This window comes from Falco punctatus, assembly GCF_963210335.1.
Source record: "Falco punctatus genome assembly, chromosome: 3".
Classification (NCBI taxonomy): domain Eukaryota; kingdom Metazoa; phylum Chordata; class Aves; order Falconiformes; family Falconidae; genus Falco; species Falco punctatus.
The window spans coordinates 549,063-604,788 of NC_137582.1; the positions used below are offsets into that span (position 1 = coordinate 549,063).

Here is a 55,726-nt window from a genome sequence, read left to right on the forward strand (position 1 = left end):
TCCTCGGCTCGTGGTGCCTTCTGAACAGGGCCTGCAGCCATGGTGTCCCAGCGGGCGGAGACCCTCACGCTCCTCGCGCTCCCCTCTTGTCAGCCAGGCCCTGTTCTCCCGCGGCAAAGACCCCTCCGCTCACAAGAGGGAAGGAGCACCTCAGCCAGCCACCCCCTGTCTCACCCTCCCCCTTCCCAAACTCACTGGCCAACTACTACCACCTTGCAACAGGCTTAAGTCCTGCGCTTTGCCTGCTAGAATTAGGCACGTCCCTCTCTCGTGATGCCCGGCTGTGGGGTGGAAATCATTTGCTACGCTGTCCCTTCGGGTGTTCCAGAGGACGCCAGACCCCGCTGTGCAGCCCTGCCCCGCACGCCCGCCACAAGCAGGACGCCTGCCTTATTCCCCTCTAGGATACCCTCTGAGAAAACCCTTTTCAAACACTTCACGTGGCCAAACAAGAGCATATTTTGCAGAGGCTGGGGCAGCATCAGAAAGGTCACCACATTTCAAGGCGTTCTCTTTGATCTTTGTCTTACAAAGAGGAAGACCGGCGTGTTTAATCAATCAGATCAGCGCATTATAGACAAATCTCCCTCTTCACTTGAACGTGCGTTTTGCACAGGCAAAAAAACCCGCATTTGCCCGCACCGTTTCTCAGCAGTGCACAAGAGGAAAAACACGGCTCAAAATTTAAGCAAACCAACTGAAAACAAATCAGTGTAACAGCAAGCATCCGACACAGTGACAAGGATTTTACCTCACCATAAGAAGACTGTATCCAACTTTACTTCAGACTGTAATACAGCCTTCACCTACAGGACTCTCCCTTCAGCGTTATTCACTGACTGGTAAGTTTTCTTTACCTTAGTCTATAGTACAACTTACTGAATCAGACTGTAATCCAAAATACTTGGGTTTACATACCCACACCCCATAATATTCAATGGCATCCTTCGCGTCTTCTTTCTCAGCTGATGATGACGTATGAAAGGTAGATCCTGAGTTCTCACGTGCAGTGAAAAACCACACATTTTTATAACCAGCATGACTTAATACTACTTATTTACACCTAGAGTGCATCTTGAATCATCCTACTTGTGACAAAAATCTTAACACAAAATAAAACATCCCCTCAAATTTGTGCACTCCTAGAGAGAAAATTATCATAATACAGATTGAAGATGCATCTGTGTGAATTCATTTCTTCCAGGGCATTATACCTTTTAACGTATGCGGGAAATTTGCTGAAAATCACTATATATGGTCACAAATAGGCCATTCCTGTTTCTTAAACATGCACAACCTCTCTCTCTCTCATACGTAGATATACACCTCTGTATCTCTGACACACTGTGTGCCACACAGTATTCCTCCACCAATTTCCGTTTCCCTGTGTGTTGTGCACAGAAAATCATGAACAACAAAGTCACAGGCTTGAAATCTTCAAGACCCCAGCTTTATTCCTTGCACGACACAAATGTGTCTCTAGACATGGATCTAGACAGAGTATTTCAGTCAAACTGCTGCCCTGACAATAGATGCCTGAGCAGAAGACCCACTGATGTTGCTGGAAAACTGAATTTTACTTCCAGACATTGCGATACGGATCCTGTAGAAGTGATCTTGTAGAAAAGAAAAGAAAAAAATCACTACAAAAAGTTATATAAATGTATTACTGACATGGAACAAGACAAACAGAGCGCAAGTGCTATCGGCTGCTCTCCAGAAGAGTTACACCCTGTGTTTCTTCTTCCTTCTCTGTCGGTATTTCAGTTGCTGCTCACAGACTGGAGTGACGCTGACATAACATGGCACATCCCAGGGTGACAGCGGGTGGGTTACATGAGAGCGGCTGCCATCGCTTCCCCGCTCCCCCAGCACCCAGCGGTTTTTTCAGCGCGCAACACACGAGCAAAACCCGTTTCAGGCCGGGCTGGGAAGGCGAGGGGCAGGGAGAGGTCACTCACGGACTGACACAAACGCCCACACAGCCCCAGCCCGAGCCCCAGCCCAGCCTTCCCGGCCCTGGCACTTTGCGTTCAGGGGGGCAACTCTCACGGGAACCGGGGGGCTGGCGTCACGTGGCCTCACACAGGGACCATCTGCTTCTGACATGACAAACGGGCTCTTCCCCGTCAGGCTCTCCTCTCCCTCCTGACCCTTGCCCACAGGTTCACAGACAAACCACAGCCGCCCCACTCGGGCTAAGGATCCTCTCACTAGGAAGCACACCCGGGAGGAGGCGGCACACAGCCTTGGGCTCCCAAGCTCCCAGGAGCACAGATAATGCAGATTGTAAACTTGACATCTGGTCGTCTTCAGCTCACCTAGGTTTTTGTGCATCTTCATACCTCCTCCCAACTCACTTCACACGCCATTTGTCTGACAGCAGAGGAGCAGGCAATCCCGACACTTAATTTCCACCAGTTCAAAGGGAAACAGCTGGTGTTGAAACCCCTTTTATTCCAGGAGTCCTAGCGTTGCAGCTGAAAAGTGCTTATAGGTATAATTTATAACGATGGGTGTCTTGAACAGAGAATGATTGCTTGCCACGTTTTTCTAGCCTCGGTATCTCTGGCAAAATACATGTGCAAATCTTACTGCATAAAGTACCAAGTCCCTCAGCATTTCTAGAGGCCACGTTCCTCCTCAGGGCTTGGAAGGGAGAATCACTTCCCTATTTCCCTGCCTGCTGGTTTCAGATGAGGTGCGACACTTCACGGCAGTGCTGGGGGTAAAGCTGGACGGCGTTATGCAAACCTAAATATTCTGCCTGGCTCCAGAAGGCTGCGGGTCTCCCTAGGCTCTTTTACACACACTCCGTCACTGCTATTGCTTCAGCAGCGGTTTTACCTACCAACAGAGACTTCCTTAAAAACGTGTTCTGACTTTCCTGAACAGTGGATTGTATCTCACAGTTTCGTTGATTTGCACAGCAGAATCCTGCAGTTTCCCTTGAAGCTAACAAAGACCGTGTGCTTTCAAAACCAAGCACATCCAGCGCCTCCATCCTAACTCTGAATTAGAGCTATTGCCTAAACAACTACATGCTGCCCACGCTGCCCGTGCCAGCCCTGGCTAGCCCAGCCCTGTTTTACCGATTCATCCAGGCACTTGCATCAGTGCCTCTGACTTGTTGAATTTACACATGAGAAACCAGGCATTTCTGACCAACACCCATGCACTGGTTATTTTTAAATTAATGACACATTACTAATAGTCAAAATCATATGCGCCACAGATTTTCCCTGAATCTCTTCACAGCATCACCTATGATTGCTCTTGTCAAATACATGACTGCTGCTTTCTTTACCTGCAGAAAGCTTGGCACAACACGTACAATATTGTACAACATACAGCTCCATCTGACAGTCAGACCAGAATGACCTTCCTACAGTGCAGGCGGGCTGCATATCTCCAGTAGCACCCACAGCCCCAGCCTGCACTGCTTTAGAGACAGCAAAGATCCGCGCTGACGAGAAACGCTCTCATGCACATGGCATTTCACCTTGTCCACGGATTTGAAACACGGGTTGCTCCACGAAATTTAATTTTATGGTTTCGTTCCAAGGCAAAACAGACTGTCCAACAACTTCTGACTTACACTAAAACCCATAAATATCCACCTTCCATATGAACGGATACATGCCAGGATATGTACTGCTGATGAATTTTTTCACGTCGCTGGGGAGCAATACCTGCACGTGTTCATCTTTTTGTCCACCTCTTCTGGGATTCCTTCTAGCTGGGTACGTTGCATCTCAGGGTTGTATGGAGGGGATTACCTCCAAGCAGCGGGACAGATCACCAGCCACCCCTGTCGCTCCTAAACTGCCTCTGCTGAGCATCTCAGTGCCTCCCACAGTGGTGGCGTGCTCAGGAAGAGGTGGCCTCTGATGGCTCCTCTCCAGTACACATGCCCACAGGACCACTGAGCAAAGGACTATCCCACACCATCTTTCCCCTCTTTGAGAAAGAAAGCACGTATGTATCTATGGCTAATCTCCCTTCTGAAGCAGTACAGCTCAGCTGAGACCTCAGACTGCTTTTCTGCAGCATCTGGGATTCTTACCAAAACTGTCTCCGTGGACTCTACCCGGACTCAGTTTTGTGCAGAGGAGGTATTTACTGCCGCATGCGCAAGAGCAACGGCAAGGGCAGGCAGTGCAGCGATCTCCTGGTACCGAACGTGCTGCTCTGGGACTCCCAAACAGGGGGTCAGTTATATCCCTGGCAAAGTTCTCCAGCAAAGCCACCCGTGATTTGTACCCACCTCAGCTGTACAAACACGGAGTAAACAGAAGCAGAGCGGCTCTTCATCTCCAGCACTCTATGTCCCTTTCCTTCCCATGTCACCACCACCTGCAAAAGCGCTCACGGAAATGAGCAAACCCCCCCCGCCAGAAAGAGGCAGGGCTTTCAAAGGAAAGGAGGCTATTCAATGGAAGCTGCAGATTGCCCTGCCTGAAGAAGGCACCACTGGCAACCCCTCCTCTGTGAGAGCTGGGGAGATGCAGAGGGGGAGGAAGGCAGGTGTCGGGGAGTAACTAGAAGCCCTGGTTTGCTATTGCTGCAGTAGCCCTGGCTGTGGGGACAATAGAGCTCTCCATGAAATGAGATCAACCAAAGCATTTCAGAGGGGCACAGCAGGGAGCACAAGCTGCTGGGCGTCAGCAAAGGGCTGTGCTCAGCTTCTCTGCGGCAGGTTGTCATAGGCAAGGCGAACACGAAGCACAGTTCTACCTGCCTTGCAGGGGTTTGGCCTGAGCTCCCCCTTTGCAAACCAAGTCACCCTCCCACCACACGGCACAATCTCTGCTTCATGTATGTCCCAGCAACTGGGGTACCACATGCAGAGAAATCTGAGAGGTCCCCCCTGGTCACAGCTCCGCTCATCAGTGGCTCCAACAATTTCTGATGCTCAGGGTGTCCCCTGCGCCAGTGGTCCTCCCTCCAGGCGCCCCTCCTCCTCTCCATTTGCCCTGGAGTAGACTCAACATCACACCCATTCTGGGGAGATTTAAGCCCCAAAGAGCTCAGAACTGCCTGAAGCCAGCACAAAACCCTATCTTCAAGAGAGAGAGAGTTGCAATGTCCTTACACCCTCCCTGTCCTTCCCGTCTACATCAGAAACCAAACAGGGGAAGCGGTGCATGCAGTACGCAGAGAATACTGAATGGGACACACTGGCTCCTCTTCTAACTCCTTTATTGTCTCAAAGGTGTTTTCATTCTGTTGGAGGAAAAAGAGAGAAATATGTAGAGAGTCCCCAGGTTTATCCCTGGTAAGCACTTTCACATGTTCATTTAGTAAAGCAGATTAGATTGAGTCCTCAGATTTTTTTTTTATTTTTTTTTTTTGGGGGGGGGCGGGGGGGGAGGGGATTATAATGAACTCATTCAGTTTTTAAATCAGGCTTAGGAGCCACGACTCACTGGCTATGAATACATGTACACACATGCGTGTACACGACAGCACAGAATACTCTATTTACTCATATGGGTCTGAAAAGACATTTTTTTTTCTATCGTTTTTTGTTCTGTGCATCATTTATGGCTGGACTGCATGGACAAGATGGTTTTCTTAATTCTGTGAAAACACTTGCATCTATTGATGCCTGCACCTCTAAACATAGTGATATGGTCATACAGCCAAATTTGCAAAGCGGATTACTGTTCTTACACCATTCTGGGCATAGCAGACATACCCATAGAAACACCCCTAATGGCCTAATGGTCATGCCTATTTACACATTTATTTCTGCTGTTTCATCCTCTGTAAAGAACAAGTGCTCCTTTCCTCCACCTGTCTCAGAAGAAACCCGAATACTTAAGGAATTAAAACAGGTAAGTCAGCCAAAGGAAAATTTAAACATACTTACTTTAACAATGCCAAGGTGTTATTACTAAAATGCAAGCACTTTGACAGCAGGTATCTTATGAGTGCTGTGCAAAGCGACACAGAAAAGCCTCAAGAAAAATCTACTAGAGTTTGCGTCAATCCACTAAATCCCAGCACAATGGTTCAAGGGTAAGGGCACTTTAAAACAGAATGTGTCCTGAATCATGTTAGGAAGAAGACAAAGAACATATCCTGCTGGGAAGATCATTCATGATTAGGAAAACTAGATCAGGCTACTATAAATTTGTCCCAGGTTAGAAAAGGCCAAGAATCTTTCAAAGGACGCTACAAAAAAATAACATTTAAGACAAAAGGCAGCGTAGTAGCAAATGGAGTTAAAAGGAGTCCTCAAAAGTAAGTCTTTCCGTAATAAGCAAGCAAGGCTAATAACAAGCTAGGGCATAGAAAAGATTAGTTCAGCAGCAGGATGCACAGCAGATAGGAGAGCAAATTAGTTCTGTCTTACCAAAATGTAAATGGGGGGGGGGAGGGCGGAATTCAGAACTTAAAGTGTTTCTCTTTATTTTTCCTGCATCTAAGTTTTAACTGTTAAGAGAAATAACACAAGAGCTTTATTTTTGCTAATGCCAGGCAACCGGAATCTGGAATTTAAATTAATCCTTTACACATTGCCATTTGGGGACCATTTCTACCAGATCCAACAAGGATACAAGGGATAGGACAAGAGGAAATGGCTTCAAGTTGCCCCAGGGGAGGTTTTCAGTGGACATTAGGAAAAAATTCTTCACTGAAAGGGTTGTCAAGGACTGGAACCAGCTGCCTAGGGAAGTTTCAGGGTGGCCTCACCATCCCTGGAGGCACTTCAAAGATGTGTAGATGTGGTGCTCAGGGACACAGTTTAGTGGTGGGCTTGGCAGTGTTAGGTTAATGGCTGGACTCAATGATCTTAAAGGACTTTTCCAACCTAAATGATTCTATGATTCTATGCTGTTCAAAACGACCTACAGTCTTCCTTCAAAAAAGAGGGGGTATACTGCTGTTCCAATTGTACTGGTTATCAGGTAATCCAGCCTCGTAGCACTCTTTAAATTAAAGTTTACAAGCACCAAGATAGCCCCCAGTGACTGCACTTTAGCTAGTTTGATACTAAGCTATACATTTTTCTCAACGTGATTAGCAGCATATCTCAAGCTATGTTTGAACATATTCTTAGGTGAATGGGAGATACTATCAGCTTTTCATTAGACAGAACACATGAGTATTCTTAAAAGCCAAACTCCAACAGAATACACAGCACAAGCATGTGTTTCTGCCAAGATATTTTCTATTAAGCAAATCAAATGCATATGTTCCTTCTCTCCCTCTTCTGTCCATACTTAAAATCCAGGCAAATCTGCAGAAGAACAGCGCAAAGAGCAAGGTGTTAGAACTTAGAAGTCCCACAACTTCTCTCGCACATGCTCTTCTGCTACCTGTAGCTACGTGCTTACCTTTGCACTCCCATTTGTTACACAACACACTTTGGTGCCCGGGAATTTGATTGATTTAGATTCGCCCTGACAGAAGGAAACCTTTTTTTTTTAACCGTTTGACCTTGTTTCACTTCTAACTGGAAGATCAGTCCTGCCAGGAAGGAGAGGTGAAACCTCACGACAGCTAGAGGGTGAATAACCTCTCTTCAAACTTTAAAACTCTGCGTATGACGTTTCCTTTACAATTTGTACTCCACCTGGCTATTAAAAATGTATCAAAAGCACAGCAAGAAATCAAGCCGACCGTTAGTACAGAAGGTGCCAGCAGTTCCTCCTCGTTTTGCGAAAATCCAGCCCTCACACTGAGGCTGCGGGACCAAATCCTGTGCAGCTGGAAGCGGCAGCGAGCCCTGGCCCCGGGGAAGGGCAGCTCAGCACCCTGCAAGGACGAGGCGCATCGCTCCGCTCCCCGTCACCCCGGGATGCCACACAGCCCCGACGCTGGCCAGCGGCGGCAGCACGGGCTGACGGTAACGGCGACCCTCCCGCCTCCCCCGAACGCGTAACGAGAGGCGAAAGCACCGTCCGGGCCGGTGGGCAAAGCACCTGGAGCCGCATCTCCCACCCCGGCAGGACCGCCACCCGCCGCGCCACCACCCCCCTCGCACCCAGACGGGGGGCGAGCCCCGGGAAGGGACATGTCGCACCGGGACGTCACGCAGCCCCTCCGAGCGCCGAGCCCGGCCGGGGCCGGCAGCGACCGTCTCCTCGGGACCTGATGCTGCCGTCGAACGGCCGGATCCCATCGCCCGCCGCGCAACAGATCGAGCACCCGCACGGCCGAGGGACCAGGTACGCGTCTCTGTGGGGACGGGAGCTGGGGGGCAAACCCACAAAGCTAGTGCAGCTCTTTGCAACAGGAAGATACTTTATACACCTGGAAAAACCGTTTACGATGACCTTTAGTCACACTTAATCCTCACTGGGTCTTAGGAGCCTCGTCCCCATTTAAAGGCACAGCGGTCTTTACTTTCACTCAAGTGTTCATGCACAGTTCAAGTAATTTCTGTTTGGTCTCATTAACCAATTGGTTCTCCTTGAGCTTACCTTATGCCCCAGCTTGACCCATGGCGTCTGTTCCGCCTCCCGAGGCCGTGTGCTGCCAAGCGCCTGCAACACGCTCTGTCCTCCGGACCCTCTGCTGTGCTTCGCTGCAGACCCTCACATCTTTTCTCTACGCTGCCACCTGATGACCACCGATGTGCAAGCCGTCGGTCCGCAGCGCTTCCCGGGGCGCCGGGGGCTGCCTGCGGCGCGGCGCGGCGCGGGGCCGGGGGCGGCTCTGCGGGGGCTGCCTGCGGCTGAGGCGGAGCCGCGAGTGCGGAGCCGCGGCGCAGCCCCCGGGTTCGCCCCCTGCGGAGGGCTGCCCGCTCCCTTCCCTGCGCGCTCCCCGGCGCTCGCCGCCTCGCTCCGGCCGGCAAACCCCGGAAAAGGGCTCCGGTCTCCGGCTGGCAAACGCCTGCCCCGAGCCGGGCACGGCCAGCGCCGCCGCCGCAGGAGCGTGCCGGGGCGAGGGGCGGCGGCGAAACGTCTCGAACCTCGGCAGCGACAGCCCCGACCGCGCGGAGACCCGGCAGCGAGCCCGGGCCCCCCGCGGGAGGCGGCTCCGGCTGACCGGCACCTTCACGCCGCACTCGCGGCCTCTGCCGCGGTCGTTCCCGTCCTCCGCAACCGCTCGGGGGGCGCCCGTCACCCGCAGCTCCCCCGGCTCGCCCGCGCCGCTCCCGCAGCCGCCCCCGGGCAGGGCGGGGGGGGACGGCGGAGCCCTCCCCGGCTGCCGTGCGGGGTCTGCGGCCCGGGCACAGCGGCCCCGCCGGCGCACTCCGCAGCGAGCGCACCGCGGCGCGGGGGGGCGGGGGGCGCCGACCGGGTTCCAGCCGCCGGCTGTCCCCGAGGGAGGGGCGGGCGGGGTCGCTCCAGCCCGCGGCACCGCCTGCCGGACCGCCCGCCGGCCGGGAGGGGTGGCCCCCCGCCCCCCGCCCCGCCCCTCTCGCAGCCCGGGCTGCTGCCGAGCTCCTCTGCCGAGAGCCCGAGGGAGATCGCTGCCCCCCGGGCCCCGCTGCCCACCCGGGGCTGGAAAAGCGCAGCCCCCTGCAGCGTGCTTACAGGCACCAGGGGCTGGGGGCTGCCTCTGCCTGCCTGTGCGGGTATGCACACCGCATAACCTAGCGCTGACCCGAACTGCATGCACACGTGTGTGCGGTGGGCATGCCCGCTCGGCACGCGTGTGCCCACTGGAACACACTTCCTTGGCCGCAGCCGGGGCGGGGGCTGCAGCAGCCTCCCCTCTCTCCTGGGCTGATACCTCTGGCACGACAGATTTCCCTCCAACAACGAACATTAAAGGTAATGCTGCGGAGAGGCAAAACAGGTCGCTGACTTACACCCAAGCTGGCATTTCTCCTGCAAATGCCTACTCTGTTTAAATCATTATTTCATTACACCGTACCTCAAAAGCATCATTTTCCTGAAGCCAAATCACGACCAAACACACACAAAAACTACGCTGGCCTTAACGCCGAGCGGCTCTGCCTTCCGGTAGGAAAGCTGTAGCGCTCAGGGCTGTGCCCCCCCACCCGAGACAGCGCGGTGCCCCCCGAAAGCCGGGCTGCAGGCAGGAGCCGCCCCGGGGCCGGCAGCCGTCGGCAGGCGGGCAGGAGCCTCCCTGCCTGCAGAGAAGGGCTGGGGCTCGGCCGCTCAGCGCCTCGGGGGGCAGCCAGGGCAGGGGGAGCCGAGCCCCACCGGCGTGGAGAGACGGAGCCTGCTGGCAAGGGCCTGCGAGCTGCTGGAAGAAAGCAGGCTGCTGCAGGGGTAAGACTCAAGGACACCAGGGTACAATCACTGTGGTCGGGGGAGATCCCGACCTCCTGCTCAAATGGCCCCCCCGAAGAGAGTGAACCCCCCCACCCGGGGAGCATGGGGAGTAAATTTAAAATGAACTCTACCTTTAAATTGAAGCGAGAAAGCACCTAACCGATAATTAGCTCGTAGGTGTAGACTTTGGGCAGAACTAACCAACTTCACTGTGTAAACACGTATTGTGAGTAAAACTACGTGTGCAAGTTAGGAGGAGCGACCCCCCTTGCACCCGGCACCTCAATAAATACACCCGCTTTATAACTTACCCTGGGTTACGGAGTTTAATTCCGCACGTCAGACGGAATAAGCAGCCTTTTTACTAAGCAATTAGTTCTTCACCTACCATTTCCCCAGCCACTCTCTCACCTGAATGCGCTCAAACATCGACCTGTAATAAAACTCTCCTGCAGAGCCTCTGTGCCTGCTCTGCAGCCTCAGGATTTCAGGCAGGGAGAGCAGTTTGCTGCTGCTCCTCTCCTGCCCCTCCAAATGCCTTTGCTCCTGTGCTCACTGCCTGCTTCCCGGGGGGGTGGGGTGGGGGGTGGGTGGGGATGGCTCACTCCCACCCATTGCCCTGCAGGACAGAGACATCCACCGCATTACAGACAGGGTCGGCCCGGCAAGTCTCTGCCTCCTCTTTCGTGAGGGCAAGGGTATCGTATAGTAAGTTTTCACTGTATTAACATTTCTCTTAATGCAGGAGATAGGACTTCAGTAAGTTCCATGCTACTGCCACTAGTGTTGCACTGCAATTAATTTGAGAGAAATCTCAAATAATATCCTGCAGTAGGAGAGAAATTATTTTAAATTTGGTTTTGATTATGCTCAACTTATTTATTCAAGATTTTGTCAGCAAGCAAGCATTGCTGTTTTTCAGGCTTTGACAAAGCGGAGCTCTCCTATTACCATTCCTCTGTCAGAACTCCAAGCAAGGATTACAAAGTTTGGGAGAGAAAAAATCCTTTAACAGACTGAATTGACAGGATTTTTTTGTGTGTATGTTTTCTCTTAAAATATAGATATACAGTGAAGGCCTGATGAAAAGGCATATAATAAAAGGATTACCAAAGTTAGCATGACATTCAAAAAACAATCAAACTCTTTTCTCTTTCTCTAAGCATTAGTTCATATAGTTGCAGTACTTTGAATAAAAATGGATCTTGACAATAGTCATACTATAAACAGTGGAAATGCTTATTATTTTTCTTGTGCTCATTGGAATCCGTATATAATACAAAACACTAACAGTCAGACCACAGAGGATGCCAAGTGATTTGACATAATGAGTCACTGCTTTATCTGTCTTTGTCCAGGTGTTACTGTACAATACAAAATTTGCACGTGAGTCCAAAGAACAGCAGGCGTTGATGTTGGGAGGCTGCATATTCATTCAGTTGTTCCACTTCAATAATGAGCTAAGTGGATGCCAGGAAGAATTTCTCTGGATAAAACCTTAAATTTACCAGAGGAGGGACCTAATTTGGCAGACTTTTAGTTACCACTCCTTATCCTTTGGTTTTTCCTGTGTTCCCAAAGCCTTGCTGATGTTACAGATTTTTTGTACTTGAACATGATTGTGAACAAGAGCTGGCCATCAGGCCACAAATCAATAGGCAGTACTAATCAGAGCAAGAGTCAAGTTGAAGTTGGTTCGGTCAGATTAAGCTTGCTCTTTGCTTAGCACGGTAAATGTTGATCTGCATCGATCATCAAGCTGTGTTCATCAATCCTCTCAATTCCTCAGGACCGCTACATTCAAACAGACTTTGTGCAGAAATCCTCAAACAAACAAACCCAAAACCTCCAATCCAAACAAAACAAAACTTTCATCAGTTCCAACTCCCTAACGTTTGGAGATTGTGTTAAGATATTTTTAGATCTGTGGGTGAAAAGTTGGCACAGTGGCGCAGAACATCATCACAGATGAATTATCTTATATGTCTGATTTTTTTTTTTTTTTTTTTCGTCTGCTTGCAATTTCAGATTTTCCGGAAAGGAAATTGGTTCAGTATCTCTTCCAAACATTCTTGCTGCTTGACACAGTGCTTTGCAAAGAATGACGAAAACACAGTCTATGCCATAGGGGGCAGATGATTAAAAAGAAAAGAAGCTTTGATCTGTTACTTCTGTGTCGTTCAAGAGTAATACCACTGTAAATACTACGAAGATGTTACAAAAGTGTATATGAAATCAGAATATGTTACAAATATCAGAGGCAGAGACACAATAAAACATCAAAGAGCAATGAGAAAAAGGGAAAGAGATAAATGTAAAAAGAACTTTGGAGACAGACTAATGTTAGCACAAAGCAGATTAGTAGTTCTTAAGGTGGTGGGAGAAAAGATTCTGTTTAGTAGTATAGCATGTTCCAAAATAGAAATATTTTTGTGGCTACAATTTAAACTCAGTAAAATAGATTCATTAGAGCTATTTGTTCATCTATGTAAGTGCTTTGTGAGCCATGTAATTTTAAAAAAAGCTTGATAGATATTAAACATATCTTGAACCTATGAGTTAGTAAGATCTATCCGATAAGTCACGTATACCTAATTGCATCCCCGTAGTTTAAACCAAGCCTCATCATTGCTGTTGGGGCAATGCACAGGACCTTGACGAGCTGCAGGTGAAACCCCGGGATGAGTTGTGGAGTTTATGTTTGCTTTACAGAGTCCATGCTGACTACCCAAACATCGCAGCTATTTCTGCAAAGCGGTGTTGGGGTACGCTTCCAACAGAAACCAGCGTAATGGGTATTTTCTAGGGTAACAGAGAGAGCGGCGTGTACTAATCAGCTGCCACTTTCTGAAACTCACTATAGTTTAACAGCTACATTGGTAACTGATTCCAAATCTTTAGCTGCTGTTTCTGAAATGCTGAACTGCATTTCAGTCTTTTGCATCTTGTTAGCAGCTCCATCTTCATCATGGCACAGGCCAACAAATGCCCAGATACAAAGTTAAATTTCCACTAGTAGATATGGGAAGCATCCTTTCTTTTTCTTTTTTAAGTCTGCAGATCCATTTTTCCAGAAAATACGGTTCTTGATTTCTTATTCCTAATCCTATTAATCAAGCGAAATATTTTTCCCACTCCTTATTCCAACAATTTAAGGAAGCGATCATGAATAATTTTTGCTGGCAACACACATTCCTTGACAACAGAAGTTACTGTCCATATGCCTTTGCAGTAAAATATGTCTACCTTACAGAAAATAGGAAATTAATCTTTTTCGTCTTCTCACATTGAGCAAATCTCACATAACAAAATATTTAAAGAGGTACATTGGAAAAGGATCTTGTTGAAGTAATCCCTTCCAAGAGGAAGTGATCATTACCTGGAGGCCACCCCCTTTATAGAAACACCTATATAGATTTCCACATATATATATATATATGTGGAATATATACATACATATTACACACACACACACATATTTCCACAAAGTAATCTACAGGTACATATGGCTTATATCACAAGCACATATAGGCACAAAAGTTCAAGGGGACAAGGCACTCCCCCAGATTATAATAGCAATGATGGTAGTGAACCTGATTCTAAATATGGTATACTTCCTGCATACTCTAACGTTTTGTAAATCTCCGTCCTCGTACACGCTTAGGCAATGTTGGCTGCTCTAAGCGAGATAGTTTAACATTAGCAAACGTATGCAGGCAGAGTATGAAATTATTGAAGGGGATTCAAGGAAAGAATGGGCTATACTATACAGAAAATGTGGAGAAGTAGGGGAGACATGCAGAATTATTCACAAGGTGAAAAGGGGAAGCTATTTCAGGCACTCTGTTTCAGAGACAATTCAGAGAAATATTTTAACAGTCTGATTTGATAAATAACATCAAGCATACACACATAAAAAGCACACTAAAAAAACATACTCAAACATACTCCTGGAAGAAGATGTATTTGGGGCTTTCATACCTCAAACAGCCACACATACGTGAGTAATTACATATGCATTCTCAAGTTCATATGCGTTCTGCTGTGTTTTGGAGGTTTATCTGATGAACTCACTATGAAAAGAAGGTATCATACAGGGGCTGGGATCCGATAACGTTACTAACAACAAAAAGTAGTTCTTGCAAAGCAGTTCCAGTACTTCTGAGCTGCAAACATTAACTAAAGACTGTTTAAAGAGGCTCCTGAGAAGCAGAAATGCTTTCCAGATGTAAAATCTAATATAGAAGATACAGCTCAATGCCCCAGGCTGTCAGCTGGGAAAGCTCAGGTCAGAATTTAGGGAAGCCTAACCATAACCTTCAGATAATCGGTAAAAGGCACAGCTTCAAGAAATGAACAGGAGCATCTCATCAATGCAAACAGGGCAGGCAATGCTTCAATAGACACTTGTCATTATAGACATCTTCTTCTAATCGCATACATTTAGCTTGATTCTTCATACAGTTGTTTATGACATGCACTCATCTCAGGAATGGGAATGGAAAAAGAAACACCGGTTATTTGTACTGCAGATTTGCGTAAGAAAAAATACTCAGGTGTAATGCGTTTAGGATATGGGTGAAAGAGAAATTCTTGTCAAGATGTGCAGTGACATAACATCTAGATTAATTTTGTCTAAGAAATTAATAAACTAATCTGTTTCGGTTATTCAGCAAGAAAGATGACTTTTCCCCAAGACAACCTGGGTTCGTAAAGAATTAATGTCTGTGACTCTTTCTGTGAAAACAATAATCATGAATAGTTTTACACAGTTTTTATAAAAGAGGATTCAGCACAAACAGTGGAGGAATTATTGCCTTCCTCTATCTGTCTTTTAAAAAATAAATATAGTCAATCTTAACCTGTAATAGGTCGAGCACATTTGCAGAGTGGGACTGAGAAACAGCCAGTTTGGAACATTCTGCTGTAACTGCAAAATGAAAACACAAATGCACCAGTTTTTCTTTAAAAAGCACAGGAAAGAAACTAGGGCTTACAGCACTGCAGTTACATTTTCCATACAGGATTTCTAATACCCACAAAGCTCTTACCAGCTACTATTATTTCTAACAAACGCCAAAGCAACCTGTAGCCTTTTTCACTTAGTGATAATGGATTAAGTCTAATTCCTACACAACAGCAAAGATAATTGGGAAAATCACCACATACAGTTCACCAGCTCAAAGAATGATGAAGATAAGGTGAAACTAAGAGACTCTGATCACAGTATCAAAAAACCTCAAGTGAATTGCTAAGAGACAAGCAAAGGTGCAGAGTGAAACAAAGACATGATTAAAGGCTGTATTAACAATGGACAAGAAAAAATGGCCTATTAACTAACCATTTACCTACCTAACATTTACCTAGGAGACTGAATACCTATTTCACAAGAAACAGTTAACCTATGTGTGGATAACTGGCTAGCTGAAAAGGGTCACAGACATAGTCCAGCTGGCTGGACAAAAATGCACATCGCTCTCAGCTTATCTGAAGTAAAGCAAAATACACAGCCTTTGGCTGTTCTTGTTACACAGTAACAGGAAGATCGCGGTGGGAAAAGAATGTTGCAGGTGGGAACAGGTAACTACAGAAGAGAAACCAGGGTCGGGCTTGGTATTTAGGCAACTAACCAATAATGAGCTTAACTTTTGTAATATGTATGAGCTAATTATAACAAGGCATAAAAGGTGACTGTAAGGGACAATAAACGAAGTCTGCTGATCACTCTTATTGAGTGACTGTGTCTTCCCTCCGTCGCGACAAATGGCGCCCGAACAGGGACCCTAGAGAGGGCTGAACCTGCGAGCCACGGTTCGACGGACGACGGAGATTCGGGTACCGGTCCTGAAAGCAGCGCAGGAGGCGGCAGGGCACAGTCCCCGCGCCCGGGAGCACCTACAGAGGGTCCCGCCGGCCACGCGTCGCCGAAGTCTCGCAAAGGCTGCAACAGCGCTGACGAAGGTATGGAGAGACAAGCGACGTACGATTCGCTCATTTGCTTTTTAGAAAAGCGGAGCGTTCGGGACATAGATTGTAACAAGGCATTACCCGGGTTATTAGCGTATGGGATAGCAGCCGGGACCCCGCGGCAGCGGCGAGCGGCGGCGCGGCCCGGCAGGCCCCTTCCCGGCCACGGTTTCTCTCCAAGGCGGCACCCCCCTACCACCACCCCCCCCTCCGATCGGCGCCATGGCGATGCAAGCGGCCAAGCGAGCTAACATCTGGCTGCCCCCAGAGGTCAATCGGATCCTCTATATTCGGAACCTGCCGTATAACCATATAAAATCACAGCGGAGGAAATGTATGATATGTTTGGGAAATACGGACCTATTCGACAAATCAGAGTTGGAAACACTCCTGAAACAAGCGGAACAGCTTAAGCTTCTCAAGGAAAAATACGGACTTGATTACAAGCCCACCAAAAAAAAAAAAAAAAAAAAAAAAAAAAGTGCTTCAGATGTCACCTACAAGAAATGGGTTTCTGCCTTGAACTAGCAAACATCTCTGTGTTTAAAAAGAAGCCTTTTTGCCTTGATGGAGATAATTTATTCTGTATTCTGTATTTATGCTGTATTCTGAATGTGGAAATTGGTTGGGACTAGGAGGCTGGCTTAAAGGCATTTTGCAAACGGGATTATTATTTTTGATCATTATTGTAATAATAGCTTTTTGATCAAAACCAGCCAAAATTATTTGTAAGCATTAGGCATATCTGAAGACAATGCCTTTATTTGAATCAGCAGTTAAGGTGTAGTTTAGTCTGATGCTGTGGTTTTGTCTGCTTCTGGTGAATTTTTGAAGTGATGAAATCAGAGATACAAGGTATACTAAGAGTTATGAGGTAATAAGATAATAATCTAAGTAAGGGTGCTGTCTTTTATATCTACAAGTGCAATATGCTTTTATGTAGCAGAGAGAAACTTTAACAATAATGTTGCTTGAGCGAGATGTGCATGTGACAACTTGGGAAAATGGAGATCACAACTGGAGTGCAACAGTGTTTCTATGTCTGGCAGAGTGAAATCTTTCAAGACCTGAGTTTAGACAGTCTATAATAAATTGTTAGTATTCAGAAAACCCATCTTAAGCCTCTTTTGCTTACATAGTGTTATGGAAGTCAACTGCTATTGTAGAGAATTAATGATTTTTTAATACATATTAACAAATACTACTATTTTAACTTGAGGCAGTTGAGTGAGAAGTACTCATGTGTACCATTTGAGGGAATGTCAGCATAAATCGCACTTACAGTAAAAGTGCATTTTTAATTACTGTACTCGTTAAGATTCGATGATGCCATAAGGCTAAGGCCTTTTATCACAAATTGGTTCTGAACTAAAAGGTGTGCACATGTAGATATGCACATTTGTGTTATTTTCCTTAACTGGCTACAAAATAATATAATTAGGTTGGGGATTACATCTTGGGAATTTGTCTATTACACTTCTGTTTGTTAAGGAACGTGCATAACATACAGCACCCATGTAGGCTTGGCTTGTGGCATAGTTGTCAAATTTAGCATAGACATTCAGACAGATAAGCAACGTACTCTTCTTGTGTGTATCACCTACAAGCCATTATGGCTTAGTGTGTAAATCTGTATGTAACTATTGAAAAAACCACTTATGAATGTATATAGCTTAGAACTAATTTTTTCCCTTTGTTAATTCTTTGATATCAATGAGGTATTCTTCAGAAAATGTATGGACTGGTTGGTTGCATAAGGGCAGTTGTTATTTGGACAGAAAATTGTTAATGGTCAGGGATTTTCCACTAAAATATTTGCAAATCGTCCTAGTCAAACATCAGTTTGGCTTCTTTTTGGGTTTTGAGCTTGCATTAGTCCAGGTTCAGAACTTTAAAATTACCTTTGATTTTTTTAAACTTTTTATATCACTGGAACAGAAAGAGCATCTAAATTAAAGCTTCAAGCTAACTTTATTTTTCAAGTATTTCTGGAATTATCCTTCTGAACTGAGATTTTATAAGTTGGCTGTGTATTTTCCTGTGTTAAAACGCTGTTATTGAAAATGGTCAACCAGGCCTATGTCGCCCAAAATAAAAACGGGGGAATTGTGGATAACTGGCTAGCTGAAAAAGGTCTCATAGACATAGTCCAGCTGGCTGGACAAAAATGCACATCGCTCTCAGCTTATCTGAAGTAAAGCAAAAATACAGCCTTTGGCTGTTCTTGTTACACAATAACAGGAAGATTTTGGTGGAAAAAGAATGTTGCAGGTGGGAACAGGTAACTACAGAAGAGAAACTAGGGTCAGGCTTGGTATTTAGGCAACTAACCAATAATGAGCTTAACTTTTGTAATATGTATGAGCTAATTATAAAAAGGCATAAAAGGTGACTGTAAGGGACAATAAATGAAGTCTGCTGATCACTCATATTGAGTGACTGTCTCTTCCCTCCGTCGTGACAGTTAGCCACTGAAACAACTTCTAAAAGAAGTAGAACATCTGTCCCCTTTGCTTTCGCATCGAAACTGGATTCATTTCTAGGTGGTGTATTCAGGTCTAAATTAAGCCTAAGTTACAGGTCTCTGAACTACAGCGCAGAGAAACCCTCCACAGACCGCATTCTCAAACGAGAAATAAATGCACGTATGATTTTGTTACGTATACAAACACATAACATTAGGCATTATATGTTGGTGATGTGGTAATGTGATAGCTATTTAACAATGATCCTTCCTCATCAGGAGAAACAGGATTTCTCTTGTTTGGAGATAGACACAGCTTTGAGGTCGACCCATTTCCTCAGCCAGCTTACATTTTTCTGGACTCTTCAACTTCAGCCATGGCAATTAATCGAAAAAGTAAGCATCATGTCTTTCCCTTTTCACATACACAAGTACAGTTTTTAAAAAACACGGAAACCACCAAAGCAAAGCCAGATACCGTTAATGATATTCACAGAGGAGGAATGTCTCACTTAGTCCTCAGAGCAGACTTTAGGCGACAGAAACAGCCAACAATCGCTACCAGTATTTATCCTAGCTAGTGCTAGCCAAGTGGGAACGCCACATTCTGTAAGAGTATTTGGTGATACCAAGGGCCTGCTAAATGGCTTTTTTGCTTCCTCCTTTCATCCAATTCAGTCACCATAATTCAGAAGAACCTGCTCAGCTGTTTTTCTTTCCCAGCATTTGTTATTATTGATTCCATTCCCGTAATAAACTTTGCAGCCCATGTTAGATAGCTTGGCTGCAGTACCCCCCTCTTGGTCGCCAGGTGGCAGCAGGTCCCCACCAGCCCCGTGCTGAGCACTGGCCGGGCGAGCACTGGGCGGGATCTCGGCCCAGTTTACGTCACCGGACGCCGGGAGTGCTCGCTGCGGCTGCGGGGTGCCCTTCGCCCACTCGCAGCCCAGCCACTATTACCCGTTGCCTCCGTACTAAAAAGCACCCGCGTGGCTCGAGCGGCTACATCCTTTGCATCTGACAGCTTTACAGTTGGGTGGCTCTTTCTGCCCGTGCCCCCGGCCCACCAGGAGGGAGCAGCAGCAGCATGGGGAGCCCACGGCACAAGGTGCGGGGGGGGGGGGGGGGGGGGGGGGGGCAGTGGGCGGTGAGGTCCTACGGATAAGCCCCAGCGCTTGCTGTTGTTCCAGGAGCAATTTAAATAGATGCGGGTACCACTGGGTTTGCTTTAGTCACAACTCAGAGCCGGGCTGCCACCCCAGCAAGTGGCAGAGAGCAAAGGGATACAGCACGGCTTAGATATGCTTCTCAAACCGTTAGTCAGCGTCTGAAGTTTTTAGGAGTTTCCTTTGGTCCTGTCAGTTCTGCAAATCCATCACCTGACTGTCCCAGGTGATTCATCTCCTCAGTTCCAGGCTGCTCCTCAGATCTTGATCTTCTTTCTGCCTGCTTTAACTCACACACTCCTTCAAGCACGCTTAGTCTTTGAACAAGCAATTACTATTCTCGTAGACACATTTTTCCAAAAACAGGTACCTGAGTTTGAGAGCACCTGTGTACACAACTCAATCATCTGTTGTTTCTCTGCTCTCCCACTGACGTAACTGGGCTGGGCTTTAAACCAGCCTTGGATTATGGCTACACTAGGAACGAGGCCTGGTTCTGCCACTTAGCTGCTTCAGCACTTTACATTTCTGAATTCAAAATACTTTTTCTTTAACCGACAACACAGAACAAAATGCTAAAACTCCAGGTTTTACCACAAACAAAAAAACCCCAAACCTTAAACAGTGCCTCTGAACCGTTTCCCTTTCCATGCAACGGGTGGAAACTTCCTCAGTAAATGACAAGTGTCCATGACCACCCGAGTGTTCTGTGCTTACTGAGCAGGAAAGCAAACAATACCTTTTCAGCTGGCACATGTATCCAAATATATATCCAAAGGAACTCCGTCAGTGTAACTTGCAGAGAGCTCTGCGATCTTACAGCCTTACCTGTAGTGAGTGCCCCTCTAGGGAACTGCAGAGCTGTGGACTCTCAGACGTACTGGAGCACATCTCTTGCCTGCCTGAAACGTTCAGGAGGCTCTCGGATATCCAGGCAGCAGCAGAAAGAGTTCTGATTTTACGGCAAGGCTGACCACACTTGCAAGTTTTCTTTTGCATGCTCACACCAGGAAGCCAAACCAGAACAGCTGCACACACAGCAGAGCAATTGCTCAGCACATCTACACCAACAGAGCTCTCCTAAAGCACACCTGGAGCCATTCATACCCCAAGTCAACATCTACAGCGGAACCTGGCCACAAGCTTTGACACAATGTCATTTTGGGGTCAAACTGGTGCACACCAAAAAATTAGTAAAATGCACCTCCTTCTCTGCCACGCCAGGTATCGTGCTCCTTCAGTTGAGCTGTAGCTGTTACATTACTTCCCAAATGCAAAGCCAAACAGAGAAAATAGAACCACAGCCTGCTCCTTAAAAAGCAACTCTGCACAGGCAACCGTTCATTGTGTGTGACCAAGGGAAGATGTGACCGCGGCCCTTCAAACTTTCGGGATGCCTAGGCGGGACTAAACGGTGCTTGCGAACACAGAACATGCCTGCCCGTTAAGACAGGCTGGTCAAGTTTACCACCAAAACTCTACATCAGCATTTGCCAACCCTGTCCAGCTTTGGGTCGCCAGAGCTGCACTCGGATCACTTGAAAGCGTCTCCCAGTAGCGGCCAGTACTAAGCTCAGAACTGTACCTCCCTGGCGCCTACACGGGGGAAAACTCAGACTGTGCCCCCTTCTCCTTAAGGTGCCTTAGAGCTTGTGACAGGAATTTCATCCACTGCTTGGAAAAGCTCCAAGGTTGCAGCTTAAGGGAACCAGAGTTCCCTGGGTCTCAGAGTCATTCCAGAGCTAAAGCGGTGACAGACATCAGCTCTAGGTCAGATGACACATGCCAGCACTCACCACTGACCCAGGGTGGCAACCTGCTCCCATCCGCTACCTCCTGACCTAGGAAGCCCCTTAGGGAATTACAGCAGCAGTTCGCCAATGGAAAAACCACAACGGCACGACACGGTGACTCAAAGATCTAAAATGCACCCCTTGCACCTACAGAACCTGGTGCTAAAAACACAACAGGTGAACGAGAGAACATTAACTGCCATGACTGATACTAGAGCAAACCTCACTGGGCACTTAAGGAGAACAGCAGAACCAGAATAGTAGCAAAAGCCTGCATGCCTGGGACTGTAATAAAAGAAGACACCCTGCCTGGAGATTGTTACGAGCACAAGTAATACACGTCCTCTTCAGTTGCGATCTGAGTTAAGACAGACAACAAATATCGCAATACACCCGTATCGATTAGCTGCAACAGCTCACCTCTCACCATGCCTGTTAAGGGTTGCAGGTTCTCCCGCTTGTCTCAGCTACGTTGGGCGCCAGTTGCGGTAGCTGGAGCCCAACTCAGGCAGCCTCACACGGGGCACCCGCTGCTGCAGCACAAGCAAGCTATCAGGCTGCAACAAGGCTTTTACCGTCAGTCAGATTCTGCTGTCTGTGCTGTTTCTCCTTACTCCAGAGGGCAGGGCAGGGCAGGGCAGGGCAGGGCAGGGCAGGGCAGGGCAGGGCAGGGCAGGGCAGGGCAGGGCAGGGCAGGGCAGGGCAGGGCAGGGCAGGGCAGGGCAGGGCAGGGCAGGGCAGGGCACCCACCACCACCACCCCCCCTCCATCCAACCCTCTCTCCCACACTCCTCAGGGCTATATAACTACTTCACGGGAACGAGCTACAGCTGCTCATCATCCATGTCCCTCAACCCACTGCCTTGGAGGCAAGGTCACAGCTGCATGTTATCAATGCTCATCAACCTTCTGCCTTCACTCCTCTGCACTCTTCTCCAAGAAATTCCAGGGAAGACAGTGACAGAAACCTGTGTTGGAACTAAGTGCCTGGTCAATGCCTCCAAGTAACAGCATCCGTGACATCCAGACAGACTGTGAAGGGACAGATGGATCCAAGAATTAAATTAGGGAATGAGGTAAGTAAAAGGCACAGAGAAACAGAGACCTCTGAGTTCTGGAGAGTGTATTTTGATGTACCCAATTTCTGGTTTTGTGGCTCAGAAAGAACGGAGCCCAGGTTTTGTCGCAGCAGTTATATGGCTGCAAAGGGAAGGCGAGAGCCAGCAACAGAACTCCTTCCTGGCACCTTCTGTGTGGGAGCAGCGGCCAGACGTTTTCAGTTTCGGAGCAGGGCTCCGTGAGAGTGACAAAGTGAGGGGACTGTTTTGTGGCCGAGAAGGAAAACCATGACACCACCATACAGGAAGCAATTCCATTTTAATAGTCTCCAGAGTGTCACGGTTCGAAAGGAAGAACAATAGGGTAAGAGCACGAATATGCAGCCAATACCGACAGAAGCAGCCTTGGTAAGCTTCTCAATATTGCTTTTTGATATTTCACGGGGAAAAACATTGAGCCTAATATTTCTCATCTGTAGAGTTCTTGGGGGCTTTGGGGAGAAGGAAACTGACACTAGGTTGTCTGAGAATCACAGTTTACAGTTACTCATTGTCTTCTGGTCTCACAGGATGAGGCAGAGGTATAATTGATTTCTTCTCTGTATCTCTGCAAAGAGCTTTCCTCGTACCTATGGCAAAAGAAAACAATGCTATTATAAAAGACAGTCATTGCACAAAGCCACATTAAGTGACTTCTCTATTACATTAAGATCATTTTTCAAGAAGATTTACTAGAATCCTAGAATATCTTGAGTTGCAAGTGACCCATAAGGATCATCAAGTCCAACTCCATGCTCCTTGCGGGACTACCTGAAACTAAACCATATGACTGAAAGCACCATCCAGATGCTCCCTAAGCTCTTGACAGGTTTAGTGCCCTGACTGAATGCCCTTTCAGTGGATAAGATTTTCCTAACGTCCAACCTGAACTTCCCCTGACGCAGCTTCATTCCACTTCCTGCAATCAAGTCTCATAACTGATGTACTCTTCAGTAGGAAAAGCTATCTAAAGCAGTATACAGAATCCCATTCATCAACGACTATCTGAACTTGTACAGGCCCAGGAACCCTCAACACAAGAACCTTTCCATTCAACTTAAGGCACAACAACCACTTACCGTAAGCATCTTCATCTGGCTCTCCACTGCTAGCAGAGTAGCGCTCCGATACTGTCCGGTACACACGGTAGCCGAGCTGCTTATACATATTTACTGCAACCCGATTTGATACTCTCACAAAGAGATCGACGAAAAATCCACCCTTTCTTTGGAAACATAAAACCAAAGAAAAACCACAGTAAGGAATAGCAGGTGAATGTATTGCTAAATAACCCATAACTTGTAATCCGACCAAGAGCAGGTCTGACGATGTCATATGCTAATCAAACACCTTTCACACGGCAGTAACAGGTGCACTCCTTTCCCAAGGGACAAATCCGGTATAAATTCAGATTTTATTCTATTTTTGTCACATAAGCATTCTTTTATACCAGCCCGTGGGTTCAAAATTATGAACAGAAAGAACAGGGCAAGCTAAGCACTCACACAGGTCTCATATACACGTAAGAAATCTTTCATAAAAAAAAAAAACAAACCACTGAAAATCCACATTTTCAATTGCATTGGCTTAGGGACTGCCTCCTTCAATGTGTGTGGCAGGGGGCAGTGGCAGAACAGCTCACAAAGTTCAGTCACCTAACACAAGGCAGCCCTTCTCCTCACAAGGCAGATTCCTCAACATGTGCAATTTTCCCATTTTACCGGTTACAATGGGGTTGCCCTACCACCATGAGTTCAGGACATTTCCCTGTGGGTTCATTTGATGCTCAATTAAATTTTCAGCAAGTACAAGCAGCCAAGCATGACAAAAAGCAAGCTAAGGTACTGTCTGCCATACAGAATTGGTTCCAAGGCTGCCTGCAGGAACTGCAAAAAGCTCACGATCACTGAACAAGCACGCTGGAGACCCTACGGGAAAGTGTTGACCCTCCATGAAACTCTCTCGCTGTCAAGACAAGGACCTTTTTTGATACAGTATCTCTATTGGAATTCAGGCTACACCCTACTCATTCTGGAAAGTTAGCTTTCATAGAAACCCTGAGATCTTACACCGCCACATGGTATTTTTAGTCTTGTTCTCTAATTACAGGGAATCCTCAGCGAATCAGAACGCTACTTAAAGCACGATTCTGGGTCTCTTCCATGCAAGTCAAATACCTAAGCCATGTCAGTTGAGAGGTTACTTTTAGAAGATTAAAGATAAGCATGGTACTCACTTTTCTGAAATTTCTCCCAGTAGTTCCATCAATTTAGCAGCCAAACCCAGCCGTTGAAATTCTGGTGCAACAGAGAGCGTAGTAACACGTCCAAGCCACTCTTCCCCAGCCACAGAGCCTTCCGCCTTACCCGGTACTGCGAACGTACAGAGCATCAGAGCAGTAAGGAGCACCTTGGGAATAATGCACCACACGCAGCCACACGACTTTACAAAAAACCAAGCAGTCTACAAACAAACATTGCAATGATTGTGGTAAAGGCTTAAGCAGCCATTCTACGCTATTACTCAGTGATTCAGCAGCCACTAAGTTTCATTTTGATGCAGTATTACAGTTTTTTCTTTGTTAGTCTAAATAAATAAATGGATCTCCACAAATTCATTGTTTGAGGCGTGACTGCCAAATGCAAGTTTTAAGCAATTCTCTTGAGTCTTTAACTGAGTGGAATTCACGACCGAAGGAATGGAGGGCTAGAAGCCCAAAACTCACTCACCATCCCAGCAATTACTGAAGACCTTTCGTGACTATGGGGCAATAAAGCTTGGGAAGCTTTGCCAATGTGGCAAGAGAAAGCAAAGGCCCTGGAAACACTGGACGTTTAAGGAAAAATAAAAAATAAAAGCAGGGATGGGTATATGTTCTTCATAGTTCCTCTCCTTTCTACACAGAGCCAAGCTACTGCTAGCTCATTAATGAATATGCAGACTTCCACAGGGCACTCTTATAAACATCAGGCACTGCTAAATAAGCAGCTGATGCGGTGGGTACAGAGAAACCTTCCGTACAGCAAATGCTTTAAGCTTTACCGTTAAACACTTCATTTCCTGGGTCCCCACAAAGACTTCCATTCTGTGCCCACCTTCCCAAACCCCCCAAAAGAAGGGGAATAAAAAGAACTGGAAGGAACAAATACATACACACACACACACACACACGTAAAAACATGGCGAATCTCTGTAATTAAAAAAATTAGGAAAGGATGCAATCATCCAAGTAATGCGGAGTTAACTGATCCGCTGCATCGGACAGTCTTGTCAAACTCATGCTGGTGAAACCGAGCTCATACCAGCCGGTTTACTGAAACACTTGTCTTAGCATACATATACTTGAATCAAAATGACATTCGGCTATAGGGTGAGTGCAAGAAAATACACTTTTGCATGCTACAGCAAGAGACCTGCAAAGGGCCACGGTATAATACGCTTCAAAAGAGTCTGTGGTACAAGAAATTCAGCCCCATGGGCTGTTGGCTCAAACACGCTGGTGGAACGCTCTGTATAACTGGCCATACGCACGGTTTACACGGGGTTTTGTACGCAATGCGCATGTTTAACTAGGTATTTATGGTTTAAGACTTGTTTTAGCTCCTAAGGCAGGCAGCCAGCAAAGATGTTTTCAAGAGTTAACAAGGAACAGAAATTAAAGGAGTTGCTGGTTTTCAGAAGCTGACTCATCATTGTTTTGAAAAATGGCACCATACGGATCACTGTTAATGCGCTTGTAGACAAAGCGAAAGACCTTGGGTTGCGGGCGGCTGTGCAACTGTCTTAATCTTCTGAGGGTAGGTACCTTCTGTCAGTTGCTGCCGGGTGTCATCAACCAAAAGAAACAGGCTGTATTCTTCTGGATTGTCCACTCCATAAACTTTTCAGCACAAAGCTGACATACATCTGCGGTAGTGATATAGGGTCTTACTAGTAAGGTCTTCCCTGTACATGCACCGTTAACTTCCTGGAATGCAACACAAAGGTAGTTCTGTAGAATGAGAAAACAGACATCAGAAACAAAACCTCCAAACCTCATCCTCTGAAAACAGGAAGCTCAGCAACAAACAGCAAGCCTCTCTATGTTCTAGTTGTGAAACACGCACCAGTGATTACTGTACATTACAGCCACCTTGTGAATTGATGTTGGTGGTAAGACTGTGGCAGGCATAACAGAAATTCCTAAGCTGACATCCTCCTTTCCTTGGCTCACATTCTAACCCTGCAATTACGAACAAACAGATAGCAGTCTTAAAGCCCCATTGAAAACGTCAGTGGTTTTAACGGGACGTGGTGTTTGGCCTTACTAGGAAACGAAATGCTGTGAAGCAAAATAAACGTCAGAGGCAGCACACCCAAGAGAAGATGCTGCAACTGCTGGGTCAATACTATTGAAGAGAAGCTTCAGACAATATGTTCATCAGAAGGAAAAAGAAAAAACCCAACCCTCTGCCAGCAACACACAAGGGTGTTGATCCACAGGTTGCTGCACGATAAACCATTCACACTCTTTATGCTGCAGCATGCAAAAGGCAATCCATTTTCATGCAGGACATTTTCATCACGTTAACCGATGGCAACTTGGTGTCTGAGCCTGATGTAACCAAATTTCATCTCACAGGGAGGCAGAAAGAAAATTTACTCTGCAACATTAAAGTAAATCCGTATGATCATGAGGCAAAAGCTGGATCTTTTTTCTCTGCTGAAATTCACACATGTGCACAACTGATAACATAGATGAATTCTAAACAAGCCCTACAAGGAAACGCAGTTCTACCTTTCAAAAAGTATTTAAAAAGTAAAATAACAAGCAACTGGAAAAAAAAACACCCAACCACAAAACACTTTTGGACACATGAGCAAAGCAGCCTGCCATCACGTGCTTTTTTGCAAAGAAACTAACTGCAATTAGAAACTAAAAGCAGTAAAATGAAAGGAGATGGAAAAAATGACAGTAAGAAAGACCTGTTTATTTACTGAGCTGGTACTTATGTTTGTACACTGAATAAATTAAGCATGCTAAATCACAATGGCAAAAATGTACATTTCCTAAGAACAAGCTGTTAAAAGCTAAGACTGAGAAGAATGCTCATATGACTTCAGTTCCAAAGAGCACTCTGGGTTTTTAATAAACTTTTGATAGCTTGCAGACTGAAACACTGGAACTTTGCAACAGCCTTTAAACCATTAGGACTGAGCAGAACTAATCCATTTTTGTTAGCCGGTGTGAAGATAAATAAAATAAATACATAAAATCAAATCAGCTCTAAATAAGGCAAAGCACACTACAGTTTCAATTTCTAACATAGTTAACGCACAGAAGACCTGTTTTTCAATGCTTCTAGATGGACAGGATTGCTTCAAGGAGAGGCTGAAGTTTGTGCAAATGCCTGTAACTCATATAGTAAGTATCAAAATTCTTTATGCAGTATCAGCAAGTTGTATTTCATCACCATCAAAATACCGGATTTTTTGCTTTTCCATCCTTCGGAGGGAGGGAGGATGAAGGCCTTTCCAGGACCCAAAAGCTGGTGGTAAAGCTGTGAGACAGCACCACAGACATGTAGCAACCACATCCTGGTTCAATGTGGGAAAGATGAGTTGAGCTGAAGCTGTGTTGCACATTCCTTGTAGGGAAGGTGCTTCGTTTCAGGACTGCAGATGTGGAGAAAGGAGATGGAAAACTGGCATTCTGGGCAGGCAGCAAAGTGCTTGAATTTGTGCCAAGCATAGCCTGGAAGCGGAGCGACCTTACTGATTTGAGGCTCTCTTTCAAAGAGTCAACAAAGGAGCAGCCCTGGACACACCTGGTGCCAGCTCTTCCCGTGCTCCCCTGCATCTTCCAGCATCCAGCACAGCGTCCAGCTGTACAGGTAGCTTGGCTGAAGTTCAGTTGCTGAGGAAGAGAAGGTGAAACTGAATACAAGATCCTGCTGAAAAAATCTTCTGTCATCTAGTCATCCAGCAGAAATACAAAGGTGATTAATTTTCCTATTAAGTGTAATATTTTGCTAGAAAGAACAAAGACTCAAGCTACTTGAATGTGACACCTAACTACAGGTAAGCAGAATACAAAATGGATCCCAGTAAGATGGACTAGCTTTGTGCACTGGCCACAGTTTCGAATTTCTGTTCGTCAGCTCTCCTCTTCCTAAGAGAGGCAAATTGTGGGAGACTGCTGCTTTTCCCAGCTCCTTCCTGTTCAGTGATGTGCCGTGGTTGTTTGCATGGACACTGATAAAGCAGAAGGAGCCGCAACTGAAAGGTTTAATTACCTCCTGATGACCCCGTACCTTCATTTATCAAGCTCTTAGCTACATCATAACTTATTGACGGTTGTCGTTAGCCTCTCGAGCAACTTTGCACTGTGGTATGAACTGTAAACAACAGGACACAAAGGAGTAAATCCTTTCTTCTCGATTCCAACATCCTCCTTGCTTCAGTTCGCAAACTGATGCATCTGGACAGACAACAACAGGCCTGTCTATGTAACAATCTTTTCCTATATGAAAGGCATGCAGACTTGGTTTTAAAAGATAAAGTAATCCCAACTGTTTTGTTATTCTTCAGTTGGAGTTACTGCCCTACTCTGAAAGAGCAGTAAGAAATGGGAGGGGGGAGAAAAAAACCCACAAAACAAACCACAAACATGAAGACATCCACAGTATAGAACTCTACTCCTTGCTTAAACTTTCGAATTGTAGACAAGCTTTTCTGCCAAGTCTCCTCTCTATTACCCACGGTAAGCCACCAATCGCTACTGGGGAGTTGTGCTGATTTATACCACTGGAAATCTGGGTTTGTTCTTTTTAACAGCAAAGCGTACAAAGCAGCTGAATCTAAAATACAATTTGGTCTGTCCTCGCTCCGCACGACTTAAATACAAAGGACAGTGGGAAAGCTCCATTATTTAGTGTTTCCTTTATACCATCATAACCACACTCTGTTATGAAGTGGAAAGACTTTGAAACAGAGGCAAATTTACCAGCCATCTTCTCAGCACTGCTTCACACCACTCGTGGCCCCAAGGAAATCATTATGAATCATACTTCTCAAATGGAGATTTCCAACAAAACAACCATCCCCTGGGGGGGGTTTCTCTTCAGCCTGAAGCTCTACCTGAAAATCATCAACTGAAGGCATTGTTCTGTTAGTTGTCCTCCTCTTGTGCCATTGCCGGAGAGTATCTCTAGCTTCTGAACTCAGCAGCTGGGCAGCCTGGTCTTCCTGGAAGTTCTTGATCAGCAAAAGTGCTCCATAAGCACCTACAGCCTCCTGTGAAGGACAGCAGGGGAAGAACAATTCAGAGTGGTCACAAACACCACGCCAGTTCCAACTGGTCACAGTCAAAAGTACAAATGGTTTCTGAGGTTTTTTTTAATAAATAGACGCACACATACAGGAAAGTCACTGCATTCTATGGCCAAAATATTTATACGTAAAGAAAAACAGCTTACTGGCCTGCAAAATACTGGACAGTGTGTTCTCAGCTGCTAAGAGCCATGCAGTGGTTGCCTGGGCTCCATATTACCAAGGGGTGCAATAGTATCTACCTCTGGGTCCGCTAGCGCTGGGGGTGGCCGGTTATTTAAATGACCAGTGTCACTCCTTTACTCCTGAGTGTTTTTACAAAGGTGGAACATGAGTTTTCTTCTAAACAGTTTCCAAGCAGCGATTTGTTTTCTTCCTGAGCTTCAAGCGGGTATCAAACACAGCTGTTTAAACGACATAAAAGACCATCTACCACTGTTCAGGAACTTAAAAGTGACTCCCTTAGCAGCAACAAAGCAATGACCCAGCGTGTGATTTGTACCTGGAAGCATCCCAAAGGTTTTGCTTTTGTTTTTAAAAGGCAGGCTGTGTTTGTTCACCTATGTCCAACACTACGTCCAACTAGTTTAGGAGGCAGCGTGTACAGCTCTCTAGACTTCACCTTTATTACATGAGTGGAGAACAAAGTACAGCCACAACAGAGTTGCCAATGTACAAAAGGAGCTGCAGGTCACAAAGGAAAAGGACTCTCAACAGGGGGCAACAGTCCTCAGCAACCAGGAGAAACAAAAGACAGGCTATCGTTTATTTCTCTTGCTCTTTAAGTAAACTATTTGAGTGGGAATGTTCAATTAAGAGGCAGCACGGTCTATTTGTGGAGTCATTCAGAGATGCAGTCTATGCTCACAGTAGTGCTTTCTGTACTACCGACAGCATCCTCTCGCTTTCAGCTCTGTGACGAGTTCAATACGTGGAAGACACGCAAGACCCACCAGACAAACTGGACAATACATTTACATTTGAACCGCACAACCCCAAAGCACTAAACAATTTTTCCTGCACCGTACAGTTTAACTAGTGCCACAGACAGGGCCAGCCAATAGATGAATGACTTTTGCTACATTAAAAACGACATGACTTAACAGCCCAGTAAATATTTCTGCCTTTCAAGCGTGTTAATGATCTCCAGCTTCACATCTCAAGTATTTTCTGTCCTAGGATTCCCGAACGATGCACTCTGCACACAAAGCAGGGAACAGACTAGTACTGAACCGGAGGAAACCTGACACAATTCTGTCATGCGTATCGGCATGTAAAAGGATACAGCAATTTCAGCAATCCAAGAGATGGCAGAAATGGGACATATACACCTATACTTAAAACTCACAGCTGAGCTTGGTCACAAGAACCTTTGAAACTTCCTCATAAACTGATAGATTCTGGGGCCTACCAAGGGCTGGCAGAATACCTCTTTGTTAAAACCACCACCGTGAAAACAAAGGAGGGAGATTTCCTTGCCTCGAGCGGACTTCAGCCATTGTTCAAGAGTGCCTTAAGAAACATATTCCTAGGCCTCATAAAAATACTCTGTGAGAAGCAAGTATCGGGCATAAACCAGGATCATTAAGGGGGGCAACATTCTCAAAAGCACTTTCCCCAGAGGGGCAGAGAATTCCCCCAGAAGTTTTTACAAAGCACCTAACCCGGGTCCCACTCCAGGTCTCACAACTCAATTGAACGCTGCAGACCCATACATACTCTCGGGACATTTTCAGGCACAGAAGGATAACCACAGCTGGCACCTGCACAGCCTATGTTTGCTTGCTAAGTCAGGACGCCTCCTCCTTCTTGGCGGAAAACAACATACTCCCTCCTACGGCAGTATATACGTCGGTAGATTCCCAGGTCACTTGGGGCTGTGACTCTGCAAGCTAACCAGCCTTCTCTTATTCTAAGGTGGAAATAATTAAGGGGTTCTCTTGTTACACTACCGACATCACCGACTACATGACTCCATCAAAAGGGTTTCTACTCAAACGAGGTGAGGAAGAATCCCCCTTCCCCATCCCTTCACACAGTTCTAATAGAAATAAGTTGATTACCTTCTCCATGCAGCAAAGATGGATCCAGCAATTCCACCATGTATTCAGTTTCAGTATCCAGCTCCAGCGTATCACCCTGGGCCAGCACATATGTCAACACAGGCAAGAAGTCATCAGCTCCATACAGCCTCCCTGGGTCAAAGAGAACACAGGCAAGTGTGATAGACAAATCACACCCTTTAACCAGTTTCGGTGTTTGAAAGAAAAGCGTTATTTTGCTGCCTTTACTGACCAGTACGTTTGTATTACTTAAGAGCCTCTCGTTACAGATGTGCAGCAAAGAGAACAGCATCTGACACTTGGTGGGCAGCGTCCAGCTTCATCCTGTACTTCTAACGAGCACAAATTGGATGACGCAGACCTTGAAGCACGCAAGGGAATTTAAAGACTGGGCTCACCTTGGCGTCAGCTCAACTGGTGAACTCACAAGAGGTAGCCATGCCAGTCTGGCCTGACCTCCACCTGCACTTCTGTCAGTGGCTAAGAGAAAATCAATGGGCATTTTCTTTATACATGCACGGATGACGTCCCCTTTCTGGAAGGATCTAGCCACAAGTACCAGTTCCTGAGTCCGAAACCCAGCAGAGAAGCCTGCATATAAAAGCCTATTAGATTTTACATGAAAACTCTGCACATTTCCTTCACGGAGCATGGTTAAAAACACCAGTGAGCAAAGCCTCACGTAACTCCCAACTAGCTGGTGAAGCATCATCGGTAACGACAGCACGCAACACACAGAGGCTCTGCTGTACCTACGTCTGTATGTGTTCCTCTTACTTTTATCGCATTTAAACTTTCTCTTTAGAAAACGCTATGTGGCTAGATCTCTGGGGCTGGCCAAACTGTCCTCATTGCAGAAGCGGTGTGATGGTCACTTGAAACATCAAGATCGGGAGCCAATTTAAACTGTGGCGAAACTCCAGAGGACTGAAGGGCTGATACTGAAAGTCAGACCAGCTAAGACATACCTCCAGGTATTACACTGTTATCTGGCTGAGATTACAGGACAAAGCAGGTACTGGAAACAGGTGCTGGCCTGAGGCCACGTTTTAAAACTTTACACAACAAAGCAAGACAACCCCATTTGCTGCATCTTAGCCCAAGCCCCTCAGTACAATGGTTCACCAGAAGCCTCTCAGTACTTTTCTTTTGCATGTTGGGAATACCTTACTCAATGTGATAATACAGTATGGAGAAAAAAACAAAGTTTACATCACTTTGGGCAAAGATTCCTATATCCATTTTAAAATGCAGGATTTTGCACAGAAATAAACCAGGTCTAAGCTCCTGCCCAAAACTTGCCAAAGTGCTTGGAGGTCTTTTACAGCCTCAAACTTTCACCATTCACCTCAAATCTCAAAAGAAAGCAAGCATCCTGATTGGCACAGAGCCCAGCTGCAGATTCAGCGCTCGAAAGAAAACTGCCAACCGCCTGCAGCAGCTTATACTTTCTTAGAGAAAAAAAATCTTCCGCTACCACCAGCATTCCTTCACCTTAGCTCGTGACCTACCACAGCAGTGTATGATAAGACATCAGGCAACAGAGCTGCACCTATGAATTCATGCTGTCCAGCACAGCGTTTTAACTGTGCCACTGACTAATCAAGCGGGTCTTAACTGGTCTGTGGTTCTGAGAGAAGGGGGGTGGGTAAGAGATAGGGTAGAGTTTAACAATTGTAATAGTCTGTTTAGCTGTTTAGGGTAAAAATTGCAAAATTTAAGCTGTTTGCCAAATCTTACACGGTTTGCTTGGGTACTGTGATAAGGTGTACGGGAGTAAAGGGCTTCATGACCATATAAGTCCAGCTTTATGACCATATAAGTCCAAAGAAAGATTACAACCTTGCAAGAACAAGCCAAAGCTGGTTCTGCGGTTTGGACAAAGAGCAGGACGTTACTGAGCCTGCGCCAGATGTGGGGGTCACGAGGAAGACTCACCTGCCTTCATCCTCAGGACCCCTGACGACCACCACCAGGGGACACTGCGCAAACTCAGTCGGGAGAGAGATATGGAAATGACTTGCAGAACTAATTTTAATACAAAGCGGGGATAGGTAATGCATATGTATAGGCGTATTACATCATATTATGAATATGTAATGAGTTGTCTTATAAAAACAGAGCGAGTTTTCGTATCAGGCGCACACGGTTTTGGCGGGACTACTCCCCCGTGCTGCCCAGCGCTGAATAAACATACCTACTTTACAATCTTACAGATTGTGGAGTCTGCTTTCCGCACGTCAGTTTTGGCGAGCCAGGCAGGAGGATCTCCACTCGGCTGCGGGACCGACTGCGGAGCGGACGCTCCTAGGCGCGCCCCGAGCATTTTACTCGGAGGAGTCTCCGCTGCCGGCCGATCACCGCGGGAGTGGACAACAGCCTCTTGAAGCTGCGGATTTAACGGTATGTTTAACGAAGGGATTTAAGCGTACGCACATTTGGGGCTGCTGATAAATCGCGCAGAGACGTCTGGCGTGCAGCATAGTGCCCGTGGGTTGGGTACCTGTAGGGTTTGGGACTGCAGTTTGGGACTGCAATTGGGAAACTCGCTGGCCGATAGAGCGGCCGGTAGCGATCTCGGGGATAGATCGACTGAGTTTGAGGTAACCGCTGTATCCCGTTGTTGGGAGCCAGGATGGACCTGCTAATGACCGGTATATGAGAAGCAGGAGAAGGGTAAGCGGGCCTCTTGTAATTTACAAGATATTTGCAGCTGCTAGAAGGTTGTTAACTGGAGCGATGCTATGTTAGCTTTCTTTTGGTATTGATTTTGGTTATGGCAATAAGGCATTTGGAATAGACTACCGATTTGAATTTGTCGAACCATAGTGTTTGTGTGAAGTGATGTGTGTGTGATTTTCTCTGAGTGCATGGACGTCCGTGAGAGTGGAATTGAGTGAGAATAAGTGAGAGTGTGGCAGACAGGCGTGAAAAGAGAATTTAAAAGTCAGTTTAAATCCCTTAAGAGTATATTGAAAATGGGTAACACCCAAGGAGGGATACTGAAAAAAAGTCCTCTGGGTTGTATACTCGCCCATTGGAAGGATATTGTAGGGAAGGGAAGCACAGAAAGTAAAAAGACCCTCATTAAATATTGTAATCAGTGGTGGCCATTGTATAAGTTAGAGGGCGAAGTTAAGTGGCCATTTAATGGAACATTGGATTATAATACTTTGTTACAGCTTATGCTGTTCTTGAGAAGAGAAGGGAAATGGGATGAAGTATCATATGCAGATATGTTTTTCACTCTGCGAAACCATCCGGAGTGGCAAAGGGACTGTGGGATAATACCCCCACAGGACCCTATGGTACTCGCATTGGAGCGAGAAAATAAAGGGGGTAGAAGTAAACTAAAAAGATGCTGTTCTTCCTGCAGCATTGGGCAGAGGTGTACAAAGGCAGACAAAGTTCACCAAGCCCCAGAACAAGACTTAGATGACTTGTTTAAACCTCCCCCCCGGGCACGGGACAAGGATGTGGATTCAGAAGGAGCTTTTAATCCTCCTGATAGCCCTGTATCTTCCCACACTCGGCAGAAGTCTGCCCTGACTACTTTACAAGCACCCCTCCGAGAGGCGGTGGGGCCAGATGGTGGAACAATGCTAATTAAAGTGCCTTTCTCCACTGCTGATTTGGGAGAGTGGAGAAAGATTGCAAAGGATTATAGAAGTGACCCGATAAGTGTAGCCAGGCATTTCCAATTTATCGTAAAACAACACAATCCCGATTGGAATGATATACAATTATTATTGGAATATTTGACTGAAACTGAAAAACAGCTAGTTCTGAAAACAGCAGGAAATTTGGCCGAAGATCATTATAAAATTACAGGAGGGGATGTTAAGGAACATTTCCCCCTCCAAGACCCAAAGTGGGATGCTAATAGATCGGTACATATGCAAAGATTACAGGAATATCAGGAATGGGTTTCGAAGGGAATGGAGAGAGCAATTCCCAAAACTATAAACTGGTCAGCTTTATATGCAGTTAAGCAAACTCCTTCTGAGTCCCCGTCTGAGTTCCTGGATCGGCTGAGGGATGTGATGCGTCGTAACACGCCGCTAGACCCTGGGTCTGAGGTAGGGATCCAGCAATTAGTTTCTTTATTCCTGGGTCAATCTGCAGGGGACATAAGGCGAAAACTTCAAAAGCTGCGTTCTACAGAAGGTAGAAACTTAGAGATATTGTTGGATGAAGCGTGGAGGGTGTTTAGTAATAGAGAAGAAGAATATCGGCGGGGACAAAAGAAATTGATAGCTGCCATTCAAGAAAAAGGGGAACGGAGAGGTGGTAGGCGAGATTCGTCTCGATTGGAAAGGGATCAGTGCGCTATATGCAGGGGCTTTGGTCATTGGAAAAGGGAATGTCCTAGAAACAGGGAAGGGGGTCGGAAAACCTCAGCGAATGTGAAGATAGCCAATGTAATAGAAGACTGACGGGAACCTGGGGAATCTACCCTAGCGGATCCACTGGTTACAATTAAGCTAGGGGAAAAGCAGCAGCAAGTGAAGTTTTTGATAGATACAGGAGCAACATATTCGGTTTTAAATCAAGCCTTAATTCCTTTAGGAGATGATTACGTTGTAGTACAGGGAGCAACTGGCCAAAGTGAAAAGGCGTATTTTTGCAAACCTTTAAAGTATAAATTGGGAAAGCAATGGGGTATCCACAAGTTCTTATATATGCCCAACTCTCCAAAGGCACTTTTGGGGAGAGATTTGTTGGAACAATTAGGAGCAAAGATCACGTTTGAAAAAGGGGAAATTACTTTGGAGGTAAAGGATCAACAATATACACAAGCATTAAGTCTAGTCCTAACTAGTCTCCCCTCAGAAGGGAAAATCGATGAGGAAATTCTGAACCAAGTGTATCCAGGAGTCTGGGCTACTGATGTGCCTGGAAGAGCGAAAAATGCTCCACCTGTTGAAGTTAAGATAAAGGAAGGTCAACGACCGGTAAGAATTAAACATTATCCTCTAAAGAAAGAGGACAGGGAAGGAATCCGGCCGGTGATAGAAAAATTTTTGCAGCTAGGACTATTAAAGGAATGTGAGTCTGAATTCAATACTCCTATATTACCTATTCGGAAGTCCGATGGGTCATATAGGGTGGTTCAAGACTTGCGCGCAGTGAACAGGATTACTGAGGATCTCTACCCAGTCGTGGCAAATCCGTATACCCTACTGACTGCATTGGCATCTGAATTAATCTGGTTTACTGTTCTAGATTTAAAGGATGCTTTCTTTTGCCTCCCTCTCCACGAAGCCAGTCAAAAGTTGTTTGCATTTGAGTGGGAAAATCCTAAAAGTGGTCGAAGGACCCAGCTCACTTGGACGGTGTTGCCGCAAGGGTTTAAGAATAGTCCTACCATTTTCGGCAATCAGCTTGCGAGAGACCTGGAATCCTGGGAAGCCCCGTCCGAGAAAGGAAAATTGTTACAGTATGTGGATGACATTCTGATCGCTACCAACACAGAGGAAGATTGTATGGCATGGACGGTGAGTCTGTTGAATTTCTTAGGGCTTCAAGGATACAGGGTGTCTAGGAAGAAGGCTCAGGTAATGCAGCGTAAAGTGAATTATTTGGGCTATGAAATCAGTGCGGGACAGAGAACTTTGGGGCAGGCCCGCAAAGAGGTGATATGCCAAACTAAAAAACCCCAGATGGTAAAGGAATTGCGAACCTTTCTGGGAATGACAGGGTGGTGTCGATTGTGGATCTACAATTATGGACTGCTTGTTAAACCATTATATGCGCTGACAGCGACTGAGAAGAAACACCTCGAATGGAATAAAGAGGCCGAACAAGCTTTTGAACAACTAAAGAAGGCTCTGATGTCAGCCCCGGCCTTAGGACTCCCGGATGTGGGTAAGCCGTTTCTCCTTTTCTCTCATGAGAAACAGGGCATTGCCCTAGGAATATTGGCACAGGAGCTAGGTCCGTATCGTCGGGCAGTTGGCTACCTCTCTAAACAGTTAGACGCGACTGCAAAGGGCTGGCCTGGATGCCTAAGGGCAGTTGCGGCTGTGATACTAAATATACAGGAAGCCCGAAAATTCACCCTGGGCCAGAAAATGACTGTTTTTGTGTCTCATGCAGTGTCGGCAGTATTGGAAGCAAAGGGTGGACACTGGCTATCTCCACAAAGATTCCTGCGATATCAAGCTGTAATAGTGGAACAGGATGATGTGGAAATCGTGGTTACTAACATTGTCAACCCAGCTTCTTTTCTCAGTGGAAACACAGGAGAGCCAGTGCATCATGACTGCCTAGAAACTATTGAAGCGACATACGCAAGTCGCCCAGACTTAAAGGATAGCCCCATAGAAAATGGAGAAAACTGGTTCACAGACGGGAGCAGCTATGTCCTGAATGGCAATCGACACGCTGGATACGCCATCACCACCAGTCAAGAGGTAATAGAGTCAGGACCTTTGCCCATGAACACCTCCGCACAAAAGGCAGAAATAATTGCCCTAACTCGAGCTCTGAAGTTGGCTCAGGGCAAAACTGTAAACATTTACACAGACTCAAAATATGCTTTTGGAGTTGTACACGCACATGGAGCAATTTGGAAAGAAAGAGGTTTATTGAACTCCCAAGGGAAAAATATCAAACATGCAGAAGAAATTCTGAAGTTACTAGAAGCTGTTCAACTCCCTGAGAAAGTGGCAATTGTGCATATTAAGGCACACCAGAGAGTGAGCTCAGATTTGGAAAAAGGGAATGAACTGGCGGATAGAGAGGCAAAACAAGTGGCCAAAATGAAAATAAGAGTGGCAGGGGCTTTAATTCCCGATAGGCATATTTCCCTACAAGATAAACCAAAATATACTAAGGAAGATCAGAAACTCATTTCAGACTTAGCAGGGTCGTATAATGAAGAGGGATGGGCTTATACCCCACAGGGAAAGTTAATTGTTCCCTCATATTTACTGTGGCATTTAATACGGGAAGAACATAGGAAGAGACATTGGGGAATGGAGGCTCTGTATAAGCATCTGATAAAAGATATTGTAGCTAGAAACTTATATGCCACAGTGAGACAGGTGACTCAACAGTGTGAACTTTGCCTCCAAACTAATCCAAAGAATACTCCCAAACTAGAAATGGGCCAGATTGGAAAGGGTAATGGGCCTGGACAACAATGGCAGGTTGATTTCACAGAACTTCCAAGAAAAGGGGGGTACCGATATTTGCTGGTATTAACTGATACCTTTTCAGGTTGGCCAGAAGCGTTCCCAACCAGAACTGCCAAGGCTCGGGAGGTAACTAAAATACTAATACAAGAAATAATACCGCGTTTTGGGGTTCCAGCAACCATATCCTCTGACAGAGGACCACACTTTGTTTCAAAAATAGTGCAACAAACCAGCCACCATTTAGGTATAGATTGGCAACTTCACACCCCATATCGCCCTCAGTCGAGTGGCCAAGTGGAGAAAATGAACCACTTAATCAAACAGCAAATTGTAAAATTGGGACAAGAAGCAAACTTGCCATGGCCTCAGTCTCTCCCTTTAGCCCTTTTGCGTATACGGACAAGACCGAGGGCAAGGGAAGGACTGAGCCCTTTTGAAATTTGTATGGACGCCCCTATGGAATACAAAAGGGGACATCAATGCAAATTGGGGACGAAATTATGACTTCCTATATGGTGGCATTGAGCAAACAGCTCAATAAAATTGGAAAACATGTAATTGGGACCCGAGGAAGGGGTCTGGATGGGCCTGTACATGATATTCAACCTGGAGATTATGTATATGTAAAGTCTCTTGCAGAAAAAACCTTGAAACCACAGTGGGAAGGACCATACCAAGTACTCCTCACCTCCTTCACAGCAATCAAAATTAAAGAACAGAATTCCTGGATTCATCATACCCGTGTGAAGAAGTCGCCACAAAAGCTTTGGACATCAGAAATTCAAGGGCCATTAAAGCTCAAGCTAAAAAGATAGGATGTGGGTTAAATTTAACATGATTCTGATAATTTTACAGGTGATAGACACAGCGGCCTGGCGAGAGAACTGGTATGTACAGGCGATTCAAAACATCACCAAAATTTTAAATAAAACAGATTGCTGGATCTGTACCCAAATACCAAGACATGCTGGTTATGAGATACCGTTAATAGGCATCCCACTGCCAGTTTCCCTAATGAACCGCCAAGACGGCTCCTTTTGGGGAAATACAATCTGGAGCACAGACCCTCAGGTTAAGTGGAGACAGGGACTAAAAATAACTGTTGAAGAGACCAGCATATTAGGGGATAACTGCCTGGTAAGTTCGGGAAAAGGGCTGTTTATGGGAGAACACCTAAATTGTAACAGAAGTCGTACATTAAATATGACAGGTAGAGATTTGGGATTTTTGAAATTGAACTATACCGGTCTCCCGACCCCACAAGGGACAGGGTGGTATTGGTTGTGTGGCACAACGGCTCATAAAGTCTTGCCCATAGGATGGCGAGGAGCATGCACTCTGGGAGGTCTGGTCCCCAATATTACTATCATTGACAGGTTAATACAACCCCCCATAAGGAAAAAACGAAACGTTGTAAATAACCCCCTCATAAACAGACCAACGAGTTTCCACAGTTTTGCGCGATGGTTCATTCCGTTTTTAGGGGTTAGTGAGTTGGAAAAGGCAATAATAAACATCTCAGCTGTAATAGAAACAGTGGAAAATAGAACAGTTGATGCCCTCCTGGCACTCCAGGAGGAAGTTACTGACTTATCGAAAATAGTATCACAGAATCGTATGGCCTTAGATTTGCTATTAGCCTTTCAAGGAGGGGTATGCACTGTGATCAATGTAGATTGTTGCATGTATGCAGATCAGAGCGGGCGAATCACCGAGGACCTCCAAGAAATAAGGAAACAAGTAAATATTCTACATAAAGTGACACAAGACAACACTTCTTGGAGTTTTTTTGAATTATGGGAGAAATTGACATCCTGGTTGCCCAATCTAACATGGTTAAAACAATTATTTGTAACGATCATTGTAATTGTCTTTCTATTTTTAATTATTAGTATAGCTGTCCGTTGTGGATTTTGGTGTTTTAAGGGAACTGGAAATTCCTATAGCGAATGGAAGAGAAATCAACTGCGACAAAAATTAGAATCTAATCAATACTTCGAGTCTGAGTAAAAGAATTTACTAATTTCTTTGAAAAGGGGGGACTGAGAGAAGGGGGGTGGGTAAGAGATAGGGTAGAGTTTAACAATTGTAATAGTCTGTTTAGCTGTTTAGGGTAAAAATTGCAAAATTTAAGCTGTTTGCCAAATCTTACACGGTTTGCTTGGGTACTGTGATAAGGTGTACGGGAGTAAAGGGCTTCATGACCATATAAGTCCAGCTTTATGACCATATAAGTCCAAAGAAAGATTACAACCTTGCAAGAACAAGCCAAAGCTGGTTCTGCGGTTTGGACAAAGAGCAGGACGTTACTGAGCCTGCGCCAGATGTGGGGGTCACGAGGAAGACTCACCTGCCTTCATCCTCAGGACCCCTGACGACCACCACCAGGGGACACTGCGCAAACTCAGTCGGGAGAGAGATATGGAAATGACTTGCAGAACTAATTTTAATACAAAGCGGGGATAGGTAATGCATATGTATAGGCGTATTACATCATATTATGAATATGTAATGAGTTGTCTTATAAAAACAGAGCGAGTTTTCGTATCAGGCGCACACGGTTTTGGCGGGACTACTCCCCCGTGCTGCCCAGCGCTGAATAAACATACCTACTTTACAATCTTACAGATTGTGGAGTCTGCTTTCCGCACGTCAGTTTCATTTCACCATCTAGGTTTCAAGGTCACTTTGGGACTCCTGCTACAGTGTAGAAAGAGATGTTATTTCTCTTGCGAAAACACAAAGAAATTGTCCAACGAGAACATTCAGAGGCACAGCAAACCCAAAACACTGGATCAGGGGCTGCTTTCCCCCAGCCATTGACACAGAGCCCTTGTAATTGTCATATTGCATACACACTGCTGAATTACTACAGCTAGATACTGGGTGTATCCTTTATTACGATTTCCAGCAAAATACTAATTTAGAACCAGTGTCAAATTCTAGGCGTACAGGACAGCCTTTCTGACAGCCAAATTCAAATGCCTACACTCAAGCAAAGCTGGTGGTTGGGGGGGGGGGCTTAAGCTGCTTCACAACTCTGCTTCACACTGAATGTGTAAGATGTGCTGCCAGATGCAGAGAGATCAGGAAGGAAGCAGAGAGGAAGAATCCCTCTCAAAAGGGCAAGGAGATGCTACAAGAGCTCCAGGAGAACGAGACAAAGCTGCAGAATCAGGTGGTCTCATTTCCTCCACCAAAACACAACCCCAGGTTTAGAAAAACAATGACCTTGAACCACAAGAAGCACCATACCCGAGTTATTCTCCATAACAGTATAAATCAATTTGCAAACTCTCAGCAGCAGTATGGCTTTCTTTTCAGGCGAATAAATTTTCTGCGGGGTCACAAACTTTCAACATCCACGTAATCTGGTGTTGGAACAAACACGCCCAGTTCCTGAGGATTCCTCTGCTGCACCACCTGAAGGTTTTCCTTCGGTTGTTTCCAAGAACCATCTGGAACTCTTTCAACATCGCTTCAATATGGCTCCTCAACGGCTTCAGAATGCACTTATGCATGGCCTTCTCCAGGACAACATCTGCAACGGGAAAACACAAGTTGAGCTGTCTTCCTCCTCTAGAGCAGAGCCAGTAGTAACATAACCACTCCCAAGAGACACTGTGGAGCAAGACCTACTTGCTAAGGCTTCGTTATTATAGAAGCTGAGTCTCCAGATGTTTGTCAGCAAGAAAATAAAAGGCAGAACCGAATCTGTATTCCATTTTCATTTCTGACAACGTGGGAAGTACAAAAAAAACCCCACAAAGGCAGACTACAGATTGTCACAACAACAACAACAACAAAAACAAAAAAAAGAAAAAAAAACAACAAAACAAAGCAGCAAGCAGGCAGCAGCTACAGTTAACTTTTTCGTCTGTTGGCCAGAAGTGCCCCAGTTTTATTTTACTTTGAGCTTAGACTTTAATTCTGAAACTTGAAGCATAACACAGTCAGAACCCTAACTTTTGTCTGCTTTGGCATGAAAGCCCATCTTTTTTTGCATGGTTTCCATCAGAAACTATAACTCACCCAAGGTCTCGTAAAACTTGGCTCAGCTTTAAGATCTTTATGATGCTGGACAGATTACGGGCCCTAAACTATAAATGAAAACCAAGCTGTGTTTATCCAGCTTCAGATTTCATCATGCAAGCTTATATACAGCTCTGTCATCAAGTCTGAAGTTCTTTGTTTGGCAGTAGTGTGCACATGGCACAGTAACCTCTTAGTTGTTTTTCTTTTATTCTTGTTTTACTCGAGGTTTTCTTTAACAGTCAGTCTCCATTTCCAAGGTACAGAACACATCAACAGAGAAAGCTCTTTGGTAAATCCTTCCTTTGAAAACCTTTATAAGTGAATTTCCTCTTCCACTCAGCCTCCCTACGACAACATAGCTTACATTAATAATTAGCTTATATCCATTATTTGTACTGCAGCGAACCGCCACAAGCACAATAGAAACCAAGGACCCTTCAGCCTGGCCACAGCGCAAACACCCTGGCAATGGGGTAGGACCAGAGCCCAGACTAGGCAGATGTATTAGGGGAGCACAGGGACCGAGAGGAGAAAGAGGAGCGGCCGTGTCACTACTAGATCACACATTTATACAGGCTAACAGTGGACATCCCTGCTGCTAGTGGCAACTCAAAGTTTCGTTAAACCTCATGCCCTTTCCAGGTTCTTTCCCTGTTCTTACATGTTTCTCCTAGACCAGTCTCTTTTTTTTCTCCCCCCCGCCTGCCCTTTTTGGGGGTGGTTTTTTTAGAAATGTCAGGCTATTCCTAAGGCTTGGGATTTACACACACACACACACACTCCCCTCCAAATAAACATTACCTACTACTTTTGTTTTCTTGCTTTTGCTTTATGTTTTCATTTATTTTATCCCTGTGTTCAACCAATTTTCCTTTTGTGCCTTCAGACTGCTCTTTCTCATACAAACACGCCCTTCACACACTCCTCACCTTACGGCGTCTTTGCTTCACATGTAGCATTTATTCTGTACTTGTCTGGCACACAATTCCCAAATGTCCAACCCTACTGAGGGCTCCCATCTCCCCTGTCCCAATTCTGCTGGGGCTTTGGTAGCTTCTCTTGCTATTTTCCCCTTCCGAGATCCTGATGGAGGTGGCAAAGCCATGTCTGCTTCATTCCCAGACGCTTCAAACACATCTAGGTGCTCTCTCATGGAGCCTGCAAAAAGGTGGAAAGAGTGAATGTGAGGAGCAGCACTTGCCCTCTGATCTTCTATTTGTCTATAGCCACCAGTAAAGGCATAACCAGCCTGACACATGGTCTTGATGGCCTGTCACACAGCATGAAGGGCAGATCTAGCTTCCCACCAGACCAGAGCCACCAATTATACATAACAAGTGGCAACATTTCAAATGACTGATCTTGGTAGAGCCACACAATCACCATTGACAGCACCACCAAACCCAGCCAGGAAAGCAGAAGCTTCACCCTTCTGCACAGTGATAGAAACTGCCTCTCCCTGCTATCAGAGCCATCCTCAAGGCTCACAGGGCAGAAATATTTTTCCACCAAGAAAAATGCACAAATCTCACCCATTGGTATGTTAGCTAACGGAATTTCTACAGCAGGAGTCCTCAAACTACGGCCCGCAGGCCAGATACAGCCCCCCAGGGTCCTCAGTCCGGCCCCCGGTATTTACAGACACACACCCCCCCGCCCCGCCAGGGGTTGGGGGGGGAACCAAGCAGCCGCAGAATCTGCCTGCCACTTCATCTGCACGCCAGCCCCCTGTTTAAAAAAGTTTCAGGACCCCTGTTCTAGAGGGTACACACAGTTCCTTGATAGCTTCACTGATTTTTATTTTATTTTCTTTTTTTTACAGTTCAGCTTGCTTCCTTTATTTATACTGCCTGTTCAGTTTTTTTAAAAAGTGAAAACGCCAAATGCTTTGCTTGTAAGTGGAACATCTCTGCAGTTTGCATTCCAAGTGCCTGTCTCATTGAAGTCAAAATTAAAGCAGTTGGTGCCACCAAGCACTGGATTAAAGAACTCTCTATGCCCATGTTAACTCCCACAGGCTTCCACTGGACATGAGGAGTTAACATCAGACATCCTTCCTCTCAATAAAGCGGGGTCATCACCACATCTGGTCACAGGAGGCTCAATAAACTGGAAAGAGTTCAGCACAGATCCCCAGAGCCCTTGGTCTGAAAACAAGGGAGCACCTAGCTTAGGATGGGACATCGGAAAACTTGGTACGCTTCTCCGACCCTCTTCATAGGCTCCAGCCCGCGGCTGGTTCAGCTGCTGCCTGCAGCATCAGCACAGAGGGAGCTGCAGAAACCGTCCCTCCCCAGAGGCTAAGGGAGGGAACTGGACGCGGCAGGCAGGGAAAACTCCTCCACTGAGCCCCAGTCCCTGGTCGGGGCCAGGCTTGTTACCTGTAGGCGAGAAGTAGAAGCCTCAAGCCCTCGCTTAGTGCTGCTCCCACAGCTTCCCGTGCAGATGAGCAGCGCAGGAGGCGTTATTTCACATTGGCAGTTTGTGACGGGCTCCAAAAGCAGTGCCTGCAAATTGCTCCGAAATGTACTTGATCACACTCCACATTTACTCTAAAAACTTAAATCTGAAGCAGCACAGAGAAACAGAGCAGATAACTCACATGGCTGTGCTCAAAGCTCTGAACAGGGTCTAAATACTTATTGCTGAAGGCTGTTCCTAATGGTTTCTGTGCCGTTAAGGCAATCGGGTAAATAAAAACAGGACAGAACATTGAGTAAAGCATCCTTCAGTGCTGTCCAGTGACTCTGTTACAGCCAATAGGAAACAAATGAAATAAAGGACATAGCCTCTCTTTGGAATCACAGCCGTAACTGCCTTGGCTCCGTAAGGGCAGACCGAGAGAGACTGTCATTTTAATGCAGCACGTTTGCACAGAACTAGCAAACGAGGAGGTGACTAAGACATGACAGTGTGTCTGAGGCGGTTGTTGTTTTAAAAAACAAAACAAAAAATCACAACCAAAAAAGCCCACCAAACCAAACAAAAAAAAAAAAACCACCCCAGAACAACACACAGCCTTTTATTCTCCCTCGTGAATTCTTGGAATAGGCACAAGAACCACAGAGTTCTGCCCTCAAACTAAAAGTGGCAAATTCCAGCAAGCTGAAGCGGCCAACAACACAGCAAGACTGACAAACATTGGAATTATTTCTCAATGGTCAATAAACACCCCTCGTATCCTAATTAATAGAATACCTATAGAAACGTTTAGATTATTACGAAAGCCTGGAAGGACAGCATTTCTAGTAATCTGGGCCCTAGACCAATACTCAGTGTCAGGAGACACCTGTAAGCTGTTTATCCTTTCTACTGAACTGCTGTTACTGCTGCCTTTCAGAGAAAGGTGTTTCTGGATCCGACCCCCAAATCAATTCCCAGCTAGCAGTTTTCACTGATTAAATAAAAAAAAGTATAGGAGGGTCACCCCCCCAGGCAAATGAGCATCTAAGTTCTGAACTGAGGACTGATTCGTTGTATGAACATCTCTGTATACTCCCCAAATCCAAACTGGCAACAAAAATTCTGGTTTGCTTTGGCATACGCAAAGTGTTTTCAGCTGCCCTCCCAGGTTGCTTAATACTCTTCAAGCCAAAACACACACCTCTTCAGGTTTTGTGGGGGTGGGGTTTGTTTGTTTGTTTTGCTTTTTAACTGAACATCATTTGAGCTGAGCACCATGTAGTGTTCCTGAAGTGATACTTATCAATCATTAGCCTCTAGCCTCAAAATGGGAACAGGAAGTGATTTGATAAATGAATTGTAAAGGCAAACCAGCTCATTTCGTCATGACTTGTGGAAATGCATCTGTATCCTGTGCTGACGTGCTATTTTGTTTTGCTGCAAACCCCACAAGTCTGCATCTGGAGAGGACAACATATTAGTCACCACCAGTGTCCTTACACAGCCTCTTTACAGCCTCACTGCCTGAAACTGCCGGCGTGCTCTTGCCTTTTCCTGGCTTCAGTTTACCTGTTACCCACTACTGTTGCTCCACTGAGATTACCTGTCAAACTCCAGATTTACATACAAGCCCTGATCATCACCTACGATAGAAAAAACATCCATCCATAAAAGAAGGGCTCAGTAAGAGACTGAAGGAGCCTGGGAACCATCACAAAAAGGCACAGTCCTGTAAAGTAACGTTGCCTGGGAGGCTGAAAGCAGAAGGCTGCTTTAGAACACCACGGTGTGTGGTGTGTATGTGCAGAATACACGACTACGCTGCATTTGCTTTCTTATAGCTCTTCCTAATACCTTGCACATGTATAGACTGGCATGACTGATACAGATCTATTTCAAGACACCTCATGTCAGGATGGCCAGGTGTCCAGCTCTTGGTGGACATCTACAGTGACACATGCCTCACCCCTTGTGCAGACAAGGGCATCTCCTCCAAAGAAGCAAGGCTCGAAAATCAAGACCTCACACAACCTATATGCCTTGATAATCTGCACAACCCTGAAAAGAAAGGTAGGACTGAGGCGGGCGATGGATAGGTGGTGGTGCCAGAGGCTGAACAACTAGGGAAGGAAGGTCTCCGGGTAAACCTCCTATTTTACCCGCCTAAAGCATGCCAGTGAAGCATGCCAATGAATGACAGAACTATCTGTGCGGGGTCTGGTCTGCTTTGTTCAGCTGTGGGTTAATTAAAACTCACGTTACGGCAGTGTGGTTAATACCTATCTTTTCTTAAAGAAGAGGTAATAAAGGACCATGGAATAAGTCACAAAGCAAATCAAAGGGATGGCTGGGAAAGGGAGAACCAAATCCTCTGCTCGGCACTTTTACCGCTGCTTCTTACTTGCCCTATCTGCCTGCTCCTATAGCGAAAGGAGCAGTGGTGAGGGACACCTTGGTCGGCCTCAACTCAATATGAGAAGATACTAGGATGAACCACAGGGTAGGGGAATGGGACACCAAAACAAATGTACAAGCACCTAAAAAGTAATGCAGCACTAGAAAACAGTCACAAATTATTTTTTTTTCCCCCAAGAGCCAGCAGTGGCACACCATTCCAATTCCTTTAAGAGGATAACTGGATCAGGGAAGTAGAGGGAAGTAGGGGATGGGCTGTATCCTAACCTTTTTAAAGCCTAAAACCCTATTCCATGCAACTGTCCTATAAGCAAACAAGGGAAATACTGTCATGGAGCCTTCCCTGGAGAGAGGCTCATTCCTCTAAGCAGCTTGTCCCATCTGTCAGCCTACCAGGATTCAGCGATTGGGCAGCAAACTCAAAAACAGATAAGCCAGCATTGTAGCCAATTACTATTAATTTAATACAATGCATACTGCAAACAATTTAATCTAACACAGTCCGATTAGACCTGTCGTTATCTCAACCCTTCGATGCCCCACGTTGGGCTCCAAAAAATAGACTGTCGTGGTTTAACCACGGCTGGCAACCAAACACCACCCAGCCGCTCGCTCACCCCCACCCACCCACCACCCGGAGAGGTGGGGAGGAGAATCAGAAAGGCATGCAAACCTCGAGGGTTGAGGTAAGAACAATTTAATAATTTAAACAGAATAAAGAGATAAGGACAACAGTGGTAACAGTAAGAACAATTAGGACGGAGAGGTGGGCAGAAACGGGTAAAATCCAAAGGAAGGGAAAAGGAAAAAAACAAACCACCAAGACCAAGCCACGCACAGTACAACTGCTCACCACCTGCTGACCGATGCCCAGCCAGTCCCCGACCAACGATATCCCCCCAGCTAACCCTCCAAGTTTCTATACCGAGCATGACGTCCCATGGCATGGAATACCTCTTTGGCTGCTTCAGGGCAGCTGTCCTGGCTGTGTCCCCTCCCAGTGTCCTGTGCCCCCCCCAGCCCTCTGGTTGGCAGGGCCCAAGGAACCCACAAGTCCTTGACTTAGTATAAACATCACCCAGCAATAATAACTAAAAACAATCAGTGTGGTTAGCAGCATTGTTCTCACATCACAGCCAAAACACAGCACTTGACTACCCACCAAGAAGAAAATTAACTCCATCCCAGCTGAAACCAGGACAGTCGGCCTCCTAGGGTTTAAAGATGCAACCAGTCAAGTTTTGCCAGAACAGCTGCTTGATTTCTAGTAGGAAAAGCCCGTTCAGTCGGCAGCTTTGCTCCTGAAATGCAGCCACGAGTCCTTGTCGCAGTTTCAGAGGGACTAGGCCAGGGGTCCTCACACGTTTTAACCAGAGGGCCGGCACGCGCGTGAAGTGGCAGGCAGTCATCTGCGGCTGCCTGGTTCCCCCCCCCAACCCCCGACGGGGGGGCCTGTAAATACCGGGGCCCGGACTGAGGACCCTGGGGGGCCGTATCCGGCCACGGGCCATAGTTTGAGGACCCCTGGACTAGGCAAAGACTTGCCTTGCAAAAGTACCGACTACAACAAACAGGAGCTTGCCTCATCTGCCAGCTATCCGTAATAGGTTGGCATCCTATAAGCTCTTCAAGAGTTTGTGGTGTTTAAAACGCTCTGAAATCAGCCATCCCTTGTTCCCATTGTTACAAATTTGCTAATAAGTTAAGATTGATTGACTTTATTTGATTTTATAATTTTAATAGAAATATAGAGGGATAAGAAATATATTTTAATGAAACTTACACTTGCACAGTAAAAGCTGTTATGAAATCCTTTGTACAGTCCCGTACCAAGGCCAGAAGAATAGGCTAGAATCATTGTTTAAAATTTAGGTAACAAATTTAGGGTTTGAAAGGTTTCTTTGTATTTGACTAGTCTTCTGTATGTAGAAAGTGTATTGAAATGTCAGAATATGAGATTAATGGGAACTGGGGAGAGTCAACCGGAACAGCTTGTAGTTACCTGCCAAGAAACCGTGAACTTTAGTAAAAGGTAATTCCGGCAGGGGGAGATCGCGACCACCGACTCATATACCACCTACCCAAATGGTACCCCAGACCCATTTCTGGACCTTTCTGAACTTTACTGCGCAGAATCGAATATGGGAGGAGAATATGTTAATGACTTTCCGGAAATATTATGTTTCTGCATGAATACTTAATGAATATGTATGAATAAGTTCTATATATGGTGTCTGATTTTGAAACTTGGTGCGTGTTGACTGTGAGAGGACTCACTCGCGCACCCGGCCGTCAATAAAGACATGTCTGCTTATCTACATCACATTGGTGTCGATAAGTTCTTCACTCCGAGATTTCTCCGAGATTTCGGTAACACCATGAACCTCATAGTGGCCACACATGGCAGTGGCATTACAGTCAGAATTCAAGTACCAAAACCATGGCAAAGCTGTGCCTTGCCAAGTGACTTCCAAAGCAGGCTCTCGAGCCTTTCAACAAGACAGTCAAGTCTGGAGTCCCAAGGGAACTCTGTGCCAGCTCTGTCAGTGCGACTGAGCTCTCTGACCAAGCACACTGCCGTACAGAAAGGTAAGGGGGTTTAAACCTCAGGCCCATTTACAAACTAGAAAAATAATGCTACCTGACTGGACACGCTGGTTCAAGCGCCCAGCAGGCCTGGCTGCGTAACCACGAGGCACCAGCAATTCCTCGCGCTTGCCCTTTGGAATACTTTTTACAGAAAGACAGCAGCCGCGGGGGTGGGGGGGAATTTCCGCCGCCGGCTTTCTTTTTTGTCATGCCCGCTCGCAGGGGCTCAAGAGGCTCCTGAGCCGCCCCCCTGCGACAGCGTTACCGCAGGCCCCAAGGCAGCCCCTGCGGCCCCAGCCCGCTGCCACGGCCCCGGCCGGCGACTGGGGGAAAGACAAAGCCCCGCGCAGAGCTGCGGCGGCTGCAGCGGCTGCCCGGGCACCCGGACGCGGCGGGGGGCGGCAGGGCGCCGCGGGCCGACCCCCCTCCCGGGCCCCGCCGCCGCTCCTCGCCTCCTCGCTGAGGTAGCGGCGCAGCTCCGAGTAAAAAAAAAGGCAGCGCCGCGAGCAGCCCGCTGACCACCGCCACTGCCGGGGAGACGAGAACCGCCGGCAGCCCCGCCGCGCCCGGGCCGTCCTCCCGCCTCAGCCCGCCCGCCGCCGGCACCAGGCGCTCCCTGCCGCGGCCGAGCGCCGGCCCGCCACGTCCCCCCCGGCCGGCCGCTGCCCGACGGGGAGGCCCGGGCCCGCCCGCTCGCCCAGCGCGCCGCCGCACGGCCCGGCCCGAAAGCCTTCCAGGCTCCCGGGGAAGCCCCGCTCCGCCTCAGCCGCTCCGGGGCGCCGCGTGGCCGGAAATGAACCCGCCTTCCGGGGCCGGGCCGGGCCCGCCGCCGGCCACGGGCGTGCCCACGGCCCCGTGGGGTGTTGCCCCTGCGGCCCCCTGCCGCCCTCCCCCCCCGCTATAGCCTCTGTCTTGCGCCTCCAGCCCCCTTCCCCTCCCGGCCCCCCTCTGCCCACACCCCCACCCCCATCCCTCCCCAAAACTGTTGCTGCCCTGAGAGCCCCCCCCCCCGCTCACTCCGTGCGCCCCCCACGCACCGCCCCCCTGCCCCCCCCGTGTCCCCCGCCCCCCTGCCTCCTCCGACCACCTGCCCCCCCCGCGCCCCCGTGCACCCCCGCCCACCTGCCCCCTCAGCCTTTACAGCCCCGGTTTGCTCCCTCATAGCGCCTATAGCCCCTCCTAACCCCTATAGCCCCCATCCTGTCCCCCCCGCCCCCTCACCACCTGCCTGCTCCAGGGGGGTGGGGCAGCCCCCCCTGGGCTGTTTGCTGCTGGGGAGGCACCGGGGGGGATCGCTCGCTCGCCCCGCCCCCCCCCCCCGCCCGGGACAGCGGTGCCGGGGGGGCTTGGGGGGTGTGTGTCAGTGCCGCCCCCGGCCCCCTTACCGTGTCCGGCGTCCTGGGCCCCCCCTTACCTGGGGAGGGGGCTCGACCTGGGCCCTCTATGGACTCACCAGCAGGAACTGGGAGTATAGAGGAATGGGCTGGGGGCACAGCTGCCCTATGGCCCCCCCAGCCCCATGGCCCCCCCACGGGCTCCCCCACGAGGCCCCTGTGCCTCCCATCCACGCCAGATGCCCCCCAAGCCCCCCCAGAGGACCTTGTGCCCTCCAACCAGCCCCCCAGCCGCTGCCAAGGCCCCTGCATAGTCACTGCACCCCCCAGCTCACCTAAAGGACCTAAGTCCCTTCCCAGCAACACTACTGCCCCCCCAGAGGCCCCTGTACCCCCCCACCTGCCCACCAAGTCCCTCCAGAGGCCCTTATGCCCCCCCCAGGCCCTCAAATAGCCTTATGCCCCCCCCAGAAGCCCCCAGGTCCCCTCACTAAGGCCCCTATGCCTCCCCAGACCCCCATGGGCTCCCCAAAACCCCCAGAGGCTCCTGTGCCCCCCCCCCGAGCCCCCTATCCCTTCCAAGCCCCCCCAGAGGCACCTGTGCCACGCCCCGAGGCCCCTATGCCTTCCTAGGGGCAGGGAAGACTCTATGGCCCCTCCAAGCCTCCCCAGAGGCCCCTATGCCCCCCCCTCCGGCACCAACAAGCACCACGGGCCCCCCCAGAGGAACTTGTGGCCCACAACCAGGCCCCAGGACACTTCTGTTTGTGGTTCTCACTTTGCCCTGGTAGCCATGTGAAGCACACCACAACAGTTGTGCTACCTACTTTCTGGGGTCAAATGGGGAAAAGCTGACATTTGCACTCGGCCGCAGCCAAAATGCTCCACGGCACCACCCATGCACAGCTCCACCAGAGAAGGTGCCAGGAAGGATTTCTGTTTGTGGTTCTCGCTTTGCCCTGGTAGCCATCTGAAGTTGCCTTCTCACCAGGAATAACCTCTGTGAGGAACGCGAGCTCCCGCAGAGATAACTCACCAATGTCCAGCTGGGAGACAGGTCTTCAAACCGCGTACACCTCTTCCTCACCTTGGAATCGCTCTTGGACCGTAGCAAAGGTCCCGAGTCCTGTGACCAGGACCCCTGCCCAGGAAAACGGCACAAAGGCTGACCACAGGGAAGAGCGAAACTCTATCACGTGCCAAATGCTTTCTCAGACTAGATCTGGGCATGCTTTCGCTCCTGGTTGACCACGAAGCTGGAATTGCTGCGATTCACAGCTCCACCGACGCTCAATAGCAGAGTCTCACCTGGGTCACCAGAAAATGATACCGTAAAGGCGGTCACGGTGAAAAACCCTCTCAGACCTGATGTGAAGTTTCAGAAGGCAGGCATTCTTTATGGCAGCGCTGGGAGCACGGGGGAGTGTCACCTCTGAGCACGCTCACCAAGTTACTCGAGGGTCCGCATTACATACAGCAGAGTACTTGCACGCTCATAGTGCATCACACACGCACACTCTACCGACTTGTCTCCTCTTGTGGCCAGAACTTCCCCGCTCAGAGGCTTTTTTGTGCATCACTCAAGAGAATGAAGTTCTTTTCCCCATCCGCTCTTTGTTCCGTGCCCTTCCCAAGGCTGACTCCCCAGATCAGTCATCCCTTTGTTCATCACTTCCAACAACTTTAGAGAGGTAGCTTAGCTAAACTTTGTGCCTAGATTTCTTTCACATAGAGCCAAACACGGTATTAGAGCTTGGAAACTGGGGAGTTTAGACATCTGGTCCCGTTGCTGAGCCAGCAACCTTCCCTGAACAGATTCCTTGGACAGAAAGGTATATACAGTGCTATCTATACAGTGCCATCAAAACCTTCCCCTACATACCATGGCTGTCCCTCAAACCCTTCCATCCAGCACCCCAGTCAGGCCTAAAAGCCTCCCCATTGCCCCCATCCCATTCCCAATTTCTTCCCTCAAGCCACCCCCCACCCCGCACCCCAGCTCATTTCTAAAATCCTCCCCCGTGCCTCTCGGACTGTCCCCAAACTATTTCCCCTGTGCCCCCAACCCCAGCAGTCCATCTATACAATCCTTCCCCCACCCCCCTCCTTTGCCCCCACAACCTTCCCCCTGTACCCCCATCCCACCCTGAGAACCTTCCTCAACACCCCAACCACCCCCCTCCGTCGGGCCCTGCAGTGATTCCACTTGCCCCCAGTCTGGCCCTAACATCCTTCCCCTCACTCCCGTCCTGTCCCTAAAGCCCTTCCCCCCAGACCCTCATGGCCATTCCTAGACTCCTTTCCCCCGACCCCACACTTTCTCCCGTCACTATTTCTCCCCAGCCCCTGCCGGTCATGCCCTACACTCCTTCCCACAGCCCCCCCCTCCACTCTGTCCCTAAAATCGTTCCCCTGCCCCCCGTCAGCCCCTAAAACCCTCCCTGGAACCCCCCTCTCACTACCTACAGGCCTCCCCCGACCCCCTCGGTCCGTCACTAAATCCATCCCCCCCCCCCCCGCCCCCCCAGGCCTGCTAGAGACTCCTTCCCCCCACCCCCCGGTCCGTCCCTGAAGTCTCTCCCCCGGCCCCACGGTCTGTCCCCAACAGCCCCCCCGGCCCCAGCAGGGCTGGCTCTTTACCACCGCGGTGGGAAAGGCGCTCAGGTTCTGCCAAGCATCTCTGCAGCTGCTGCTGTTTGAGGTCACCCTCAGAGGGAGCGGAGGACAGGACAGCCAGTGCCACCAGGGCTCAGCTGCTGGGAGCCCCAGCTTGTGTGGCATCGGGTGGGCCTCCCGCCACGGCCCAGCACAGCCTGCAGGTCCCCTCCGTCGAAAAGTCACCTCCTCTGGGCCATGGCCGCTCTGACAGGGCTCTTCCCAAAGCAGCCAACTCTGTTCCTCATGCCTACCGTCAGGCACAGGGGACGCTCACCTGAGAGCAGCTCCTGGCTGCACTGTGAGGGGGGGGCGAGGCCCGGCAGGAGGCCTCATAGCCCTGGGCACAGGATCCCTCTGAATTCAGCTGTTCCATTGCCTCAGGCAGCCAACACAGAAAATGGTGCCGCAAGGCATGCGGTGCCACGGTTGGAAACTCCAGGGCCAAGCGAGAAGGGGGGAAACTGTCAGCCCGCTTGGTCCTTGATGTCAGAAAGAGCTTCCTTGCCTGGTTTCTTACACGTTGCAACTCTCAGCTACACCACACGCTTGAGGTTTTTCTAGGCTTCTCTCAGGGAAGGAAAAGGATGCCCAACTGCATGCATGCGTGTAATCACTAGAGCGTTTTGGAGTTTCAACTGTGAAAAATTACATTTCAAAAGAGAATCAAAATGACACCCATTACCACCCAAGGTTCACGCCAGATGTTCTCCATAAAGGAGGACAGAGAAAGGTGTGGCTACATCGCCCACAGAACGCTAGAATCATTTCAGCTAGCAGGCACCCTGGAAGGTCTCCCATGCCTCCTCATGTTCTAAACAGCCACAGTGAAGGAAAGGCTCCACGGAAGGAAAATCCTTTTCTCGTCACAGCTAGGGGTGCCACCGAGGCACTTCCTGGGTCCCAGTGTTACAGAAAGAAGTTTGAAGCACTCTCCTCCAGAACTGATTCTCTTCTAAGAACAACCAAAGGTCAGGGAAATGCACAAGTGGAAAGACGCCTGAGACAAAGACATAAATGCACATACACGTAACAGTTTACTATGAGCTTTGCTTCCTCAGGAAGCAATGTTCAAGTATCCTCATCAGTC

General features: G+C 47.5%; 2 protein-coding genes across 10 annotated transcripts; one reads left to right on the plus strand and one right to left on the minus strand.

Annotated features, from left to right (window-relative positions):
• Positions 1 to 22,950: 22,950 nt before the first annotated feature.
• On the minus strand, positions 22,951 to 51,545 carry LOC308059909 (N-alpha-acetyltransferase 20-like). Of its 9 annotated transcripts, none has more exons than XR_013926494.1 (4): positions 51,345 to 51,545; positions 42,461 to 42,746; positions 24,926 to 32,195; positions 22,951 to 23,914 (listed from the first exon to the last, which is right to left on the minus strand). XR_013926494.1 is itself a non-coding variant. In XM_080377907.1 (3 exons), exons 1-3 carry the CDS (start codon positions 25,078 to 25,080, stop codon positions 23,194 to 23,196), a joined length of 387 nt encoding a protein of 128 aa, XP_080234033.1. In that variant the 5' UTR covers positions 25,081 to 30,591; the 3' UTR covers positions 22,951 to 23,193. The 9 variants fall into 9 exon arrangements, 1 of the variants encoding a protein (XP_080234033.1); XR_013926495.1 differs by lacking the exon at positions 51,345 to 51,545 and having other exon boundaries at positions 24,926 to 29,961; positions 30,140 to 32,195; positions 42,461 to 45,344; XR_013926496.1 differs by lacking the exon at positions 51,345 to 51,545 and having other exon boundaries at positions 24,926 to 26,680; positions 29,809 to 32,195; positions 42,461 to 45,344.
• LOC308059898 (uncharacterized protein) lies at positions 34,224 to 36,540 on the plus strand. Its single transcript, XM_080377882.1, has 2 exons — positions 34,224 to 34,466; positions 35,246 to 36,540. The coding sequence occupies exon 2, from the start codon at positions 35,249 to 35,251 to the stop codon at positions 36,497 to 36,499; it is 1,251 nt and encodes a 416-aa protein (XP_080234008.1). The 5' UTR covers positions 34,224 to 34,466; positions 35,246 to 35,248; the 3' UTR covers positions 36,500 to 36,540.
• Positions 51,546 to 55,726: the final 4,181 nt, after the last annotated feature.

What these genes read in the sequence shown, in the direction of transcription:
- LOC308059909 (XM_080377907.1), bottom strand. Translation starts at nt 25,080, where the DNA reads ATGCTCTGTACGTTCGCAGTACCGGGTAAGGCGGAAGGCTCTGTGGCT. An exon ending in CTGGGAGAAATTTCAGAAAA is followed by an intron (nt 23,915 to 24,925) that starts GTGAGTACCATG and finishes ATGTTTCCAAAG; the next exon opens with AAAGGGTGGATTTTTCGTCG. An exon ending in GCCAGATGAAGATGCTTACG is followed by an intron (nt 23,280 to 23,768) that starts GTAAGTGGTTGT and finishes CTTTTGCCATAG; the next exon opens with GTACGAGGAAAGCTCTTTGC.
- LOC308059898 (XM_080377882.1), top strand. Translation starts at nt 35,249, where the DNA reads ATGCTGTTCTTGAGAAGAGAAGGGAAATGGGATGAAGTATCATATGCA.